Below are 72,089 nucleotides of genomic sequence, written 5' to 3' on the forward strand. Positions count from 1 at the left end.
TTAGGCCGTACGGCGCCATCTATACACAGCGGGAAGCCGCACGTAGCCATCTATTCACAGCGGGAGGCCGCACGTAGCCATCTATACACAGCAGGAGGTCGCACGTAGCCATCTATACACAGCGGGAGGCCGCACGTAGCCATCTATACACAGCGGGAGGCCGCACGTAGCCATCTATAAACAGCGGGAGGCCGCACGTAGTCATCTATATACAGCGGGAGGCCGCACATAGCCATCTATACACAGCGGGAGGCCGTACGTAGCCGTCTATATACAGCGGGAGGCCGCACGTAGCCGTTTATATAAAGCGGGAGGCCGCACGTAGTCATCTATACACAGCAGGAGGCAGCACGTAGCCATCTATACACAGCGGGAAGCCTCACGTAGCCATCTGTACACAGCGGGAGGCCGCACATAGCGGTCTATACACAGCAGGGGGACGCACTTAGCCATTTATACACAGCAGGAGGCCGCACGTAGCCATCTATACACAGCAGGAGGCCGCACGTATCCCTCTATGCACAGCGGGAGGCCGCACGTAGTCATCTATACACAGCAGGAGGCCACACAAAGCCATCTATACACAGCAAGAGGCCGCACGTAGCCATCTATATACAGCGGGAAGCTGCACGTAACCATCTATACACAGCGGGAGGCCGCACGTAGTCATCTATACACAGTGGGAGGCCGCACATAGCCATCTACATACAGCGGGAGGCCGCACATAGCCATCTATACACAGCGGGAAGCTGCACGTAGCCATCTATATACAGCAGGAGGCCACACGTAGCCATCTATACACAATGGGAGGCTGCACGTAGTCATCTATACACAGTGGGAGGCCGCACGTAGCCATCTATATACAGCGGGAGGCCGCACATCGCCATCTATACACAGCGGGAGGCCGCACGTAGCCATCTATATACAGCGGGAGGCCACATGTAAGCATCTTTACACAGCGGGAGGCCGCACGTAGCCATATATACACAGCGGGAGGCCGCACGTAGCCATCTATATACAGTGGGAGGCCGCACGTAGCCATCTAAATACAGCAGGAGGCTGAACGTAGCCATCTATACACAGCGGGAGGCCGCACGTAGCCATCTATATACAGCGGGATGACGCACATAGCCATCTATACACAGCGGGAGGCCACACGGCGCCATCTATACACAGCGGGAGGCTGCACGTAGCCATTTATACACAGCGGGAGGCCGCACGTAGCCATCTATATACAGCGGAAAGCCGCACGTAGCCATCTATATACAGCGGGAGGCCGCACGGCGCCATCTATACACAGCGGGAGGCCGCACGGCGCCATCTATACACAGCGGGAGGCCGCACGTAGCCATCTATACACAGCAGGAGGCCGCACGTAGCCATCTATACACAGCAAGGGGCTGCACGTAGTCATCTATACACAGCGGGAGGCCGCACGTAGCCATCTATATACAGCGGGAGGCCGCACGTAGCCATCTATACACAGCAGGAGGCCGCACGTAGCCATCTATACACAGCGGGAGGCCGCACGGGCCATCTACACACAGCAGGAGGCCGCACGTAGCCATCTATACACAGCAGGAGGCCGCACGTATCCCTCTATACACAGCGGGAGGCCGCACGTAGTCATCTATACACAGCAGGAGGCCACACAAAGCCATCTATACACAGCAAGAGGCCGCACGTAGCCATCTATATACAGCGGGAAGCTGCACCTAACCATCTATACACAGTGGGAGGCCACACGTAGCCATCTATACACAGCGGGAGGCCGCACGTAGTCATCTATACACAGTGGTAGACCGCACGTAGCCATCTACATACAGCGGGAGGCCGCACATAGCCATCTATACACAGCGGGAAGCTGCACGTAGCCATCTATATACAGCAGGAGGCCACACGTAGCCATCTATACACAATGGGAGGCTGCACGTAGTCATCTATACACAGTGGGAGGCCGCACGTAGCCATCTATATACAGCAGGAGGCCGCACATCGCCATCTATACACAGCGGGAGGCCGCACGTAGCCATCTATATACAGCGGGAGGCCACACGTAGCCATCTTTACACAGCGGGAGGCCGCACGTAGCCATATATACACAGCGGGAGGCCGCACGAAGCCATCTATATACAGTGGGAGGCCGCACGTAGCCATCTAAATACAGCAGGAGGCTGCACGTAGCCATCTATACACAGCGGGAGGCCGCACGTAGCCATCTATATACAGCGGGATGACGCACATAGCCATCTATACACAGCGGGAGGCCACACGGCGCCATCTATACACAGCGGGAGGCTGCACGTAGCCATTTATACACAGCGGGAGGCCGCACGTAGCCATCTATATACAGCGGGAGGCCGCACGTAGCCATCTATATACAGCGGGAGGCCGCACATAGCCATCTATACACAGCGGGAGGCCGCACGGCGCCATCTATACACAGCGGGAGGCCGCACGTAGCCATCTATACACAGCAGGAGGCCGCACGTAGCCATCTATACACAGCAAGGGGCTGCACGTAGTCATCTATACACAGCGGGAGGCCGCACGTAGCCATCTATATACAGCGGGAGGCCGCACGGGCCATCTACACACAGCAGGAGGCCACATGTAGCCATCTATACACAGCAGGAGGCCGCACGCATCCATCTATACACAACGGGCGGCCGCATGTAGCCATCTATACACAGCGGGAGGCCGCAAAGCCATCTATACACAGCGGGAGGCCGCACGTAGCCATCTATATACAGCGGGAGGCCCCACGTAGCCATCTATACACAGCGGGAGGCCGCACGTAGCCATCTATACACAGCGGGAGGCCGCACGGGCCATCTACACACAGCAGGAGGCCACATGTAGCCATCTATACACAGCAGGAGGCCACACGCATCCATCTATACACAACGGGCGGCCGCATGTAGCCATCTATACACAGCGGGAGGCCGCACAAAGCCATCTATACACAGCGGGAGGCCGCACGTAGCCATCTATATACAGCGGGAGGCCCCACGTAGCCATCTATACACAGCGGGAGGCCGCACGTAGCCATCCATACACAGCGGGAGGCCGCACGGCGCCATCTACACACAGCAGGAGGCCACATGTAGCCATCTATACACAGCAGGAGGCCGCACGCATCCATCTATACACAGCGGGCAGCCGCATGTAGCCATCTATACACAGCGGGAGGCCGCACAAAGCCATCTATACACAGCGGGAGGCCGCACGTAGCCATCTATATACAGCGGGAGGCCGCACGTAGCCATCTATACACAGCGGGAGGCCGCACGTAGCCATCTATACACAGCGGGAGGCCGCATGGCGCCATCTACACACAGCGGGAGGCCACATGTAGCCATCTATACACAGCAGGAGGCCGCACGTAGCCATCTTTACACAGCAGGGGGCTGCATGTAGCCATCTATATACAGCGGGAGGCCGCACGTAGCCATCTATACACAGCGGGAGGCCACACGGCGCCATCAGCACACAGCAGGAGGCCACACGTAGCCATCTATACACAGCAGGAGGCCGCACACATCCATCTATACACAGCGGGAGGCCGCATGTAGCCATCTATACACAGCGGGAGGCCGCACATAGCCATCTATACACAGCGGTAGGCCGCACGTAGCCATCTATACACAGCAGAAGGCTGCACGTAGTCATCTATACACAGCGGGAGGCCGCACATAGCCATCTATACACAGCGGGAAGCCGCACGTAGCCATCTATACACAACAGGAGGCCACACGGTGCCATCTATACACAGCAGGAGGCTGCACGTAGCCATCTATACACAGCAGGAGGCCGCACGTAGCCATCTAAATACAGCGGGAGGCCGCAAGTAGCCATCTATACATAGCGGGAGGCCGCGCGTAGCCATCTATACACAGAATGAGGCCGCATGGCGCCATCTATGCACAGCGGGAGGCCGCACGCCCCCCCCCCAGAGACAGCATGAGGCCGCACGCAGTCACGCACACACAAACATATACAGATATATACATACACGCATAAACACCTTTGAAACACAAAAATGCATATAAGCAGACATCACACAATGATCTGTCTGCACACACACACACTCACTCAATCACACACACACACTCTCACACACACACTCTCACATACACTCTCACACACACTCACCATCCCCCAGCTCCAGTCCTCCTGCTCTTCTCCGGTGCAGCAGTGCAGGCCGGGCGCGCACTGCGTGACGTCACAGCTTGGAGACACGGCCGCGTACAGGGCCGTGTCTCCTAGCTGTGACGCGGCCAGGCCAGCACAGATGGAAGTTAACAGCTGCAGTGCTGGCCCGGCCGAAGAAGAAGTAGCAGCCGTGCGCCGCTGCTGGGGGAGCGGTCCAGGGGCCCCCCGCCACTGTCTGCCGGTATGTGTCACGGCGCCGCACATATATTGAGGGCAATCTGGCCATAGACACCCCGGAGCCCTGGGCCGTAGCCCAGATTGCCCTCATTATAATCCGCCTATGGTAGTATACCTATAAATATAATGTGAATCCCCAAGGATAGGGGAAAAAAGGGGGGTAAAAGCAAGGGAGGTGAGTGGTTTTTTTTATACCTATACCAAAGGGTTTTTTTTTGGGGGGGGGAGGGTTAGACGGGAAAGAGAGGGATATATGCATTAATACCCACGTACAAGAATGACCACCAGGTCCTAGCAGTTCTGTAGGGGAGAGAAGAAAATATAAATTATAAAACCTTAACCAACATGACAAAATTGTACAAATAAAACCTCATATACTGTATAACCGGAGACATCATATTCCCTATTTAAGTCTTTAGGGTGTAGTGTTTGAAGACGGTGAATCCAGAATGCTTCACGTTGTTTTAACAAACTCAACCAATCACCCCCTCATCTGGATGTTGAAATATGTTCCAATACTTAGAACCTCAATTGAGATACTGTATGTGTTGCCTCTATAAAGTGATATGGTAGTGGTAGGGCTGTTTTTTACATCATTTGTTCAACTTATGTTGGAATATTCGGTCACGCACATGCTGTGTCATCTCCCCAATGTACATTAGGCCGCATGGACACTTTATTCCATATACACCGTATGATGCCTCACATGTGAAGAACCCCTTAATGGGGATTCCCTCCCCTGTATGTGGATGGTATACTTTATTGCCCTTTAATATGTGATTACATTGTAGACATTGGAGACATGGCAAGGTCCCATTCTTGTGTGATTATTTTTCCAGCACTTTTTTCACTGGAAGCTTCTGGTCATCTGGAGACTTTGCAGGTGCAGAGTTCACAGTCTATGTGTCTTGATCCCTGTAATGATCCCTTACTTTACCTTTCACTTTATATCATCTTAAACTGTTTCAATTTACTAAGGGAGGCTCCTATTGCCTGTTTGATTAAAATCTATGAATCTGCCTTACTGCTTTGCTCTCTTGGAGATTGGATATAAATAATGAGTTTTTCTATATTTATTGTAAATATTGCATCCTTTTGTGAGAATGATATTTATTCTGGATATAATATTACATGTGATATTAAAGTGTTTCACTGATATTAAAAATAGAGAAATCACATATGTGGTCTGAAAAGACCCCTTCTTTGTTTATTATGTCATGATGGGGATATATGTTGACATATTTTTGTGTTATATATGATAATTAGTGTTGAGCCACCCCCGTAGTGTTCGAGTTCGGTTCGGTTCGTCGAACACCCGTATGTTCGCCGAACTGTTCGTCGAACTGTTCGTCGAACACCTTCGAACACCGTTAAAACCAATGGCAGGCAAACAAAAACACATAGAAACACATAGAAAACACCTTCAAAGGTGTCCAAAAGCTGACAAACTGCTCAGAAGACTACTAACACATGGAAAAGTGACAAGTACATATAGTCAAGCGAAAAGAAAAGAGGTGGAGGAGTAAAAGGAGGGGGAGACACAGATATAGGCATGTCATGTCCTTCTAAAACCAAAAAAGTGCGAAGCCGACACGGCCAGTCCGTTCCTGCCCGTGCGACCTCCGTGTCGCCGGCTTTGTGCAAGAGCTGCGGTGGACCCTGACGGCCAGCCCCCCTCTCCTAATACTGGTGCCTGTCTGCTGGTAGGTCGAGCGAGCCCCCCTGTGGTGGAGGCAGGTCTAAGCTTTTTAATTTAAATTGTCTCTCTAATTTGAATGAATACACTTTAAATCCTTTTACAAGGATCTATTGGAGGGCAAGTCTCATGCCAGCAGCCGCGTAATTCCAGCTCCAGTAGCGTCCACTAAAGCTGCTGCAGTTAAAAAGCTTTTATAAGGATCGAGCTCGGCGGTCCACCGCAAGGCATCCTACCGCCAGTCCCAGCCCCTATGCCTTGGGGTGCCTCCTGATGCTCTTCACTGAGTATCCCGGGGTCCCGAAGCATTTCCTTTGAAAAAATTAAGTGTCCAAACTACAGGTGGTGTAGCTTGCTTAACAGCTGGGATAATCCGCTGACTAGCAGACACTGCTACTAGGCACAAAGTATTTCCTGGGCTAGATGCAGTTAAAAATTTGTAATTAGATACTCTTGCTGGATGCTGAGAAAGCATTCCATAGAGTCTCCTGGCACGCCATATATTATTCTCTTAAAAAGCTTGGGGTAGGGGTCTAGGGGACCCTTTTATAGCCAAAATCATGGCCCTGTATCGCAATACGTCACCTAGGCTGAAGATAAATGGAACTGTAGCACCCCGAGGGCTCGGTTGCTACAGAGGTATTGCACCTCACCCAGAGGTGTGATATCTCACTCTCAGGTAAGGATGGAGTGTGGATCAGGACCCCGACACCTGCATGCATTACACCACATTGCCGTGGGGCAGGGCGACCAATATGCCCCTGAGATGGGCACGACAGTCCCTGTCCCTGGCGGGAGTGGGGGGAGGGAACACCGAGGAAGGGGAACCCTGTAGTGCAGGAGCAGGGAGGAAGCAGTTCCTGGGTGCATTGAGAAGGGAGTATAAAAGGTGGGCACCATCTTAGTTCAGTGCAGAGAAGTCTGAGCAGAAGTGACAGGGAACAGGGGCTCTGCATGAGCTCTGCTCCGGAGGCGGGCCTAGTAACAGAGGCCCAGGCCTGGAAGAGGGAGAAGGAAGGAAGAGGAGCGGAGAAGGCTCCAGGAACGAGGAAAGAAGGGATCCCAGGGGTGCGGACGGGCGAGTCGCCACCGCATGCCCGAATCCACCTGCGTGGAGGGGTCAGGCCAAAGGGGGAGACCGGTCCCCGAAACTAGTGGAGGCGGGAAACTACCCTCAGCTAGAAACCGGAGGCTGTGACATTTTATGTGGCGCAGCCCCTCGTTACACCCGCTAGGAAGGCACCACATAGGGTCAGGGAAACTGGCGCCAAGTTTACCAAGAGGAGGCCCGAGGCAGCCGGACAGAAGCGTTGGTAAGAAAGGCCAGACAAAGGACACACAAAGGGGGTCCTGTGAAGCGCTCCAAAGTTATCTGGGAGTTGTCTGAGCCCCTCACCTGGTGAGCACAGTACGACGTGGGCAGCCGTTACCTGCAGAAGTGGTCTGGATAATAAGAACTGTGAGTAAAGGCCCTGGACTGCATCACTGACTCCGTGTCGTTACTGCTGCTGCCCTGCACCATCACCCCCATCCTCCGCATACACTGCCCTGAGGCTATACTCCTCCCGTGGGGAGTTATACTATGCTCTGCTGCACCCAGAACACCAGCCTCAGCGGTCTGCCCTGCAGCGACGGTTCACTCTGACCGCAATCCACGGGTGGCGTAGTCGGACATTTAAACATCAAAACCACATAAATAGTTCCGCCACTGGTTTGACCGCCCTGAGCCACGGAACCGGGTCGCTGCCACGGAGACTACAACCACCAGCATCCACCAAAAAGGGTCCGGTTCCGGGTGTCCCAAGGCCCAGGGGGCGCGTCAGAACATTTTCATCACCTTTCATAATCGCCAATGGGACAAGGCAGGGATGTCCTCTGTCCCCTCTCTTATACATCCTAGTGACGGAGCACCTGCTCTCATCAATTCGCCATAACCCCAATATTAGGTGGATTGAGGTGGGAGGCACCGAGTACAAGTGCTCTGCATTTGCTGATGATGTCCTAGTATATATCACTCAATCACATATATCCATCCCTGCTGTTATGGCTGAAATAGATCACTTTGTTACATGGTCAAATTTTAAAATCAATGCAGCGAAGTCTGAGGCCCTCGATGTCTCCCTCCCCAAATCCATACAGGATTCCATCCAGTCCAACTTTCCCTTTGCCTGGCCCTCACAGGGTATCAAATACTTAAAATTCCTATTCATAGAGACCTCTCCCGTCTATGTTATCTTAATTTTGGGCCCTTTATTGAACAACTCCATACAGACCACAGTTGGCAAGTTAGAACTGTAAGATTCACTACTGGTGTTTTGTGGAAAAGCACATGTACACTGTGTTCCAAATTATTATGAAAAAAGTGTTTAGGAGTGATAAGGGAAGAAATTGTTTGTTTGTCAGTTAAACTCATTGATGGTGATGTGTGTCAGGGCTCTTTATATCACTGTAAGCAATTGCAGACACCTGTGCTAATTAGTTTGGCAGGTGTGTCCAATGAAAGGCAAGACTACTTAAGAACGCTGTCCCACATTATTAAGCAGCCTACATTTTCTGCCAAAATGGGAAAGAAAAAGGATGTGTCGGCTGCTGAGAAGCAACAAATTGTGGAGTGTTTAGGTCAAGGCATGACTACAATCAACATTGCCAAGACACTTCATCCTGATCATCGCACAATCAAGAAGTATGTATCTGATTCACAGTACACACGTGTGCGTGCTGAGAAGGTAAAATTGAGGACTCTTTCCTACAGGCAATTACGTCAGGTTAAAGAGCAGCGGCAAAAAAGCCTTGTCATAGCAGCAGACAAGTTTTTGAAGCTGCTGGTGCCTCCAACGTCCCCCGAACAACAAGATGCAGAGTCCTTCAGAGGTTTGCAGCTGTGCGTAAGCCATCCTGTCGACCTTCTCTATCCACTGCATACAAGCAGAAACGGCTCCAGTGGGCCAAACAATACATGAAGACTGACTTCAAAACTGTTTTGTTCACCAATGAGTGCCGTGCAACGCTCGATGGTCCAGATGGATGGAGTTGAGGATGGCTGGTTGATGGACACCCCACGCAAACACGGCTACAGCGCCAACAAGGAGGAGGTTGTAATGTTTTGGGCTGGAATCATGGGGAGAGAGATTGTCGGCCCCTTTAGGATCCCTGAAGGGGTAAAGATGAACTCCATAATGTATGTGGAGTTTCTCAAACAGCACTTCCTGCCATGGTTCAAGAAGAAGAACCGGGTATTCCACAGCAAGATCATTTTCATGCATGATAATGCACCGTCTTATGCTGCACATAACACATCTGCATCTCTGGCTGATATGGGCATAAAAGGGGACAAACTTATGGTGTGACCCCCATGCTCCCCTGACCTCAACCCCATTCAGAACCTCTGGAGCATCATCAAAAGGAGTGTCTATGATGGCGGGAGGCAGTTCACATCTAAGCAACAGCTCTGGGAGGGTATTCTGTCCTCATGCAAAACAATTGAAGCAGAAACCATCCAAAACCTGACAAATTCAATGGACGAGAAAGTTCAGAAGCTCCTTTCGAACAAGGGGTCCTATGTGCAAATGTAACATCACCTAGAATAAAGTTTTGAGTTGAAAACTGTTTGATTTCAGTTTCTAATAACCTGCTAATGCTTATAATTTCAAAAATGACCATTTTTTTGTTCTTTATTAAAATGAAAAGGTTGATCGAAGAGTGTGGGGGATCTAAGAGTGTGGCAACCCAGTAGTCAGGATTACTTTGAATTCTGACAATCTGAGGGTCATGTTGCAGGTAGTGCAGCAAGAAGGCACTCATGTGTCTTGCGCATCTAGGAGACCCAAAATTATTTTCTGGGCTAGATGCAGCTAAAAATTCTTATTAATTTGAAAGCTGGTGGAGCTTAGTATAGATGGCCTAATAGAATCAGTACTGCACACTGCTACAAAGCCCAAATTATTTTCCAGCCAAGATACAGATAAACATGATTAGTAATCTTAAAGCTTAAAACGGTTGGTGAGGTGATTTTAACAAATCATCAAGCTTTTACTCTCCCCAGGATGACACAGGGGTAGAAAAGTCGTTTCGGATCCATGATTTGTTCATCTTTATGAACGTGAGTCTGTCTACATTATCAGTGGAGAGCCGCGTGCGCTTATATGTCAGCACACCACCAGCGGCGCTGAACACACGTTCAGACAGAACGCTGGCTGCGGGGCATGACAAGATCTCCAAGGCGTAAGTGGCGAGCTCGGGCCATTTATCCAGATTGGAAGCCCAAAAAGAGCAAGGGTCTAGTGATACAGTCATGGCTTCAATGTTTACTTGGAGATACTCCTGTACCATCGTCTCTAGGCGTTGACTATGTGTCAGACTTCTTGTCTCCTGTGGCCTTGCAAAGGATGGGCTAAAAAAGTGGTGAAATGATTTCGCAAAATTGATGTTACCAGCAGATACTGTGTTTCTGTTACGGTTTGAGTGATGAACACTCGACGGTCCCACGGTTGGCAAGTTGGAACTGTGAGATTCACTACGTGCACCACTGGTGTTTTGTGGAAAAGCACATGTAAGATTCTGCAACAGCCTCTGCTGATACTCCTGCATGCGTGCATCCCTTTCTATGGCAGAAATAATTTCTGCAAATTTACTTTTGTACCGGCGATCTAACAGTGTGGCAACCCAGTAGTCAGGATTATTTCTAATTCTCACAATTCGAGGGTCATGTTGCAGGTAGTGCAGCAAGAAGGCACTCATGTGTCTTGCGCATCCAGGAGCACCAAGTCCCTGTTGTGTTGGTGGCGAGGTAACAATCATGCTTTCTTCCTCTGTCCTCTCCCCCCAACCTCGCACAACAGAAATGTGATCAAGGTTTCCCTCATCTAATGAGTCTTCCATCAGTTCGTCCTCCACTTCTTCCTGGGCTCCTGCACCTTCCTCACTAGTTTGGCTGCTACCATGCGCCCTGGTAAACCATCTCCCCCACCCTCACATGCCTGCCGCCTTGGTGCTGCCGACCGTCTGGACCTTGCAGATATTAGCCCTTCCGCATACAACTCCTCCTCCTCTACTTCCTCCACCTCCTCTTGTGCCACCACCTGACTCCGAATTCTGTTTAACATGTGCTCCAGCATGTAAATCACCGGAATAGTCATGCTGATAATGGCATAGTCAGCACTAAACATCTTCGTCGCCATTTCAAAACTGTGCAGAAGGGTGCATAGGTCCCTGATCTGAGACCACTCCTCCAGTGTGATTTGCCCCACCTCTGGATCTCGTTGGCCCAGGCTATACGTCAGAACGTATTGCACCAGGGCTTGTCGGTGCTGCCACAGTCGCTGCAACATGTGCAGAGTTGAATTCCACCGGGTAGGCACATCGCATTTTAGCCGGTGAAGTGGCAGGCCCAACGATTTCTGTAGAGATGTAAGTCGCTGAGCTGCGGGATGCGAACGGCGGAAGTGAGCACACAGCGACCGTGCCCTCTGCAGAAGTCCATCTAGTCCGGGATAGTGGGCTAAAAATTGCTGGACAACCAGGTTCAACACGTGAGCCATACAAGGCACGTGTGTGACATTGCCCCGGCGAAGGGCCGCACCCAGGTTTGCAGCATTGTCGCACACGGCCTTCCCTGGTTTCAGGTCCAGTGGAGACAACTATTCATGAAACTGGTTCTCCAGAGCTGGCCACAACTCCTCAGCTGTGTGACTCACATTTCCCAGACATTTCAAAGTAAAAACCGCCTGATGATGTTGAGCCCTGCTGCCAGCATAGTAAGGAGGTGTGCAGGATCCCTTCTGCGCAGTTAGAAAGCTTGTGGCATGACCAGACAGGCTTTGGGTGCAGGTGGAGGACCGAGAGGAGGTTGAGGAGGCTGAAGCAGTGCAGGAACTTCGAGATAAAGAGGATTGACGCACAACTCGTGGGGACGGCAAGACTTGGACAGCAGCCCCTTGTCCTGCTGTCACCATAGTTACCCAGTGCCCAGTCAGCGACATGTAACGCTCCTGTCCATGCCTACTCGTCAAAGTGTCTGTGGTGAAATGCACCCTGTCACACACAGAGTTTCTCAAAGAAGCGGTGATGTTGTGTGTGACATGCTGGTGGAGCGCAGGCACACCTTTCTTTGAGAAGTAGTGCCGACTGGGCATCTGGTACTGGGGCACTGCGACGGACATAAGGTCTCAAAAATCCTCTGTGTCCACCAGGCGGAAAGGCAGCATTTCTGTAGCCAAGAGCTTGCAGATGGTGAAATTCAACCTCTTAGCTTTCTCATGGCTAGGAGGAAATGGTCTTTTAGTTGTCCACATCTGAGGGACCGAGGGCTGGCTGTTGTGCTTAGACGGGGTTGAGAAGGGTGTCCCCGGCAAACTACCGGTCTGTGAGGAAGATGCAGGCGGACATGTTAGGTTGCCTTGATCCAAAGGTGGTGCTATCGATGTCGGACAGCGCTCACACCAGCTGGTGTTACCACCTCCAAAGAAAATGATGACCTGCCAATCACGCTGGCTGTTGCGGGTAAAGAGGTGGCAGGTCTGCGTCCCAAAACAGGTGTGACTGCTGTCCCCCCAGTCACAGAGGATGAAGAGGCCGCGGATGCACAAGATGTGGCAGACGGTGGTTGGCCCGGCCGGCTAGGCCGCATTGTAGCACAGTGAGCTTCCCACTGCAACTTATGCTTCATGTCCATGTGCCGGTTCATGCATGAAGTACTCAAACTATGTATTTTTTGGCCTCTACTTAGCTTTTGCTGACAAGTGTTACAGATAACACGAGTTGGGTCATCTTTATCGATCTGAAAAAATGCCCAGGCTATGCAAGGTTTAGCACCCATGCGACCTGAAGAGCCACCACGACTTGTGGTCAGAGGCAGAGTTGTGTTTGAGGATGCAGTTGTTGACGTGCTTCCAGTACTACGTCTCTGTCCAGGAAGGCGCAACCTGACCTCTTCGACACTAGCATCCTCCTCCACCTCCTCTGCTGACCTCATCTCTTGGCTGAATGTGGGTTGACAGTAAGTGGGATCTCCAACCTCATCATCATCACCCTGTGTGTTATCACACCCGTCGTCCTCAGAGCCAACCTGTTCCTGCCCTGACAAAAAACTAAAGTTGTCGCTCCAATCAGGTATTTGAGTCTCATCATCGTCTTCCTCATTGTCTCCACTAACAGGAGTTACAGTTTGGGAACGAGGGTCTACATTATGGTCAGAACCTTCTGCGTCTGGTCCTGGATCCGACTCATAAAGATTCTGGGCATCAGTGCAGATCATTTCCTCGTCTGGATTCACAGAAGCTCTGGAGCCGACCTCTGATTCCCAGGCTATAGTATGAGTAAACAGCTCTGCAGACTCAACCATCTGTTCTACCCCATACTCAGAAGGGCAGCTGGAGACTTGGGAGCTGTGAGGAAGCAAGTGCGATTGGGGTGACACCTCTGAGGACTGGAGTATTTGTGATGTTGAAGTTGAGGTGGAGGAGAGCCCACTTAAAGGAGCACTTGATATCCGTTGAAGCACCTGCTGTTTTTGTTCCTCATCTGGAATTTGTAGCGATTGGCGTGGCCGTAAGAAAGGGATCTTATCACATTGTCCGCTAAAAGAAGTAGACATTTTAGTTTGGCTGGAAGATGGTCTTTCTTCTGCAGATGTTACTGTTGCTTTAACACCTACCCCACGGACACAACCTTTTTTCCCCTTCCCAACACGCCTATTCCCCTTTCCACCAGCAGCAGGCCTTTTTCCACTCATTTTGGTGGTTAACTAATTCACAACTCTGGAGTTGTTTGTACAAAAAAACAATGGATGGCAACCGAGCAAAGCTGAGTAGCCAAACTGTGGTATTAGGCCAAAAGTATTGGCTGGGTTAGATGCAGATAAAAATTATATTGAATTTGCAACCTGATGGAGGTCAGTATAGATGGACTAATAGAACAAGTCCCACACACTGCTAGAAGCCGAAATATTTTTTCAGAGCTAGATGTAGAAAAAAATTATATTGAATTTGCAACCTGATGGAGGTCAGTATAGATGGACTAACAGAACAAGTCCCACACACTGCTACAAGCTGTAATATTTTTTCAGAGCTAGATGTAGAAAAAAATTATATTGAATTTGCAACCTGATGGAGGTCAGTATAGATGGACTAATAGAACAAGTCCCACACACTGCTACAAGCTGAAATATTTTTTCAAAGCTACATGCAGAAAAAAAATATATTGAATTTGCAACCTGATGGAGGTTAGTATAGAAGGACTAATAGAACAAGTCCCACACACTGCTACAAGCTGAAATATTTTTTCAGAGCTAGATGCAGAAAAAAATTAAATTGAATTTGCAACCTGATGGAGGTTAGTATATACAGTACAGACCAAAAGTTTGGACACATCTTCTCATTTAAAGATTTTTCTGTATTTTCATGACTATGAAAATTGTACATTCACACTGAAGGCATCAAAACTATGAATTAACACATGTGGAATTATATACTTAACAAAAAAGTGTGAAACAACTGAAAATATGTCTTATATTCTAGGTTCTTCAAAGTAGCCACCTTTTGCTTTGATGACTGCTTTGCACACTCTTGGCATTCTCTTGATGAGCTTCAAGAGGTAGTCACCGGAAATGGTCCTCAAACAATCTTGAAGGAGTTCCCAGAGATGCTTAGCACTTGTTGGCCCTTTTGCCTTCACTCTGCGGTCCAGCTCACCCCAAACCATCTCGATTGGGTTCAGGTCTGGTGACTGTGGAGGCCAGGTCATCTGGCGTAGCACCCCATCACTCTCCTTCCTGGTCAAATAGCCCTTACACAGCCTGGAGGTGTGTTGGGGGTCATTGTCCTTTTGAAAAATAAATGATGGTCCAACTAAACGCAAACCGGATGGAATAGCATGCCGCTGCAAGATGCTGTGGTAGCCATGCTGGTTCAGTATGCCTTCAATTTTGAATAAATCCCCAACAGTGTCACCAGCAAAGCACCATCACACCTCCTCCTCCATGCTTCACGGTGGGAACCAGGCATGTAGAGTCCATCCGTTCACCTTTTCTGCGTTGCACAAAGACTCGGTGGTTGGAACCAAAGATCTCAAATTTGACTCATCAGACCGAAGCACAGATTTCCACTGGTCTAATGTCCATTCCTTGTGTTCTTTAGCCCAAACAAGTCTCTTCTGCTTGTTGCCTGTCCTTAGCAGTGGTTTCCTAGCAGCTATTTTACCATGAAGGTCTACTGCACAAAGTCTCCTCTTAACAGTTGTTGAAGAGATGTGTCTGCTGCTAGAACTCTGTGTAGCATTGACCTGGTCTCTAATCTGAGCTGCTGTTAACCTGCGATTTCTGAGGCTGGTGACTCGGATAAACTTATCCTCAGAAGCAGAGGTGACTCTTGGTCTTCCTTTCCTGGGGTGGTCCTCATGTGAGCCAGTTTCTTTGTAGCGCTTGATGGTTTTTGCAACTGCACTTGGGGACACTTTCAAAGTTTTCCCAATTTTTCGGACTGACTGACCTTCATTTCTTAAAGTAATGATGGCCACTCGTTTTTCTTTACTTAGCTGCTTTTTTCTTGCCATAATACAAATTCTAACAGTCTATTCAGTAGGACTATCAGCTGTGTATCCACCAGACTACTGCACAACACAACTGATGGTCCCAACCCCATTTATAAGGCAAGAAATCCCACTTATTAAACCTGACAGGGTACACCTGTGAAGTGAAAACCATTTCTGGTGACTACCTCTTGAAGCTCATCAAGAGAATGCCAAGAGTGTGCAAAGCAGTCATCAAAGCAAAAGGTGGCTACTTTGAAGAACCTAGAATATAAGACATATTTTCAGTTGTTTCACACTTTTTTGTTAAGTATATAATTCCACATGTGTTAATTCATAGTTTTGATGCCTTCAGTGTGAATGTACAATTTTCATAGTCATGAAAATACAGAAAAATCTTTAAATGAGAAGGTGTGTCCAAACTTTTGGTCTGTACTGTATGTACTAATAGAACAAGTCCCACACACTGCTAGAAGCTGAAATATTTTTTCAGAGCTAGATGCAGAAAAAAATTATATTGAATCTGTAACCTGATGGAGGTCAGTATAGATGGACTAATAGAACAAGTCCCACACACTGCTACAAGCCGAAATATTTTCACAGAGCTAGATGCAGAAAAAAATTGTATTGAATTTGCAACCTGATGGAGGTCAGTATAGATGGACTAATAGAACAAGTCCCACACACTGCTACAAGCTGTAATATTTTTTCAGAGCTAGATGCAGAAAAAAATTATATTGAATTTGCAACCTGATGGAGGTTAGTATAGATGGACTAATAGAACAAGTCCCACACACTGCTACAAGCTGAAATATTTTTTCAGAGCTAGATGCAGAAAAAAATTATATTGAATTTGCAACCTGATGGAGGTCAGTAAAGATGAACTAATAGAACAAGTCCCCCACACTGCTAGAAGCCAAAATATTTTTTCAGAGCTAGATGCAGAAAAAAATTATATTGAATTTGCAACCTGATGGAGGTCAGTATAGATGGACTAATAGAACAAGTCCCACACACTGCTACAAGCTGAAATATTTTTTCAGAGCTAGATACAGAAAAAAATTATATTGAATTTGCAACCTGATAGAGGTTAGTATAGATGGACTAATAGAACATGTCCCACACACTGCTAGAAGCTGAAATATTTTTTCAGAGCTAGATGCAGAAAAAAATTATATTGAATTTGCAACCTGATAGAGGTTAGTATAGATGGACTAATAGAACAAGTCCCACACACTGCTAGAAGCCTAAATATTTTTTCAGAGCTCGATGCAGAAAAAAATTATATTGAATTTGCAACCTGGTGGAGGTTAGTACAGATGGACTAATAGAATGATGCTATGCCTAAAAGGTTTTACTTCACTAGGTGCAGTAAAAAAAATTGTATTCTATACACAGGTGGTGTAGCTTGCAACACAGATAGGCTACTCCACTGACTAACACACTCTGCAAAAAGGCCAAAAAGGATGTGCTTTGCTAGATTTAGCCAAATGCTGTGAAAAAAACTTGCACAGCACTGGCACAGACCTGCCTGGCAAAAAGCGATAGGAACTAATGTAACCTAGCCCTGAAAAGGACTGCAATTACAATTAGTCTTTACTCCCAACCTATCTATTTAAGAGCACAGACCTGCCTGATAAAAGTCGTATGAAATGATGTAACCTAGTCCTTAAAAGGACTGCAATCACAACTCTTCCCTACTCCCAAGCTATCTGTAGATTTGTGCGAAAAGTGGCTTGAAATTAACAAAGTATAGCGCACACAGCAACAGCGGTGCCGTCTAACACGCAGCTGCAGCAGTGAGAAAATGGTGGTGACGGGGAAAATGGCTGGGTCTTATAGGGCAAGGACATGTGACATACACTGCCAATGACACATGCCCTTGCTTGTGTGAAAAAAAGCAGTTCGCTCCGTGTGTGCTCTGCTGATAGGCTGACAGACTGCACCTCCCCACTGTAAATGGGGGAAAGAGAAAAAAAATGGAGATCTTCATTATTCCTGCAGAGATCCATCCCCTGCCCCTCCCTCCGCCCCGCTGTACACTCAAACTGCGTATTAACATTAATTTTCAGCATTACTGAGAAAAAATCCAGTTATGATTTTGGTGCACGAACAGTTATCGAACATAACCTCGAACAGCCAATTTTTTTTCAAATCGTTCGTGTTCGCCGAACGGCTCGAACACCACCCAAAACAGCTCGAATTTGAGATTAGCGAACAGTTTGAGTCGAACACCGCTCATCTCTAATGATAATCTTACTACTGTTTTATTTTTATGCTACAGAGTTTGAAAAAGACCCATGTTTGGGGTCGAAACATCACATACTTTTGTTGGATTGCATTAGAAATAAAAGCATCACTTCTAAAAAACATTTTTTGAGTGCCAAGTATTTTCCAAGTTGATGTACTACAGTGTCACCATCTTCTCTGAGATCCATTGCCGCTCTCCTCGTCTTCTAAGTGACTTCATCGCTCTTCAAACTCTCCTTGTCACGTTGTGCTCTGTGTGACCCGGAAGTGGTTTAAGGCTGTTTGCCAACGAGGCGTTTTTTAAGCGTTTCCACAGCGGCAAAAACGCTGCAGAAACGCTTAAAAAACGTATGGTAAAGGCCTGCCATGGTCCCCAATGATAATCCGCATGTGCTATGCACATGCTGCTGAAATTTCCGCTGCGGATTTTCATTGCGGAAAAAAACGCAGCACTACCAATTATCTGCGTTTTCGCCGCCATTGACTTGCATCAGAGCGCATGGATTACGCATCACTGCATAAGTAGATGCGCATTCCATGCGTTCTAATGTGCGGATGGTACCCAGGCCTAGAGAAGAGGAGACTCTCCTCCGGACCTGGGTACCATTGAAAACTGTAAAAAAAATATATATATATATACTTACCTTCTGGCGGCCCGCGCTGCGCTCCTCCTTGCTTGGCAGCAGTTCGCGATGGAAGAAGGACCTGCGCTGACGTCAGAGTCATGTGACGGGTCATGCGACGCTGACGTCGGCAGGTCCTTCAGTGTACCGCTGCTGGCAGCCGGGACGGTGAAGCAAGCCAGCACGGGCCATCGGAGGGTAAGTATACAGTATATTTATTTTTTGACATTCTCTTGGGTCACAGTATATAAATCCATGCCGTTTGCATGGATTTATATAGTGTGACCAAGTTGACAAGCACTTTCCAAGTGATGCTAAAATCGCTTGGAAAGCGCTTGTCAACCCACATGCGGAAATACAAGTGAAGAAAGCTTCACTTCTGCATGTCCCTGGCAGGAAAACGCATGTACAATAAGCATGCGTTTTTTTTCTGCCAGAGAGATGCAGAAACGCTCAGGAAAAAATCCTAAGCATTTCTGCATCGTGGGCACATAGCCTTACAATGTAAGCCTATGGAGGGTCAGAACGAGGCTCATTAGGCTTACATTGTAAGAGACTTCTGTCTCACGCATAGAGTGATCTGGAAGAGCGGTGGCGTCACTGAGGGAGGAGCAGAACGGCGCTGGATAGCCGGGAAGATAGTGGTAGATGACTTTATTAATACACTCACACTACAGTACATACATATATACAGGTGAAAAAAATGTTCATTGGGGGGCTGCTGTAATAACATTGCAAAGTCAGACTCCGCATGTAAAGAGATATAAAAAAACTCATATTGCACATGCCCTAAGGAAAACTCTCCACAATCTTCCTCAAAGCTCGGCTCAGTTTCTTCTCAGCAAAAAGACCCAGTGTGAATAAATGCACAGCTAAAAAGCAGCAGAAAAAATGCAAAACTAGGTGTGAACACGGTCTTACAGAAGTGTTTGTCAAAATGGAAGTTAAAAAAAACCCTACAGCTTACTAAGACTTCATATAGTGAAGCTTACTTCAAAATGAAGCCTTGCTGTTTGCTATAACTATGAGTGACTGAGCAAAAAATAAATATATAGGCCCCAACCATCCCGGATATAGTGGGTCTGTCTCTCATTGGGGTCTACGTCCTGCTGTAAGGCCTGCACCGCCACCACCACCCCTCTGACATCTCCTCCTGCCAGGGTGGAAATAAATGGTAAACGGGTGTGACTATGGTGTGTGGTTAGGAGAATGGAAAAAAAAAAAAAACATGAGGAGCGCAGCATCATTTTTGTCCCTCTTTTCCTCCTGTAAAGGTTGCACCATCCTCATATATATAAAACGGCATAACCTAACATAAAGTTATCCTCCATTATACCGCCTGGTTCAGTCCTGTCCTTTCCATACAGGAATGAAGTCCATGAAATAAATGCAGCGCCCCGTACAGCTCGAAGCTGTCCAGTAAGGAGGACCTCCCGCCCTCTACTCCTCACTGACACCTCCTGCCTCCCTGTCTCCTGCACTGCGCATATGGCCACGCCCCCAGCTCTTCTGGCCACGCCCCCAGTTCTCCTCGGAACAACGGCTACTGAGAGAGGAGCTTTCTGGGAAGCCGGAGAAGCTTCCAGAAACTTCTAGTGAGGAGGGGCGGGGTTACTCGTGCCTGTGTATATTACGGCCGTCCCCGGAGGTAGGTGGGTAGACGGTGCTGGCAGGAGAAGCTGCTCCTCCCTGGTCCTCAGTGCTAGAGCACTGTTCATAGATGAATGTACTTGTTTGTCACTGACTTGCAGCCTATACAGAGGACATAGGTAACCGACTATAGCCTCTAAATTTGTTATTCATAGTACCTAGACCTAGTGCTGGGTTGTATGGCCTACCTGGGACTTGTAGTACCTCAGAAGTTTGTTTTACATTGTTTTCAGCATTTGCTCTCTGTTTCATTACTGTTGGGCTGGTTTTCTATTACATTTGCATTCGCTTAGGGACATGAGAGGTTCAAATTAGCCTGCATGACCCCCATTTCCAGAATATACAGGTCAGATAGCTGGGCTTAGCCTTGATTGGCCACTAAAGAGTTACTTCAGTGGTGAACTCAGACAGGAAAGGGGCCCTGTGCAAGAACAATATTTGGGCCCCTTGCAGTCCAGTAGCAAATAATAATGCACAAAGTCACCTGTTTTGGAGCTGAATGTGGTCCTTAGGTCTTGGGCCCCGCTGCGGTTATACACGTTGCACCAATGATGTGTCCGCCCCTGAGTTACTTTAAGATTCTTGCTGTATTAGGGTTTAAGCAGCAAAGATGGTGAAAGAGACTGGATACTATGACACCCTTGGGGTAAAAGCAAACGCCACCTTCGACGAAATCAAAAAGGCGTACAGGAAGCTGGCTCTGACGTACCACCCCGACAAGAACCCCAGCGAGGGAGAAAAGGTACGGGAATCCTATTATGTACTTTGTAATGTGAGATCTAAGGCACTGTGCACATTGTGTCGCTGACATAGGCTTAGCGTGAATGCCAGGACAAGCGTACATTGCCATTAGCCCCACATAGGGCTAACAAGAGCCATTTTGGCCTCAGTCAAAACAAAATGTGTGTAATGCTGATCCATATGACAGTATCCAATAAAAAAGAAATTATACTGTACATTTGTTTTTACCGGAGCCTATTGGTGACGGATTGGCAGCTGTTGGGATATATACTTTGGGGCTTTTCCCTATGTATTTGTCAGAGCCCATTAATGTGATGCAAACAGGGCCTTGGCTTTTCAATTCCACATACATTATAGTCTTTGACTAGTGGGGCTCCACAAGGAGGAAGAGGCCTTGAGCCCATTCTTGGTTGCACGTTCTTGGATGCTGTCTATTGAAATAAATTTAGATTGAGTTGCTTCATGGGTTTACCTGACATGTCTTTAAACTTGCAGGTAAGTGTAACATCAGGTGTCCTAACGGTGTGTAATTCACACACTGTTAGGATTCTGCTCTGTATGACAGTTCGAACAGTCATCCGTCCCTTTCTGCTTCACAGCCTGGAACATTGAGAGAAAAACGAACAGTAGCTAATTGGCACTGCAAGTATGCACATCGTCACAGGACCACGTGAACTGCAGAATCCTAAAAGGATTCCCGATCTTGCGCTTTCCAGCAATTTTAAAGCAGTGCCCGGAAAACTCCTTTAAGAGATCAGTTGCTGCCTCACTGGATGAGAATCATGATTCCCAGGCGACTAAAGGGGTAATCCAATTAAAAGATATAGATAACCTATCCTTGGGGTAGGTTATCCATATCGGATCGATGGGGGTCAGACACCCTGCACCTCCACCAATCAGCTGTGATAAGATTCAGCAGTAGATGAATTCAAAGCACCACTTCAGCATTTGTCTTTATAGCAGCGGTGGTGTGGTGCTATTAATCTAAGTTCACTGCCCCTAGTCTCATACTTACCAGCCGCTATCTTCTTCCGTTATCCAGTGTTTGCTGGGTGATCCGGAGGTCACATCTCAATTTAAGTCTATGAGAGTAAGAATGAGGCTCACATAGACTTACATTGAGAGCTTGTGACTTTATCTTTGACTTCTGGTCAGTCAGAAGTTGTGGTCACAAGATGGTGGCCTGTGATCGGAGTGGCGCCAGGAACAGGTGAAGAAGGCGGTGGGTAAGTATAGTACTAGGGTCAGGGAACTTAGATTAGTAGCACTACTCCAGCGCTCAAATAGACAAAAAAAACACGCTGGAGTGGTGCTTAAAATAATTTGTACGGCTCTGCCTGGTACTGAAGAAAAGCTCCTATTGAAGCTCCTATTCAATTCACTACACATTGAATGGAGCTGCGCATTTCAGCTTCATTCAATGTGTTTACATTCTGCCGGACCTTATAGCTGCTGATCAGTCTAAGTCCCAGTATTGATGGCCAAAGATCGGTCATCAATATTTTCTGACCACACAACCCCTTTAAATATGGTCTAGCAAATGGACCCTTGAAAATTATTATTTTTTATCTAATTTGTGTGAAGTGGGAAATAATAATCATTTTATATAGCATCAACATGTTCCGCAGCGCTTCACTGTTGAGCAGGGACATGTACAGACAATAAAGACATTACAGAGTATACATAATTTAACAGTTACAGGGTGAGGGTCCTGCTCCCAAGTTTACACTCTATAAGGAAATAGGGGGGACACATTAGGTAAGAAGTGCATGTATTGTATGATCCAGCCATCATGATAATAAATAGGGGTTATGATATCAAGCTGCATGAACTGGCCATCAGCCAGGATCGGTCTAAGTACAGTTACTAAGTGCTATTGGGTGCATGGAGGATGTGGAGACTGATGAATAGTAGGGCCCAGATTCTGAGGAAAAATTAAAGGGGGAACAGGGAAGATTTAGATTAGGGAAGTTAGGTGATAAGCCTGTCTAAAGATATGTGTTTTTAAAGCATGCTTAAAAATGTGGGGGGCTAGGTATTAATTGGAGCTTCAGGGGTAGTGCATTCCAGAAAACTGGCTTGGAGACAGAAGTAGGAGGTTCGGATTATGTAGGATGTTAGTCTTAGTTAAGTGAAAAAGTTGCTATCTGGCACCAAGAACTATTAAAAAAAATCCAACATTTATTCAAGCTTCATTAAAAATTACGTGCAAGTATAATGTGTTAGTAATCCCGGCTAATAAATAAATACCTGTTTAGTCACTGAACTAACAATGTGTTAAGCAGAGTCCCATCCCCTCATTAAGTATACATGTATATATACAGAAAAAAAAACAGAAAGCACACATCTACATATAAATAAAATGATAAAGTATACACTAAGGCTGTGTGCCCACTATGCGTTTTTTAAGCGTTTCTGCAGCGGCAATTCCACCGCAGAAACGCTTAAAAATGCTTGGTAGAAGGTCTGCCATGTTCCCCAATGATAATCCGCATGTGCTGTGCACATGCTGCGGAAATATCCGCTGCAGATTATCATTGGTGAAAAATCCACAGCACTACCAATTATTTAGCAGAATCGCGGCGTTTTCGCCGCCATTGACTTGCATTGAATCGCTTAATATCCGCATGACTACATGTGCACATGCAGATATTAAGCGATTCTATGTGCGGATGGTAACCGGGTCTGGAGAAGAGGAGACTCTCCTCCAGATCCGGGTACCATAGTACCTGTAAAAAAAAAAAGATTTTAAAATAAAAAAATAAACATTATACTTACCTTCTGATGGCCCACGGTCTCCTGTATGATGCGTCCTGGCTCCCCAGCAGCTCGCGATGGTCTAAAAGGACCTTCCATGACGTCATTTAGTCATGTGACAGGTCACGCGACCGCTGACGTCGGCGAAGGTGCTTTTACACCACCGTGAGACACCGGGAAGACCGTAGAAGGAGACCGGGGGCCATCGGAAGGTGAGTATAATGTTTTGTTTTGTTTTCTTTTACCATTTTTATTCTTTTTTTTAACTAACTTGGTCACACTATATAAAATCTATGCTGGTTGCATGGATTTATATAGTGTGACCGAGTTGTCAAGCACTTTCCAAGTGATGCTTAAATCGCTTGGAAAGCACTTGACAACCCACATTCGAAATCGCATGCTAAAAACGCTTGTCCCTGGCTAAAAAAACGCATGTAAAATCCGCATGCATTTTTTCTGCCAGGGAGATGCAGAAACGCTCAGGAAAAATCCAGAGCATTTCTGCATTGTGGGCACATAGCCTAACTTAAATTTTTAGAAAAAATACATCAAATCATTACGGTAGTTTAGACCTGTGGGAAAATGTGCATTCAGCTTCAGGATTCAGTACAGTACGTTTCCATTGTGAATAGCGCCTTGGACCAATCTCCTCCACTCCTGTGTTGTTTAACCTGTTCTATGCCAGTAACTCTGAGGGAAGAGATGTTACCCTGATGGATCTCGAGAAAATGTGGAGAAACCTGAAGACAAACGATTGGTTTGTGTAGAATCTGTTGATGAAGCGGTAATGTGTTCAGCCATCCTTTTTTTTTCCAAAGTACATGTAGTGCAACCCAAGTAAAATTTATTGCACAGGGTACAAGTGGCCATATAAACTAAGTATTATAGTTTATATATGGTTTAATTGTATATATATTCTCTTGGTATTACTGGAAAAATAATCAATTTTATACATGTATTTGCAGAGATTGCATTTATTTCCCCACATTTGTAGGAACCGTTAAAATTTAACCAGGAACAATGTCCACCCTCATATAGACTCTGGGAGATTAAATTTCCTGTACTTTTATTTTTTTAGCCACACATCTAATACCCCCTGACTGTTATGATCTGCAACAAGTACTAAGGAAAGAAGGGGAAAGATAGCTTTCCCTACAGTAAGGCTATGTGCCCACGATGCAGAAATGCTCAGGATTTTTCCCTGAGCGTTTCTGCATCTCCCTGGCAGAAAAAAACGCATGCGGATTGTACATGCTTTTTCCTGCCAGGGACATGCGGAAATGAAGCGTTCTTCACTTGCATTTCCGCATGCGGGTGTCAAGCACTCTCCAAGCGATTTTAGCATCACTTGGAAAGTGCTTGACAACTCTGTCACACTATATATATCCATGCAAACAGCATGGATTTATATAGTGTGACCCGAGAGAATGTCAAAAAAAAAAAAATAAACCTATTCATACCTTCCGATGGCCCCTGCAGTCTTGCTGCGCTCCTGTGCTGGCTGCCGGCAGATCGTGGTACGCTGTACTGAAGGACCTGCCGTCACATGACTGTGACATCACCGCAGGTCCTTCAGTCCTGCGCGATCTGTAGGCAAGCACAGGGAAGGAGTCCGGGGGCCGTCGGAAGGTGAATATAATCTTTATTTTTATTTTATTCATTTTTTTACAGCTTTTAGGGTACTTGGGTGTGGAGGAGTCTCCTGTCCTCCACACCCGGATACCATCCGCACATTAGAACGCGCAAATTACGCATGTACAGATGCAGTCTTGCGGAATTGGCGCGTTCTAATGCAAGTCAATGGCGGCGAAAACGCAGCGCTTCCGCAAAATAATTGGTAGTGCTGCGTTTTTTTCCGCAATGATAATCTGCAGCAGAAATTTCCGCAGCATGTGCACAGCACATGCGGATTATCATTGGGAGACATGGCAGGCCTTCCACCATGCGTTTTTTAAGTGTTTCTGCAGCGTTTTTGCCGCTGCGGAAACGCTTAAAAAACGCATCGTGGGCACACAGCCTAAGACTAAGCTGAATCCCTACGATGTAGCGGGCTGCTTGTTCCTTGCGAACGGACCCGCCTAAGTCCTCGGCTAGTCTGAACGAAGACCTATAGAATAAAGGAAGGAGTCCCTAAAAGAACTAAGGACTGGAACAAAAATGGAACACCTCCTGAACAGAGAAGTTGTTGCAGAACACAAAAAGACAAACTGACAAAAAGGTACTAGAGGTCCCAGAAGGACCAAGCGAACTGACAGAGATAGGCACCGAAGCACCTGGTTAGCAAAACAGTCAAGCAACACTGAAGTCCAGCACAGCCAAAAGGGCGGAGCTGGAATATAAAGGCAGATGGTCACGTGACCGCAAAACCAAGATGGAAAAAACAAACAGGTGGGTTCTAACACTGACAATATTTTGGACAGAGTCTCTTCTTGGTGAAGCATACAGTAGGTAAATATTTATGAAGAATCGTGATTCCATAATAGTCAGTACTAAAGGGGGTGGAAAAGGTTAGCTGAGATTACTAACACATACCTACGAGTAAGGACATTATCCTAAACGTGTAAGATTTTTTTCATGTCCTGGAACTCCTCTCCATGTAATTTCTAGTGAAGTATGAATAAAAGTTGGAATTTTTTTAATAGTTCTTGTTGCCAGATTGCAACTTTTTCAATTCACCAAGACTAACATCCTCCATAATCCAAACCTCCCAGTCCATCTCTAAGACTTCTCTCGTGCTGCACCAGTTTTCTGGAATAATCGGCATTGTGGTGAACTGATGTTTTTTTCTTCAATGTTAGTCTTAGATCAGTTGCAGAACGGAACACAGTGGCAGGGTGATAGAAAGATATGAGGGAGGAGATGTAGGGTGGTGCAGAACTGTGGAGAGCATTGTGGGTGAGAGCGATGAGTTTATATTGTATCCATAGAAGATAGGTAACCCGTGTAATGATTGGCATAAGGTGGGAGGCATCAGTGTAGAGGCTGAACAGAAATATGATCCTGGCTGCTGCATTCTGGATGGATTGGAGAGGAGAAAGTTTGATAAGAGGGAAGCCGATCAGAAAAGAGTTGCAGTAATCCAGACGAGAATGAATTAAAGCAACAGTAAGAGTTATTGCAGTTTCAAAGGTGAGAAAAGGTCGAATTCTGGTGATGAAGATAATAGATTCTAATAAACATTGACTTGCTGATCAGTAACACTCAGTTTGTGGCATATACAGTATATCAGTGCAAAAAGATTCTTAAATAAATACTATAACTTCTACTCAGCTGTTAAATCCTCTGGTGGTCACCGCTGGTCTTAAACATGTCTTTCAGTGATGAATTGCTGACCATTTACATGTGACTGCTGCCTAAAAGGGTTGTTCAGTCTTTTGGTGAAAGTCTGCAATCACTCTATGTGATTATAGACCTCTGAACCCTGACAGCGCGCACATCGTACGCTGTCAAGATTTTCCAGTGCTGCCGGTGAGAGCAGGCGATTTGCATACATGTGGTCACGTGGTGGCCAGACATGCTTGGAATCGCTCAATACAAGTGAATTGAGCCTGGCCGAACACGTCTAGTATGAATGTGGCCGGAAGTATGTAAATCACATAATTGCAGTTATGTTACCGCCTGGTCTCAGCAGTGACACTGGATAATCCTGACAGCAGTGCTTTATGTGTGCTGTAAGAATTCAGAAAAGTGACTGCAGACTTTCACCATAAGACCGGACACCCCATTTAAACTTTCTTCTGTACATTCAAGCATCACTGATGAGAGCAGTGATTGGATGCTAACATTTGCCATGTATGCCTTTATTCATATGGTCAGCCCATAATCTCTGTAGGGCAAGAAAAGACTGGTGCTTACCACCAGAATGTTGGTGCCAGAGGGGAATTGACAGGTGAGCATTCTCCGCTTTCAGCAAATCTTTTTTTGTGTGTGTCTTGGACAACAACTTTAATCAGGCAGTAATGGGAACTGGATAATTTGTCACTCTAGTTATAACGTCTTCAATGCCTTTTGAAATGTGTGGGTGCGTTCTCTGCGTTGACAGTGTATGTTGGGAGGATTCTTTTTTTTGTTTTTTTTTGTTGGGAGGATTCATTGACGTTCATGCTGTATAGTGATGTGTCCCCAAAGGCTCCCATGGGAAAAGTACACTTCCAGATACACATTTTGTTACCAAATAGAATGGCTCAAGTGAATACACTTTTCTGTACAGCGAAACAAACTTATATACTGACATAGCAGCTTGATAACGATGAAAGGACACTCTTAGGCCTCCATCACGTGAATGGAGCACTATAGACATGTTTGATTGGCTTCCCCGACACTGATAGGTCAGTTATACATGCAGTTTAGTACATTTTTTATGCTTTTTTGCCAAATCAAGGAGTGGATCCTAAAAATATGGAAAATTAAAAAGCAAAGTTACATACTTCTTGTCTTTGTATCTGCATCTTGTTTTAGCTGAAGATAAGTTATCAAAAAGTGTACTGCATATACCTTCATTGCCATTGGGTTATATGGATTTAGTTTGACAGCTACAATAGAGAATCTAAATGGAAAAAAGGAGATGGTGGGGAAGACATTGACTGTGCATTTGTTTATTGCATGCAAACAAGGAAATATGTTTTAATCTTTCTTTTTTTTTCTAAGTTTAAGTTTATCTCTCAAGCTTATGAGGTGCTGTCTGACCCTAAGAAGAGAAACCTCTATGATGAAGGTGGAGAGCAGGCCATTAAAGGAGGGCACAGTGAACAAAACTATTCCTGTCCTATGGACATTTTTAACGTGTTCTTTGTTGGACTTAAGCACATGACTAGAATGAAGAAAGGTAATCCTAAATTTAAGAAATATTAAAGGGTTGTTAGTATTTATTATTTATCCAGGTGTTAATTGTATTATTGGAGGAGGTCTGCTAGAGTAAGCCCTCCGCAGTTTCTGTAATTCCTACAGAGTTGTATGAAGGGGTTAACATGTATGATCAGCCAGCACTAAACACAACAGCTCCCATCTACATAACCAAAATCTGGGAGTTCCAGGGGTCCGACCCCTAAAATGTAACACTTGCCATCTATGCCTTTATTCATAAATATAAATCTGCTGGAATGTTAATCCTCTTCCAACATAGGATGTACAGGTACTTCCTTTGTCAGGTGCTTGCTTATTGAGCGTATTAAAGTGATCAAATATAATACTTACTGAAAAATGATCCCATTAAAAATATCAGCTCGCCACACATAAAAAAACAAACCCTTAGACACGTTCATCGGTAGAAAAATGAAAGCGTTACAGATCTCAGAAAATTTCTGGCAACAGAAAGCAAACTTTTTTTTTTTTTTTTTACAAATTGCAGATTTTTTTTCTTGCAACTTAACCCCTTTATAACCCAAGGTGGTTTGCACGTTAATGACCAGGCCAATTTTTAAAATTCTGACCACTGTCACTTTATGAGGTAATTACTCTGGAACGCTTCAACAGGTCCCCCTGATTCTGAGATTGTTTTTTGTGACATATTGTACTTCATGATTGTGGAAAAATTTCTTCAATATCACTTGCGTTTATTTGTGAAAAAAATGGAAATTTGGTGAAAATTTTGAAAATTTAGCAATTTTCAAAATTTGAATTTTTATGCCCTTAAATCAGAGAGATATGTCACACAAAATAATTAATAAATAACATTTCCCACATGTCTACTTTACATCAGCACAATTTTGGAACCAAAATTTTTTTTTATTGGGGAGCTATAAAGGTTAAAAGTTGACCAGCGATTTCTCATTTACAAAACCATTTTTTTTAGGGACCACATCATATTTAAAGTCACTTTGAGGGGTCTTTATGACAGAAGATACCCAAAAGTGACACCATTCTAAAAACTGCACCTCTCAAGGTGCTCAAAACCACATTCAAGAACTTTATTAACCCTTCAGGTGCTTTACAGGAATTTTTGGAATGTGGAAGAAAAAAATTAACATTTAACTTTTTTCACAAAAATGTTACTTTAGACCCAATTTTTTTTATTTTCGCAGGGGTAACAGGAAAAAATGGACCCCAAAATTTGTTGTGCAATTTCTCCTGAACACGCTGATACCCCATATGTGGGGAAAAAACACTGTTTGGGCGCACGGCAGGGTTCGGAAGGGAAGGAGCGCCATTTGACTTTTTGAATGTAAAATTTGCTTGAATAATTAGCGGACGCCATGTTGCATTTGAGGAGCCCCTGATGTGCCTAAACAGTGGAAACCCCCCACAAGTGACACCATTTTGGAAACTAGACCCCTCAGGGAACTTATCTAGATGTGTGGTGAGCACCTTGAACCCCCAGGTGCTTCACAGAAGTTTATAACATTGAGCCGTAAAAATAAAATTTTCACATTTTTCCCACAAAAATGTTTTTCAGCCCCCACTTTTGCATTTTCATAAGGGTAACGGGAGAAATTTCACCATGCAGTTTGTTGTGCAATTTCTCCTGAGTAAGCAGATACCCCATATGTGGGGGAAAACCACTGTTTGGGCTCGCGGCAGGGTTCGGAAGGGAAGGAGCACCATTTGACTTTTTGATTGTAAAATTTGCTTGAATAATTAGCGGATGTTCCCCTGATGTGCTTAAACAGTGGAAACCCCCCACAAGTGATACAATTTTGGAAACTAGACCCCTCAGGGAACTTATCTAGATGTGTGGTGAGCACCTTGAACCCCCAAGTCCTTTACAGAAGTTTATAACATGGAGCCGTGAAAATAAAAAAATCAAACGTTTTCCACAAAAATGATGTTTTAGCCCCAATTTTTTTATTTTCACAAGGGTAAGAGGAGAAAATGGACCCCAAAAACTTTTGTGCAATTTCTCCTGAGTACGCTAATACCCCATATGTGGGGAAAATACAGTGTTTGGGCGCACGGCAGAGTTCAGAAGGGAAGGAGCACTGTGTGACTTTTTGAACGCAAAATCGGCTGGAATCGAGAGCGGACGCCATGTCGCGTTTGGAGAGCCCCTGATGTGCCTAAATAGTGGAAACCCCCCACAAGTGACCCCATTTTGGAAACTAGACCCCTGAAGGATTTTATCAAGGGGTATAGTTAACATTTTTAACCCAGAGGTACGACACAGAATTTGATAACATTAGGTCATCATATTGAATAAGTTTTCATTAGTCTTGAGCACAAGTGCTCACTACTTGAGTTTGCATCGGGTACTCGGGTATGCACCATGTATCACGGGTGCTCAAGTGAAATACTCGAGTCCCCGCCCGCATGTTTCATGGTTATTAGACACCCCAAAAAAAACATGCGGGGACCGCTCGTGCATGGCAGGCAATCCCCACGAGGTTTTTTTGGCCGCGAATCATATGGGGCGGAGACTCGAGCACCCGCGATACTCAATGCATACCCGAGCACCCGATGCAAACTCAAGTAGCGAGCACTTGCATTCAACACTAGTTGCCATATCGTCATCTATTTTTTATTTTTTTTTCCTTTTGAAAAAAAAAACAACCCCTACCCTAGCCGAACCCTAACCCCAACCCTAACATTAGCACAACTCTAACCCCAGTCCTAGCGTTTATTTTTTACGCCGTTCCTAGTGCGGTATAAGTGATTAGACGACCTTATTCTTTGGGTCGGTGCGACTACAGAGATACCAGAATCATATCGGGTTTTTATGATTGACAGCTGTCACACACTGAAAGACACATATTTTGTAAAATCTAGTTTTTGCATCGCCATATTTTGAGAGCTATAATTTTTCCATATTTTGGCCGACAGAGTCATGTGACAGCTTGTTTTTTGCGGGATGAGTTGACATTTTTATTGGTGCCATTTTCAGGCATGTGACATTTTTTGATCGCTTTCTATTCCAGCTTTTGGGAGGCAGAATAAACAAAAACCAACAATTCAGGAATTGTTTTTTTTTTTTTTTTTAAAATGTATTCTACTCCGCGTGTGGTAAAATTGATAAGGTAGCTTTATTCTTCGGGTCAGTACGTTTACAGCGGTACCACATTTATATAATTTTTCTATGTTTTGGCGCTTTTACACAATAAAAGCTATTTTCTAGAAAAAATTATTTTTTTGCATCGCTTTATTCTGAGAGCTATAACTTTTGATTTTTCGGATGATGGAGCTGTATGGCGGCTTGTTTTTTGCGGGACAAGATGACGTTTTCAGCGGTACCATTTCTATTTACATTCATTTTTTTGATCGCGTGTTATTCCATTTTTTGTTTAGCGGTATGATGATAAAGCATTGTTTTTCGCTTGGTTTTTGATTTATTTTTTTTACCGTGTTCACTGAAGGGGTTAACTAGTGGGACAATTTTATAGGTCAGGTCGTTCCAAACATGGCGATATGTATGTTTGTACAAATATGTGTACTTTTATTGTTTGTTTTGTTTTTTTTTTCATAATAATTGTTATTGATGGGTACATTATATTTTTATTTTTGGTGGATTATTTTTTTTTTTTATATATTTACAATTTTTTTTTTTTCACTTTCTGGCAGTTTTTTTATTTGTTTACTTTGTCCAACTATGGGACTTTCACTTTTTTTATTCTGATCGCATGCATAGCATAGGGATGGAGCACCATCCCTGTGCTATGCAGGCTGTCAGCGCTGCACAGTGAGAAGATAGTTTGGTCATGCACTGCGCATGACCAAAAAATCTTCCTGCTATTTGGTGACACGGAGGTTGTCATGACGACATCGGGTCATCATGGCTACATCCAGGAAGCCGCGGCCGACAGCGTTGGAGGCCGGAAGAGGAGGTGAGTATTGCGATCACCTCCCCTTAGCCACCGCAATGCTGCGATCGACTTCGATCGCAGCATTGCGGGGGTTAATGTGCCGGGAGCGGTGCGTGACCGCTCCCTGCACATAGTACCGGGTGTCAGCTGTGACAATCAGCTGACATCCGGCGACGATCGCGCCCGCACAGGCTGTGTGCGCGCGTGATTGCCATGACGTACTAATATGGGTCAGGCTCTTAAAGCCCAGGGCACTGACGCGTATTAATACGTCATGGGCTTTAAAGGGGTTAATGAATCACTCCCGCAAAACTTTTCATTGCCTAAACCTGTGTAAATGTATATGTAGTGTAGTGCAAGTGCAGTAATATACTTACCAATCGCTGTGTTCCCAGCGCCTCTTCAGTCTTCTCCTGGGTCACGTGACTTGAATTCCAGATCACACTGGTGTCTATGTGTGAGCTTGAAGTAGTTTTTACAGTATAAGTCTAAGGAGCATCAGAACGAGGCTCCATAAGATTACAGTGTAAAAAAGACAGACCCCAGTGGGATACGGCAAGTCTGGATAGAAGTCTTGTTACCCAAAGATGACCGGATTGGCGCTGGAAACTGGGGAAGTCGCGATAGGTTAGTATATTACCGCAGTTACACTACTCTATATATGCAAATTTTCTCTTCAGAGAGGTAGAGGACTTGAACTCTAGTGCCACCTATTGCATGTAGCTACTTCCTATTCGATTGCTACTTCCAATAGGTGGCACTAGAGTTCAAGTCCTTTTCCTGTCTAAAGAGACAATTTGCATATTTAATTTCCCAGAGGAGCATGCAATGTGTTTAAGTCTCCTCATACTGGTGTGCCAGACCTGGCATGTCACTCTCCATAAGGAGAAAACTTACTCCTTAGATACTACTCTACATATACATTTACATAGGGTTAGGCAATAAAAAGATTTGTGGGAATGTTTCTTTGAATGATAAGAAATTATATTTCTAAGTTTGGGTTGCCCTGGTTGTACTGACCTGGAGAATCACACTGCCAGGTCATTTTTATCATATATTGAATGCCATAAATACAAAAGACAAGGGTGGAATTGCAGTTGTTTTTTTCCACCACTATTTCACCCCACTAAGAATTTTTTTCCTCGTTAATCAGTACATTACATTGAATAGTGTCATTCAAAACTGCCACTTGTCCTAAAAAAATCAAGCCCTTATGGCTGTGTCAACAGAAAATTAAATAGATATAGCTCTTTGATGACGGGGAGAAAAAAACTAATGCCCCAAAAAAGAAAAAAAAATCATCTGCTTATGGAGGGGGTTTGTTTTTAGGCAGCTCGCACATAATCTTTTTTGCCTGTTTAGTACTTTTCTTGGAGGCAGTTGGCTTACTGTCTCTTATCTTTTAGGTAAAAATATTGTCCACCAGTTATCTGTATCTCTAGAGGAGATATATAATGGTTCAATTCGGCAGCTAGCATTACAGAACAATGTGATCTGTGACAGGTGCGAAGGTAAGACGGATCCTTATGTTAGCATCTATTAAATAAGAGAATAAAAGCGGATACCAGACTCTACCTTTTGAGCTACAGTCACATGAGCGATGATTCTTTCTTCCTTTCTGAGAAAATCGGATTGATTATGTTAATGACACTCTGATCCAAGTTTGATCAGAGTGTCAGTTTATTGTGATCCAATTCTCTCGGATGAGATAATCGGATCACAGGTGCGGAGTAGATGGAGAACTTAATTTCTCCATCTTCCCCATTGTCTGTGTTCGCATAAATGTAGATGTTTTACACTCACCCATAGACCTGAATGTGTGTGTGCAATCTGATTTGCAGAGCCACTTGCAGCATGCTGCAGTTTTTTTTCCAATGACCGATTTGTTCTGTAAAAAAAAAAATTAGATCTGCAGTACCCCATAGTATAACATTAGTCCGAGTACTTTCTGATAAAACATCAGATGGCACTCGTCTGAGTTATACCCTCATGTGAGCGAGCCCTTATCATAAGAGGTTTTATCAGTAAGGCCATGGCCCCACTATCAGTATTTGGTCAGTATTCGGTCAGTATTTTTTTCTCAGGAGTGGGAGCCAAAACCAGGTGAGGAACAATCAGAGAAAAGGTATAATAGAAGAAACAAGAGCACCAATTCTGCATTTATCACCCACTCCTCAGAAAAAATACTGACCGAATACTCATAGTGGGGCCGTGGCTTAAGAAGGTATCTCATCTGCTTTTAATTTTTTTTCCAACCATTTTGGATCTTTGAATAAGAGTAGTGTTAATTTGTGACATAGAAGTCACAATGCACGTTATACCTCTGGTTGTAGAAGGCGGCAAGCAATCTAGCTTTGGTTGCAAAATAAATGAAATTACTGAATTAATATTCACATAACTGTATTCGCTGTGTAGCCTGAAGTTAAAGGGGTTGTGCCCGTTCTTAAAACTTTTCTTCATAGGCTGTGCTTGTTATAAAATAACAATGTGTTATTTACACACATTCCCCAGGTCCAAAAATTGTTTCTCCGCCACTGTCCTAGTCTCTGTTGTCTGGCTGCAATGCTGTTGATATGTTGTCACCGCTACAGTCAATCACTGAGTTCACCAGCTCTATCAATGTACAGTGGGTACGGAAAGTATTCAGACCCCTTTATATTTTTCACTCTGTTTCATTGCAACCATCTGGTAAATTATAAAAAGTTCATTTTTTTCTCATTAAAGTACACTCTGCACCCCATCTTGACTGAAAAAACCCCCAGAAATGTAGACATTTATTAAAAAAGAAAAACTGAAATATCACATGGTCATAAGTATTCAGACCCTTTGCTCAGACACTCATATTTAAGTCACATGCTGTCAATTTCCTTGTGATCCTCCTTGAGATGGTTCTACTCCTTCATTGGAGTCCAGCTGTGTTTAATTAAACTGATAGGACTTGATTTGGAAAGGCACACACCTGTCTATATAAGACCTCACAGCTCACAGTGCATGTCAGACCAAATGAGAATCATGAGCTCAAAGGAACTGCCCAAAGAGCTCAGAGACAGAATTGTGGCAAGGCACAGATCTGGCCAAGGTTACAAAAGAATTTCTTCATTACTCAATGCTCCTAGGAGCACAGTGGCCTCCATAATCCTTAAATGGAAGAAGTTTGGGACCACCAGAAGTCTTCCTAGACCTGGCCGTCCAGCCAAACTGAGCAATCGGAGAAGAGCCTTGATGAGAGAGGTAAAGAAGAATCCCAAGATCACTGTGGCTGAGCTCCAGAGATGCAGTAGGGAGATGGGAGAAAGTTCCATAAAGTCAACTATCACTGCAGCCCTCCACCAGTCGGGCCTTTATGGCAGAGTAGCCCGATGGAAGCCTCTCCTCAGTGCAAGACATATGAAAGCCTGCATAGAGTTTGCTCAAAAATACATGAAGGACTCTCAGACTATGAGAAATAAGATTCTCTGGTCTGATGAGACGAAGATAGAACTTTTTGGTGATAATTCTAAGCAGTATGTGTGGAGAAAACCAGGCACTGCTCATTACCTGCACAATACAATCCCAACAGTGAAACATGGTGGTGGCAGCATCATGATATGGCGGTATTTTTCAGCTGCAGGGACAGGACGACTCGTTGCAATTGAAGGAAACATGAATGCAGCCAAGTACAGAGATATCCTGGGTGAAAATCTCTTCCAGAGTGCTCTGGACCTCAGACTTGGCCGAAGGTTCACCTTCCAACAAGACAATGACCCTAAGCACACAGCTAAAATAACAAAGGAATGGCTTCAGAACAACTCTGTGACCATTATTGACTGGCCCAGCCAAAGCCCTGACCTAAACCCAATTGAGCATCTCTGGAGAGAGCTGAAAATGGCTGTCCACCAACGTTCACCATCCAACCTGACTTAACTGGAGAGGATCTGCAAGGAAGAATGGCAGAGGATCCCCAAATCCAGGTGTGAAAAACTTGTTGCATCATTCCCAAGAAGACTCATGGCTGTACTAGCTCAAAAGGGTGCTTCTACTCAATACTGAGCAAAGGGTCTGAATACTTATGACCATGTGATATTTTTATTTTTTCTTTTTTAATAAATTTGCAAAAATGTCTACATTTCTGTTTTTTTTTTCAGTCAAGATGGGGTGCAGAGTGTACTTTAATGAGAAAAAAAAATGAACTTTTTAGAATTTACCAAATGGCTGCAATGATACAAAGAGTGAAAAAATGTAAAGGGGTCTGAATATTTTCCCTACCCAATGTAGATGGCACGAGCCGCAGAGCTCAGTTATTGACTACAGTACTGTCGATCTGACATCACAGCTGCAGCTAAATAACACATACCGTGACAACTGCAATAGCACAGCACTGGACCTGGTAAGGTTAAGTAAAGCACAGTGTTATTTTACAACGAACTGAGCCTTTGGAGAAAAGTTTTCTCAAAGGGGATAACCCCTTTAACCTGACTATAATACAAGTGGGGCAATACAATGGCATGATCATTTCCTTTATTTCCATATTCCCAATGTGTCTATATATGCTCCATATCTGACAACGATCCGGTCATATCTGTTGCTATTGCAATAATTACAGAACGTTAGTCTGTTATATTCTCTTCTATATGACCTTTTTTGCCTTTTTGATGGTCTGCCCCCATGTCCCCTAGAGGAAGAAGAAGGAAGGAATCCGGCACAACCATCCAACGTTGGATGGTTGTGCCTTATTCCTTCCTCCCTCCTCCTCTTCATGGCTGTGCCTCACCAGCAGAAGCGGCACCTTCCACGTATATCTCCATCCTGGACAGCGATTACTTTGCAGCGTGGTGAGCTACATCCATTTTACCTTTTTCCCTCATGTCCCCTACTTTCAGGTCATGATGGCAAGAAAGGAACAGTAGAGAAATGTGCAAACGGCAAGGGTCGTGATATCCAAATTCATATTCAGCAAATTAGACCAGGGATGGTCCAACAAATTCAGACCATGTGTTCAGATTGCCAAGGAGCGGGTGAGCAAATTAACCCCAAAGATCGCTGCAAAGAGTGTAATGGAATAAAGGTTGTGTGTGAGGAAAAGATTCTAGATGTTCACATCAAGAAGGGTAAGAACAATTAATTTTTTCTACATGGTTTTTAACATTTAGGGTATGTGCCCACAATGCAGATTTGAAGCAGAAATTTCCTGAGCATTTCTGCATTTCTTTGGCAGAAAAAACACATGTTTTTACATGCATTTTTTCAGCATTTTTACATGCGTGCATTTTTTTCAAGCATTTTTCCAAGCGATTTTGAGCATCACTTGGAAAAGGGCTTGACAAGTTGGTCACACAATATAAATCCATACAACTGGCATGGATTTATATTGTGTGACCAACTTAGAGGAAATTTCTACTATCAAATGCTGCATCTAAAGTAAAAAAAAGAATTAAAAAGTAAAAATAAATAAAAAAACTTATATTCACCTCTTCGGCGGCATTTTTTTCAAGCGTTTTTCCAAGCGATTTTGAGCATCACTTGGAAAAGGGCTTGACAAGTTGGTCACACAATATAAATCCATACAACTGGCATGGATTTATTTTGTGTAACCAACTTAGAGGAAATTTCTACTATCAAATGCTGCATCTAAAGTAAAAAAAAGAATTAAAAAGTAAAAATAAATAAAAAAAACTTATATTCACTTCTTCGGCGGCCCCCGGTCTCCTCCCGGCCGCGTCCTCTGTCCTCGGCGTCCCACTGTGTACTGGCAGGACCGTGACCATCAGTTGACTAAATGACGTAGCCGCAGGTCCTGCAAGTACACCGCGGGACGCCGAGGAGAGAATCATTTTTTTTTAGTTTTTACTTTACAATTCTCTTTTTACCTGCAGGTAGGATGATACCCGGGTTGGAGGAGAGTCTCCTCTTCTCCAGACCCGGGTACCATCGGCGCATTGAACTGCATAACTTCCGCATGTATACATGCTGATATTATGCGGTTCAATGCAAGTCAATGGGCGCAATTTCCCCGCGAAATCGTGCCTAAATTGGTTGTGCTTGCGGATTTTTTTGCAATGATAATCCGCAGCGGAAATTTCCGCAGCATGTGCATAGCACATGCGGATTATCATTGGGATACATCCCAGACCTCTTAACAAGCGATTTTAATGCGTTTCCGTGGCGTAAATGCCGCCTCGGAAACGCATTAAATCCACATCGTGGGCACTCAGCCTAAGGGGATTCATCATGAAAATGATTTTTAAACTCTGTTTTGCTTGTGACCACATTGCCATTATTTACATCAAACTTATTAATACCCTGCAGCAATTGATTAAATTTGTCACATCTTTAGATATAACAAATCTGCCCGGAGTTGATTTTCCAGTTTTAAGGCCACATTCAGATGTCCAATTTTTTTCACGTACAAGAAAATCGGACCGACTATTCTGATCAGAATTTAATCAGAGTGTGGTATGAGTGTCATCCGATTTTTCTCGTACATGAAGAAATTAAAAGAAAAATAAAAATTCTTCACCTTCATTCTGACAGTCCGTGAAAATCGGACCGCACTCGGATGTCACCTGAGTGCAGTTTGATGATTTTTTTTTTTTCCCAAAGACCCATTCACTTACATTGTAGATTTTGATCCAACCCTCTGATCAAAATTGAACATATCTCCAATATTTTCTGTAGACCTCTCGGTCCGAGGAAAAAATGGGACATGTGTATCGCCCCATAGACTATCACAGGTACGAGTGCTATCCGTGAAAAACACAAATGGCACTTGTATGCGAGAAACGGATGTCAGTTAGTCAAAGTTCCAGCTCCTCCATTTTTCTCAACTGATTCATAAATGGAAAATAATTAAATTTACTGTCCTATAATGGTAACATCAGGGCTTAAAACGTGCAGCTGCTTTATTAAAGCGCACTTGTCAGCAGGATTGTGCTTAGTAAACTACATACACTGTCAGGTGGGCGCCGTTACACTGGTTCTTTTATAATCTTTATTTTCAGTTCTGCCATAATGATATGCTCGTGCTTCGGGGCGGGACTTTGGGGCGGGGCTGTAGCTGGTGCTCTCATTATGTATTCCTATATTTGGCCTCTGACAGGTCACTTTGCTTTCAGTGACCTGCCTACTACTTTAATTATTGCCTTTGTAATTTCTCTGCCAATTTTACATCCCCTAAAATGGCCGCCGAAGCCCGCGCATGCGCAGTAGCATCTATCGCTTGCTGATGCTACTGCGCACTTTGCTTTTGAAAAAATAATTTGGGTGCAGCAATATGGCGCCGCGCATGAGCAGTAACATCTCTCGGCAATCGAGAAATGCTACTACACAAGCGCTGGCGGCCGGGGCCATATTGCTGCAGGCAAGTTTCTTTTTCCTGTAGCAAATTGGTGCGTGCGCAGTGGCATCGGCAAGCGATAGATGCTACTGCGCACGCGTGGGTGCCATTTTGCTTTTGGAAAAAGAAACTTGCCTGCAGCAATATGGTCCCCGCGCTTGCGCAGTTGCATTTCTCGATTGCCGAGAGACGTTACTGCGCATGCGCGGCGCCATATTGCTGCACCCAAATTCATTTTCCAAAAGCAAAATGGCGTGTGTGCAGTAGCGTCTCTCGGCAACCGAAAGATGCTACTGTGCATGCGCGGGCTTCGGGCGGCCATTTTGGGGGATGTTAATTTCAAATTGGCAGAGAAATTACAAAGGCAATATTTAAAATAGTAGGCAGGTCCCTGAAAGAACAGTAACCTGTCAGAAGCCAGAGATAGGCATACATAATTAGAGCACCAGTTACAGCCCCTCCCTAAAGTCCCGCCCAGAGCATGAGCATCTCATTATGGCAGAACTGAAAATAAAGATTATAAAAGAACCTCTGGATGGATTTCATCAACAAAGGTATCATTTTACTCAGTGTAACGGCCCATCTGACAGTGTATGTGGTTTACTAAGCACAATCCTGCTGACAGGTGCGCTTTAACTACTTACCTCAATACTGGTTTCCTATACTGTCTAGCAGTTCTGATTGTAGGCATGCCCAGTAGATACCTTGTATAACGGACAGGAGAAAACATAGGATATATGATAACTGTTTTTTTTTTTTTTAATCTCCAGTACGGTATGTGAACATGACTTCTTTTAGGCGCTGGGGTACCCGCCAAGTACTGCAAGCAGAAAACGCTTCAGGAAAACACAAGTGCTGTTTATCCTAAAGCATCTCTTTTGGCGTCTTTTTGGACATTTTTTTGCGGCGATTTTGCCACCGGCTTTATTCAATTATTTTTTTTTTACTTTTTCCTGAAGAATGGGCCAGTTTCTTCTTTAATCTGCATTGCTTCTTTGGAAACCTGAAACACTTGAACAGCAAGTTGTTTTTACATTACATTGTACAGTATATGTTCATTCTTTTTAATGTTCCTTTAGGTTTTTTTCTGGCTCCTGAAAAAGACACTGTGTACAAACCCTAAGGGTATGTGCAGACGTATTTCCCAGCCTGCGGCCCCTACTCTGCGGAGGAGCCACGCGCGGATATGCAAATTAGCTTTGCTTTTTAAAAAAAAAACTACGGACTTTCCCCATAGATATTAGGTCTATGGGGAAAGTCTGCATGCGGACCCGCAGGAGAAATTGACTTGCTGCGGTCAGGAAAGACGCGCCTCATGTCAGTTTCCGCGGGTGCACAGAGACACATAGTGGACATGGGATTTGTACAAAGCCCATCCACTATGCTGTAACAGCTGGCCGTTTCAGGTTTGACGCTGCAGACTTATGCAGCGTCAAACCCGCAGCGGCTCCGGATCGTCTGCACACACCCTAAGAGCACTCTGGTTATCCCTGTGTTTGTTTTTTTTGTTGCTTTTTGTTTTTATAAATAGGGGTTTTATATTGAAGAGCATAAAATATACTTATATTATTAGCATTTCTAATTTCTGGTAAATTCTTCTAAAAACTAATAAAATTATATAATATTAACCCCTTGCCTTTGCAGCCAATTTTTGTTTTTTTGCACTTTCGTTTTTCCCTTCTCTTCCTCTAAAGTCCGTGTACAATTTATGAGTGCTTGTTTTTTGCAAGACAAGTTCTAATTCTGAACGCCATCTATTTTACCATATAATATATTGAAAAACTGGAAAAAAATTCCAAGTGGGTTAAAATGGTGAGAAAAATGCAATGCCACAATTTTTTTTTGTGGGGGGGTGTTATTATGGCATTCATTTTATGGTAACATGATTTAGCTGCATGATTATCCAGTTTTTTTTTATTTAAGTTGTGAAAAAAAATTCAGATGTTTGTAAAAAAAAAATTTGGTTTGTATCACCATTTTCAAAGACCTTTAATATTTTTATTTTTACATCAATTGAGCTGTGTGGGAACTTGTTTTTGACATGATCGAAAAACTATGGCGTTTAAATTTTTTATCTGTTTATGGTGTTTGCTGAGGGTTAGATTTTGATAGACCAGAATTTTACATATACGGCAAAATTTTTAATATACGGCAATTTTTAAAAAAAAATTGTTAAGTGATGCACAAACAGACAGACGCAACATATGCAGGGATTGCCTGTTTAACAGCCACGAGACATGCAGCCGCGGCGACTCGAACATAGTTTTCAAGCACGCCGAAGCTACTCTGTTAGCACCCGAGCGTGCTCGGATAGCACATTATCCGAGCACGCTGACGCATCCTAAATTTGATTCAAATTTTTAGAATTTTTTTTTATAGGCAAGTTCAAGTCCTTTCAAGGGACCTGAACTTCCTGTACTATACACTGCAATACCAAAGGAGTGCCGAGGTTGCAGAGACAGTAATCTACATCCGGCTTTTGGCTGCCATGGTAACCTATCAGTGCCGATTGCGACTTAGGGCGGCAAAGGGATCCTGTACATCATTTAAATGGCTATCACCATCTATTGGAGATTAGCTGCGGGTACTTCTGTCACTCACAGATGCCAACTATGTAATAGCCGGTATCAGCTGTGTGTAGAGAGCTCAGCTCCTGAGTCCCCACATGTCACCCCTGCAATGGAGTCACTACAGTTCTATTAGCTCTGACTCTGCAGCTCAAGAGAGGTGCAAAATTGCAAAAAGTTGCAAAATTATGCGCAATCACAATATGCAACAAAATTAGTTTCAAAACTTTATTAAGTTCCAACAAAATGTCAAGTCGTTGTACTGAAAGATCTTAAGAAGTTTCTACATTATCCAATTATGCATTTTCCAGGCATGAAAGATGGACAGAAAATAGTTGTCCATGGGAGAGGAGATCAAGAACCAGGTCTGGAACCAGGAGATGTTGTCATTGTGTTGAATCAGAGGGATCATGAAGTGTACCAAAGGCAAAATGACAACCTAATTATGAAAATGGAAATTTTACTAGTAGAGGCTTTGTGTGGGTTTAAGAAAACTATAGTGACATTGGATGGGCGAACTCTCCTCATCTCTTCTCTTCCAGGTTGGTAGATGCTTTTGTTACAATCGCTTCATTAATTAAACATAAAAACATTCACTTTTGTATAAATGTTTCTTATATTCTATCTGTATTATAAAAGGTGACAGATAACAACATTAACTATGTTTTTTACTTTCCAACTAAACATTTTTTATGTTAGAATGAGAATACTAAGAATTAGCAGCAGAAAAGGGGGAGCACATCTGTCCATTAAATTGAATGTGAAGTGTGGACAAAGCAAACCAATCGGCTTTCTCCTTTACTTTGAAGGGAACCTGTCATGTGCAAAAATGCTATTTACTATTAGATATAGGGTTAATCTGCCGGGAAATGGTAAAATGCTGGCCGGCCACCTTACTGAAAGCACGACTACTGGGTGGAAATTGACCTATATCCTCCCGGAATCTGCCGGCTAATAGCAATTACATTAGGTTACTTGTGTTTTTCATTGCATTTTTGATGCTGCGTTTTTTGTCTCTTTTTTTGGTATTCAATGCATTAAATGGGATATCTGGGACTGTGTGAAAAACAAAAATTGTGCATAAGCACTAACAGGCAGGTAGTTGCTACCTCCCTGCCTGTTGTGCACGGCGCCATTCAACGTTAATCGTTCATCGCTAATTTCTCTTGCGGCTACGCTGAGTTTTCTGTGCGGATTTTCTCCATAGTTAGTTTAGATGCAGAAAATCTGCATGCATTTTTTCTGCGTTTCCACCGCAAAAACACCTCAAACGCATGTAATCCGCACACCAGTATGTCAATAAAGTTGTGTCAAAGCAAAAAAACAAGAACTATCAAAAGCAAAGCAGCTTTATTAAGAACATGACACACCAAACTGACAAAAACGCAGCGTCAAAAAGGTGCTAAAAACACATGTTGAAAAAATGCACACAAAAGCGCAATGAAAAAATGCAAGGAACCGAGTTTAAATAGGTGCAGAAATTCTGCAACATCAAAAATGCACCAAAAGCTCTTCGTGTGAACGTAGCCTTACAATGTGTTTTTTTACATGCGTTTTTATCTTGCTTTTGACCCTGAGGTTTTTGTCTCATGTTGGTATGTCATGCTAATAAAGCTGCTTTATAATTGAAACTTCCTAATGTTTGGCTTTGACAAATTTTTATTGATGTAGTCATGTGCGGATTACAAAAAAAACACATTGCGCATGAGATTTCTATAAAGCCATCCAAGGGAACTGGAAGCCGCTTCATTTTAGATGCCTAGAAAATATGCATTCAAAAAAATCACCAAAAACTCACTCTTTGAACCTAACTGTAAAATAAAGCAGTGGCAACATATGTGCAGCATTTTAGAGCCTTGTTCTTGGCGGGGGTCCTAGTGGTTGGACAGTGATAAGCACTGTGGTTCCTATGCATAGATGATAACTTGCTGTGTTGGGAATGATCCTTTTAACTTTTGAAATTAATAATTTACATTGATAGAAATATTGGACTGTAAAGCTAAATTTACTAAAATATCATGTATTTTAGGGGAAGTCATTACACACGAGCACCTGAAAAGCATTCAGAATGAAGGAATGCCCTTACAGGGAAATCCATTTGAGAAAGGTCTTCTAATCATTCACTTTGTGGTGAGTTACATATTGACCACGTGCTATTATATCTATGTGTACACTCTAGTGATTTTTGTTTACTCTGCAATGTATATAAAATCTGCATGTTCTTGGCTGTATTACACAGCTGGACATACTTGATGGGGAACATTATACCAGGAACTGTCCCAGGATGGGGGAAAATGTTATAGTATGGGGCCCAGGATGTGGGAGATTATTACAAGAGGAAGCCAAAATAGGGGGACATTATTATATGGTGGGTGAACACATACAGTATGTCTTTATAGGATCTAGAACGCTACAAGGCCCATACAGCTGACAAACATGCACGTGGGGGCCCAGGTCCAAATTTTGCATTCGGGCCCATCGCACTCTAGTTACGCCACTGGAGAGGATGTAACTTGGTAATGATGGCTTATGAATAATTCCTGTGATTATTTATTTTTTCTATTTTTCCTTTCAAGGTGACCTTCCCTGAAAACCAATGGCTTCCAACAAACAAGTTCCCATTTCTGGAAGCTTTGCTTCCACCTAGAGAAGAAGTAATGGCCACCGATGACATGAAAGTTGTAGAAATTGTTGAATTTGATCCCAAAGAACACAGAGAATATTGATTGAAGGCGCACGAAGAACTCTAGTGCCACCTGTTGTTGTAACAATCTTAAAAGTCAGTATCGACCCTTTTACGAGCCTTGATATATGACTTAGGAAAGGTGGCAAGATAACGGGTCAGTATTGACTTTTAGGATTGCTACAGCTAATAACTCAGATGAAAACACATTTGACTAGTGGATCTTATGCTTGACACAGACTTCAGTTTGTTTCTTTTAGATATTAAGAGTTAAAAGTTAAAAAAACTGCTGCAATTTATTACACCTCTACCTGGAAATACTTGTTAGTTTTGCACATAGATGTTTAAAATATTCAAATTTGTTGTATTGCTATTTGTTGTATTTTTTTCTAATAAATGTTAAAATGTTAAGGTTTCTTTTTCATTTGTTACATAAAAAATATATTATGACTGTCATATGTAAAACTACTGCCACAACCTTTTTAGGTTGTAATTTCCTGGCTTCGAGAGGTATTTTAACTTTTAGGGCTCGCTCACACAAGCGTTGATTCTCTCATGGGAGAGAACTGGATTGAATATGCAAATGACTCTGATCAGAATTTGAGCCGAGTATCAGCTTAGTGTTATCTGATTCTCTGGGATGAAAGAATCTGGGAAAGTGAGAAGAAGATGGAGAACAAGACTTCTCCATCTTCTCCATTGTCTGAGTACAGTCGGATGTCATCCGAATATAATCCAATGTGTTACACGCAGCTATACACTTGAATGGGTGCATGTCATCCGATTTGCAGAGCAAGTCATAGCATGCTGTGATTTTTTTTGTTCACAGACTGATTCTGTCACTGAAAAAAAATCGATCAGCACTGCTCCATTGAATAACATTGGTCAGCGTACACTTAGTACACTTTTTTCTCAATGTTTAAAATAAAAAATATATATATGGTCACCTTTTCTGACATAAAGGATTCGCTACCACTTGTGAGTATTGTGACAGAGTCACTGGTGATATATATGAGGGGAGATATGTTTCACTGCGTCTGTTAGCTTCAGTGAACTGAACCTTGACGTTTTCTCCAGCATGTTATGTGCTGGAGGGTTAAACCACCATTTTAAAAGGGCTTGGTTGTTTGTGAATGACTGTAGAGCAGGAAGAAGGTCATTCACCATATCTCCACCTCATGAGTGTGGCTGGGGAAGTTAAATGCTCAGTCACTGTTTTTTTTTTCTCTGGTGTGGTTTGGAGAAGGAAATCTCCAGACTGAGTAGAAGCCAGAGAGCTCCACAAAAGGACTCTGCTGAACTGTTCTGTGTTACCTGGAGCGGGCGGAATCCCGCTCCCTTATTAACTGTGCTATACTTTATCTTTTTGCTTTCACGTTATCCCGGAGAGGTCGTGTTTATTTTGTGGAACCCTGACGTGGTTTATGCTGTATATTAATAAATCCGCAGGAAGTTAACCAAAGAAGTGTTTCCTGTATCTGCCTCTGGGGGAACCGAGCAAGTCGCCTTACCACAGTTGGTGGAGAATGCGGGCAAGATTCCAGTAACTCATGTACCTGCCACAGAGAACGGTGGATGTCCTGTGTCAGCCAGCCAGAGATGTCCAGCAACATGGAGGAGCTCATCAAGTATCTAGTCCAGAGCCAGCAGCAACAGCACCTGCAACAGCTACAGCAGCATCGGGAGCTACAGCAGCCGATCCTGCAACAGCAGCAAGCTCAGCAGGAAACAACCAAGCTGTTGCTACAACACTTCCAGTTGCAGCAGAAAGCGCAGCAGCAGATACTGCTTTTGGCAGACGCCATCCAGGGCAGAACGACCGCCCAACCCCCACGGCCGACTGATCACTCACGCGTCAGGAAGGCGGTAAGACAGGCCATGCAGAAAATGACCCCGGGGGATGTGGAAGCTGTTATGTTCTGCAACTAAGAACTAAGGAATAGGATGAAAAACCTATCCCTGCACTGAGACTCTGCTTAAACCTTACGCTGGGGTGGGTGCCCTATTCCTTGTGAATAGCCCCACTGACAATCCTGCACTGAACTCAAACGAAGACATGAAGGAAGGGGAAAAGGTGTCCCTAAAATATCTAAGGACTGGGATCAAAAACAGGAGACCTCGTAAAAGAAAGGTTAGTTGCAGAAACGAAGATTAAAGGAAACAAAACTGGTGGAACAAGAAGTCCCAGGATATCAATTGTCCTAAGCACAAACAACTAATAAGGCAACTTAGCCAGAGGACAAGAATAACAACACTGATGTCCAGCGAGGAATGGGAGACAGGTGCTGAGTAATAAAGAGTTAGGAGATCACATGACCAAGACACCCAGCACCAGAGGAAAAGACTAGAAGCCAGCAAACCACCAAAAGATGGCTGAAAAGTAAAACCACATAGATTCTAACAGAAGCCTTTCTGACAATCTTTGAGAGAGTGTCTGATCGGGAGAGACTTCCACCAGAACAGTGGGCAGAGGTTCTGGCACCATATTTGGCAGGCGAGCTCCAAAAGGCATATTATGACTTAGCACTGCAGGTAGCCAAGGAATATGCCAAACTAAAGGCAGCTCTTTGCACGCTAGGGAGTAAATATGGCGGTGAGAGCCCAACGAGTCCACTACTGGGCTTATGCCGGCGACAAACCCTCTTGCTCGCAGATGTTTGACTTCCTGCATCTGGTCCAGAAGTGGTTGCAGCCGGAGTCTTCCACTCCTGCCCAGATGGTTGAGTGAGTGGTTATTGACATATTCAAACACTCCCTTCCCAGGCTGGTACAAACTTGGGTTGCCCAGGGCAACCCTCAGAATGCGGATGACCTCGTCGGCCTAGTAGAGAGGTACCAGGTGGTCGATAGACTCCTCGGGGAAACCGGACAAAGTCACTTCCCCGTACTGGAATACCCAAAGAGGGGGTGGGTTCAGAGCCACAACTGGGGGGCGTCCCAATTCCACTGAGGGTCCTGCAAAGACTGTTGTTAAGTATGTGGTCTGTTAACCTTGTCACAATCACGTAGCCGCCTGGTGTCATATGTCCCCTGAGCCAATGGACTGCAACCTAGGCTGGCGTTATTCCTATTATGCTTGTCCGGCCTGCAGTGTGGACTGTCAACCCGGCGAGGGGCCGCAGGCATGTGCAGTGTCCATTAATGGAGTGAGGGTGCTTGGACTGTTAGACTCTGGAAGTCTGGTGACCCTAATCAGTGCTACCCTTCCCCACCAGTTGGTCCCTGCCAAAACCGTGGGCATTCGTTGCATACATGGGGACGCCAAGGACTAACCTGTGGCCAGAGTGACAGTGGGAACAGACTGTGGTGCCCAGTCCCACGAGGTCAGGGTGGTCAAGGACCTGATACATCCCGTCATATTGGGTGCGATTTTTCCTTGTTTTGGGACTTGTGGGAAAAGGGAACTGTACTGAGTCGCGTGGACAAAAGCCAGGTCCCTAGGGAAGAACCTCCGTCGAAATCTCAAGTGGATGAGTTTCCACTGTGTCCTTGCCGGCGACAAGGACGAGACTTTGACTGAGGAGGCCGACCTCCCTGAGTTAGAAGTGTCCAGAGAGAACTTTGGGACTGCTCACGTTCGGGACTTGACCTTAAAGGGGACGTTTGACCCGGTTACTGTCTGTTACGGGGTTGCTCAAGAGCCGGGGACCGACACCAGATACCCCACTTTGCAGTTCAGGGGAAGTTATTGCATCGGGTGACCAGACTGAGGGGTGGTGAGATAGTGGAACAGCTGTTAGTTCCAGGGGCATACTGACAGAGGGTATTAGATATGGCCCATTTACATGTTCTGTGGGAATACCTGGGGGTCGAGAAAACTCAGGAGAGGATAATGACGAGGTTTTATTGGCCAGGGTGTTACCGGGAGATCCTAAACTATTGTAGGTCCCCCCCACCTGCCAGATAACCGCTCCCTCTTCCCACTTCCATAGTCCTCTAATCCCACTACCTGTGATAGAGATTCTTTTTTGAGAGGATTACCATGGACCTAGTGGAGCCCTTAGTTAAATCGGCATGGGGCCACCAATACATTCTGGTGGTCATGGACTATGCGACCCGGTACCCCGAAGCAGTACCACTAAGGAACTCGTCAAGTAGGAGCATAGCCTGAGAACTTGTCCATATATTTGCCAGGACCGTACTGCCGAAAGAGATATTAACCGACCAAGGAACCACATTCATGAGCAAGGTAATGAATGAGCTGTGTAAGGTCCTCCAGACTGCCCAGCTGCGAACCTCAGTTTACCATCCACAGACAGACGCCCTAGAGGAGAGCTTTAATAAAACCTTAAAGGCGATGCTCGAAAAGGTTGTGGAGAAGGATGGTCGTGACTGGGACTACATGCTGCCATTCCTTCTCTTCTCGGTAAGGGAGGTTCCGCAATCCTCTACTGGTTTCTCCCCATTTGACATCCGCGAGGGCTCCTGGATATTGCCAAGGAAACCTGGGAAGCCGAGGTTACGCCCCACCGGAGCTTCATAGAACATGTTGCCCAGATGCAGAAGACAATGTTGAAAGTGATGCCTATTGTGAAGGCTCATCTCCTCCAGGCAAAGGTGTATAACCGATCAGCGAGGCTGAGGCAGTTCCAGCCTGGGGACCATGTTCTGGTGCTATTCCCCACAGTCGAGAGCAAGTTCCTGGCCAAATGGGAAGGCCCTTATGATGTGGTGGGGAAACTTAGCAAAGTTAATGATAAAGTCCCCCAGCCAGGCTGAAGAAAGCCGCACCACATATATCATGTGAACTTGCTCAAGCTGTGGCGAGATCGGGAACCCGTGGTAGCTCCTTGCCTGGGAACTGGTCCCGAAGCCAAGGTGGATGTCATGGCAGCAGAGACTCTATCGCCGGCCCAGAAGCAACAGGGTCAAGAATAGCTGCAGTGGAATCGTGACCTGTTCTCAGAGATGCCGGGGCATACGCAGTTGGTAGAGCATGATGAGCCGCATATAAGAGTGAACCTCAAGCCCTTTAGGATTCCTGAAGCATGCCGTGAGGTGATCTCAACCGAGGTGAAAAGGATGTTAGACCTCTGCGTGATGAAGGAGTCAAAGAGTGTGTGGTCGAGTCCCATCGTTCTCGTGCCAAAGCCCAGCGGGGAGTGGAGGTTTTGCAATGACTACCGCTGGCTGAATGAGGTATCCAAGTGTGACACATACCCGATCCCCCGCGTCGATGAACTCATCGAGAGGCTTGGACCTGCGAGGTATATTACCACCCTCAACCTGACGAAGGGCTACTGGCAGATCTCCATGTCCAAGAGGGCCAAGGAGAAGACAGCTTTCTCAACACCTGATGGCTGTTTCCAATACACTCAAATGCCTTTCGGACTGCAGGGGACCATGGATGGGATCTTTGCCCCACATAAGAAGTATGCCACAGCCTACCTTGATGACATTGTAGTCTTTAGCCCAGACTGTGCTAGTAATCTACCAAAGGTACAGGCGATTCTGGATGCTTTGAGGAAGGCGGGATTTACTATAAATCCAAAAAAATGTGCCATTGGGAAGGAGGAGGCCAAGTACTTAGGCTATGTCGTCGGGAGAGGCGAAATTAAGCCGCAAGTCAATAAGGTCAAGGCAATCCAGAATTGACCGCAACCACTCTCCAAGAAGCAGGTGAGATCATTTCTTGGAATTGTGAGATATTACCGGCGGTTTATCCCAAATTTTTCTATGATTGCCGCTCCACTTACGGATCTTCTCAAAGGCACCAAATCAACGATGGCAAAATGGACAGATGAAACGGAGACAGCGTTCCAACAGCTGAAGCTGGCACTGTGTAAGCAGCCGGTCCTGGTTGTACCTGACTTTAATAAAGAATTCGTGGTCCAGACAGACGCTGCAGAAGTTGGCCAAGGAGCCGTGCTCTCCCAAGACATAAATGGGGCGAAACATCCCATCCTGTATTTGAGCAGGAAGCTCTCTTCCTGTGAGAAAAACTAAGCCGGATCGTTCGCCAACAACCCATTACTAGAGCAGAGGCAATTAGGAGTTGTAGGGAGTCGGTGAGGGGATACTTTATTTTATTATTTGTAACCAGCCTGAGCTTTTAAAGCATAACTTTTGCTGGAAACACGTTTAACCCCTTTGTGCATCCTGCCGCACATATATGTCTAGGTCAGGGTTCGCATGTATGGAGCAGGCTCAGGAGCTGTGCCTGCTCCATACAAGGCAGATACTGGCTATAATACAGATCTGGGCAAAGTGTGGTCCAGGAGCAACATCCCGCCCTCTGGCTGTTCCGGCCAAACCGTGCCCGCCCCTGCCTGCTATCCATCCGCCACCGCTGCTTGCTGTCACCGCTCTCTGCATCCTCTTGATGCAGACAACGGTGAATACATTGGCAGTGGACGGCGCTGCTGGCTTCATGTTCCTCCAATTAGCGTGTGAGCCAACAGTCATAATGATATCATTTCATCACGTCAGCTCTACTACAGAGAGTCAGTGCAGTGGAGAGAGCAGAGGCAGAACGCCAAGGGAACAGGAGTGAGGTATGTGTTTTTTTTTTTTCATGTGTATGGGATATTTATATGTATATGGGGGGGCTATGTGTGGCTCATACTGTATATGGGGGGGGCTCATGCTGTATATAAGGCTATGTGGGGCTCATGCTGTATATAAGGCTATGTGGAGCTCATGCTGTATATAGGGGGGCTATGTGGGGCTCATGCTGTATATAGGGGGGCTACATGGGGCTCATGCTGTATATAGGGGGCTGCGTGGGGCTCATGCTGTATATAGGGTGCTACATGGGGTACATGCTGTATCTAGGGGGCTCCATGGGGCTCATGCTGTATCTAGAGGGCTACATGGGGCACATGCTGTATATAGGAGGGCTAAGTGGGGCACATGCTGTATATCAGAGGCTATGTGGGGGATCATACTGTATATAGGAGTCAACATGGGGGCTCATACTGTATATAGGGGGCTGTGTGCGGACTCATACAGTATATAAGAGGGCTGTTTGCAGGCCCATACTGTATATAGGGGGCTGTGTGCAGGCTCATACGGTATGCAGGGGGGCTGTGTGCGGGTCATACATTATATAAGGGAGCTGTGTGCAGGCTCATACGGTATATAGGGTCGCTGTTTGCGGGCCCATACTATATATATGGGGCTGTGTGCGGGCTCATACGGTATATAGAGGGATGTCAGTATACTTAATTCTTCTCAATATTCTGCTCAATTGAGCAGAATTAATTTCAGCCCAGTGACGTACCGCCAATGGCGGCAGGCCACGTGACTGCTATGGGGCCCGTGAGCCGAGGGGGCTCACAGGCCCCATAGCAGTCTCCTGACTGTGACGTCTCAGATCAGAGGGCACGATGATTTCTTTCCACCGCGCGCTCTGCTGAGCAGTCACAGTGCAGCAGAGAGCGGGAAGAAGGCGACGCTGAGGAGTCCAGAACAGGGGCAGCAGGTGAGGTAAGTATTTGATTTTTTGATTTTTTTTTTTGTATGGAGGCATTGGACATTATATGGGGCACAGGAGGTATGGAGCATTATATGGGGCATTATAGGGGGCCCAGGAGGCATGTGGCATTATATGGGGTCCAGGAGGCATGGGGCATTATATGGGGCCCAGGAGGCATGGGGCATTATATGGGGCCCAGGAGGCATGGGCCATTATATGGGGCCCAGGAGGCATGGGCCATTATATGGGGCCCAGGAGGCATGGGGAACTATATGGGGCCCAGCCTGCATGGGGCATTATATGGGGCCCAGCCTGCATGGGGCATTACATGGGGCCCAGCCTACATGCAGCATTACATGGGGCCCAGCCTGCATGGAGCATTACATGGGTCCCAGCCTGCATGGAGTATTACATGGGGCCCAGCCTGCATGGAGCATTATATGGGGCCCAGCTTTCATGGAGCATTATATGGGGGGGCAGGCAGTATTCTCTATTGTGCATTATATGGGGGCCACTATTCTGTATAGAGCATTATATGGGGGCCAGCATCCTGTATGGAGCATTTTATGGGGGCCAGTATCCTGCATCGAGCATTATATGGGGACCCGTATTCTGTATGGAGCATTATATGGAAGCCAGTATTCTGTATGAAGCATTATCTGGGAGCCAGTATTCTGTATGGAGCATTATATGGGGCCCATTATTCTGTATGGAGCATTATATGGGGCTCATAATACTGTATGGAGGACTTTACTGTCCGGTCTGCACTGTGCGCTGTAAGCATTCGCCAGTTTCTGAGCTATTGTAGAATTTACAATAGATATCACTCATGTAATGTAACAAGTCAGTGAAATCTTTGGTATTGTACTATATATATACAGTACAGACCAAAAGTTTGGACACACCTTCTCATTTAAAGATTTTTCTGTATTTTCATGACTATGAAAATTGTACATTCACACTGAAGGCATCAAAACTATGAATTAGCACATGTGGAATTATATACTTAACAAAAAAGTGTGAAACAACTGAAAATATGTCTTATATTCTAGGTTCTTCAAAGTAGCCACCTTTTGCTTTGATGACTGCTTTGCACAGTCTTGGCATTCTCTTGATGAGCTTCAAGAGGTAGTCACCTGAAATGGTCTTCCAACAATCTTGAAGGAGTTCCCAGAGATGCTTAGCACTTGTTGGCCCTTTTGCCTTCACTCTGCGGTCCAGCTCACCCCAAACCATCTTGATTGTGTTCAGGTCTGCTGACTGTGCAGGCCAGGTCATCTGGCATAGCACCCCATCCCTCTCCTTCTTGGTCAAATAGCCCTTACAGAGCCTGGAGGTGTGTTTGGGGTCACTGTCCTATTGAAAAATAAATGATGGTCCAACTAAACGCAAACCGGATGGAATAGCATGCCGCTGCAAGATGCTGTGGTAGCCATACTGGTTCAGTATACCTTCAATTTTGAATAAATCCCAAACAGTGTCGCCAGCAAAGCGCCCCCACACCATCACACCTCCTCCTCCATGCTTCACGGTGGGAACCAGGCATGTAGAGTCCATCCATTCACCTTTTCTGCGTCGCACAAAGACACGGTGGTTGGAACCAAAGATCTCAAATTTGGACTCATCAGACCAAAGCACAGATTTCCACTGGTCTAATGTCCAGTCCTTGTGTTCTTTAGCCCAAACAAGTCTCTTCTGCTTGTTGCCTGTCCTTAGCAGTGGTTTCCTAGCAGCTATTTTACCATGAAGGCCTGCTGCACAAAGTCTCCTCTTAACAGTTGTTGTAGAGATGTGTCTGCTGCTAGAACTCTGTGTGGCATTCACCTGGTCTCTAATCTGAGCTGCTGTTAACCTGCGATTTCTGAGGCTGGTGACTTGTATAAACTTATCCTCAGAAGCAGAGGTGACTCTTGATCTTCCTTTCCTGGGGCGGTCCTCATGTGAGCCAGTTTCTTTGTAGCGCTTGATGGTTTTTGCAACTGCACTTGGGGACATTTTCAAAGTTTGCCCAATTTTTCCGACTGACTGACCTTCATTTCTTAAAGTAATGATGGCACTCGTTTTTCTTTACTTAGCTTCTTTTTTCTTGCCATAATACAAATACTAACAGTCTATTCAATAGGACTATCAGCTGTGTATCCACCAGACTTCTGCACAACACAACTGATGGTCCCAACCCCATTTATAAGGCAAGAAATCCCACTTATTAAACCTGACAGGGCACACCTGTGAAGTGAAAACCATTTCCGGTGACTACCTCTTGAAGCTCATCAAGAGAATGCCAAGAGTGTGCAAAGCAGTCATCAAAGCAAAAGGTGGCTACTTTGAAGAACCTAGAATATAAGACATTTTCAGTTGTTTCACACTTTTTTGTTAAGTATATAATTCCACATGTGTTAATTCATAGTTTTGATGCCTTCAGTTTGAATGTACAATTTTCAAAGTCATGAAAATACAGAAAAATCTTTAAATGAGAAGGTGTGTCCAAACTTTTGGTCTGTACTGTATATACAGTGGTGGCCAAAAGTATTGGCACCCCTGCAATTCTGTCAGATAATACTCAGTTTCTTCCTGAAAATGATTGCAATCACAAATTCTTTGGTATTATTATCTTCATTTAATTTGCTTGCAAGGAAAAAACACAAAAGAGAATAAAGCAAAAATCAAATCATTGATAATTTCACACAAAACTCCAAAAATGGGCCAGACAAAAGTATTGGCACCCTCAGCCTAATACTTGGTTGCACAACCTTTAGCCAAAATAACTGCGAACAACCGCTTCCGGTAACCATCAATGAGTTTCTTACAATGCTCTGCTGGAATTGTAGACCATTCTTCTTTGGCAAACTGCTCCAGGTCCCTGATATTTGAAGGGTGCCTTCTCCAAACTGCCATTTTGAGATCTCTCCACAGGTGTTCTATGGGATTCAGGTCTGGACTCATTGCTGGCCACCTTAGAAGTCTCCAGTGCTTTCTCTCAAACCATTTTATAGTGCTTTTGGAAGTGTGTTTTGGGTCATTGTCCTGCTGGAAGACCCATGACCTCTGAGGGAGACCCAGCTTTCTCACACTGGGCCCTACATTATGCTGCAAAATTTGTTGGTAGTCTTCAGACTTCATAATGCCATGCACACATTTTCTTTGAATGCCTCTTTTTTTTTCCTGTACACAATATGTTGATGCTTTTTCCCAAAAAGCTCTACTTTTGTCTCATCTGACCAGAGAACATTCTTCCAAAACGTTTTAGGCTTTCTCAGGTAAGTTTTGGCAAACTCCAGCCTGGCTTTTTTATGTCTCGGGGTAAGAAGTGGGGTCTTCCTGGGTATCCTACCATACAGTCCCTTTTCATTCAGACGCCGACGGATATTACGGGTTGACACTGTTGTACCCTCGGACTGCAGGGCAACTTGAACTTGTTTGGATGTTAGTCGAGGTTCTTTATCCACCATCCGCACAATCTTGCGTTGAAATCTCTCGTCAATTTTTCTTTTCCGTCCACATCTAGGGAGGTTAGCCACAGTGCCATGGGCTTTAAACTTCTTGATGACACTGCGCACGGAAGACAGAGGAACATTCAGGTCTTTGGAGATGGACTTGTAGCCTTGAGATTGCTCATGCTTCCTCACAATTTGGTTTTTCAAGTCCTTAGACAGCTCTTTGGTCTTCTTTCTTTTCTCCATGCTCAATGTGGTACACACAAGGACACAGGACAGAGGTTGAGTCAACTTTAATCCATGTTAACTGGCTGCAAGTGTGATTTAGTTATTGCCAACACCTGTTAGGTGCCACAGGTAAGTTACAGGTGCTGTTAATTACATGAATTAGAGAAGCATCACATGATTTTTCAAACAGTGCCAATACTTTTGTCCACCCCCTTTTTTAGGTTTGGTGTGGAATTATATCCAATTTGGCTTTAGGACAATTCTTTTTGTGTTTTTTCATTGAAGACAAATTAAATGAAGATAATAATACCAAAGAATTTGTGATTGCAATCATTTTCAGGAAGAAACTGAGTATTATCTGACAGAATTGCAGGGGTGCCAATACTTTTGGCCACCACTGTTTATATATATCTAATATATCTAATTGTCTTATCCCGTCTGTCTGTACTTCTGTCCAGGAAATCCCGCGTCGCTGATTGGTCCGGCCGCGGCCAATCAGCGACGCGGGATTTCAGAAAAAGATGGCGGCCGTTAGCGGCTCATATGCCGCACGGAGGTCAGTGGCGATGCAGCCTGGAGATGACCGGCGCCGGCTGCTCGCAGCAGAACTACCCCGACCGGCGGCGCCGCTTACCTCCATGCGGCTACCGTCGGGATATCAGTGGCTAGGGCCGCTGATCTCCCAACGGCAAGTGTGAAAGGAGGACCGGGGAGCGGCGCCGCCGGTCGGGATGCTTCTGCTGCGAGCAGCTGCTCATCTCACACTAATATGACACCGGCCGCGACCAATCAGCGATATTGGCTCCAAATTTAAACACCGCTGTGCTGATTGGTCGTGGCCGCCGGCCGCGACCAATCAGCAATATTGGCGCCAACTTTAAACACCACTGTGCTGATTGGTCGTGGCCGCCGGCCGCGACCAATCAGCGATATTGGCGCCAACTTTAAACACCGCTCTGCACAGAGCTCAGCGGCGATGCAGACGATGCACCCCGACCGGCGGCGCCGCTGACCTCCATGCGGCTACCGTCGGTAGATCAGCGGCTAGGGCCGCTGATCTCCTGACGGCAAGTGTGAAGGGAGGACCGGGGAGCGGCGCCGCTGGTCGGGATACTTCTGCTGCGAGCAGCCGGTCATGTCCTGGCTGCTCGCAGCGGAAGTACCCGCACAGGCAGCGCCGCTCCCCGGTCCTCACTAATACGATTCGCTGACCAATCAGCGATATTGGCGCCAAATTTAAACACCGCTTTGCTGATTGCGCCCGGTCTACCGCATACATATTCTAGAATACCCGATGCGTTTGAATCGGGCCACCATGTAGTATATATATATATATATATATATATATATATATATTTCTCTGCCGTATCTGTGCACCATGAATCGTGGTATGTGTTAAAGGGCCCACTGAGACTCTTTTCGGGGCCCACGAAAACCTGGAGCCGGTCCTGGTTGAAAGCAATGATGGTGGAGGGAGCGTCATGTGACACTCCCTCTCCCATCATTCTTCCTCTGCGTCTGACACAGCGGTGTGATGACGCACCACACTGTGTCAGACAGTGGAGCTGGCAGCTCCTGAGGTGATGAGAGCGACTGAAGCAGCGGGGAACAAGGAGCAGTAAGTATGTATTTATTTATTTTTAAATCAGTGTGTACTGATAATACTGGAGGACTGGGGCTGCATTTTGCCCTATGGTGGGGGGCCGCATTTTACCCTATGGGGAGCTGCATTATACTGCGTACAGGACCATGGGGAGTGCATTATACTGTGTGGAGGACCATGGGGAGTGTATTATACTGTGTGTGGAGGTCCATAGGGAATGCATTATACTGTGTGAAGGACCATAGGGCGTGCATGATACTGTGTGGAGGACCATAGGTAGTGCATTATACTGTATGGAGTACCATAGGTAGTGCATTATACTGTATTGAGGACCATAGGGAGTGCATTATACTGTGTGGAGGACCATGGGGAGTGTATTATACTGTGTGGAGGACCATAGGGAGTGCATTATACTGTGTGGAGGACCATGGCGAGTGCATTATACTGTGTGGAGGACAAGAGGGAGTGCATTATAATGTGTGGAGGACCAGGACGAGTGTCTTATACAGTGTGAAAGACCATGACGAGTGTCTTATACTGTGTGGAGGACCATGGCTAGTGTCTTACACTGTGTGAAAGACCATGGCGAGTGTCTTAAGTGTCTTACACTATGTGGAGGACCATGGCGAGTGTCTTATACTACGTGGAGGACCATGGTGAGTGCATTATAGTGTATAGAGGACCATGGCGAGTGCATTATACTGTGTGGAGGACCATGGCAAGTGCATTATACTCTGTGGAGTGTGGAGAAGTGTTGGGCCATTATACTGTATGTAGGCCCATTATTCTGCATGGAGAGTTGTGTGGAGGTCACAGTTGGGGGATCATACTGTGTTGGGTTCACCATGCTTTGCTTTGGAGTTGAGGTGAGGTAAAGTAGGGTCATTATACTGTGCGTGTGGAGGAATTCACCATGGGGGTCTCATCTTACTGTGTCTGGGGGACACCTTTGTTGGCATCATACTTTATGGGGCAATGAAAGAGGAATCTAGGACTTCAACAGGAGGAAAATTACTATGTAAAGGCTGGAAAGTTGTGAGATCTGCTCTTCTGTGACCCCGACAATTAGTTACATTTTTTTTGGGGGGTGGCCCAATTAGAACTTCTGCTATGGGGCCCCATGATTCCTATGTACGCCCCTGTTTCAGACTATTGGTTCGGCCTCCACAACAGTTATGGTCTCTCATGTGGCCCCTCGGGAAAATTAGTTGCCCACCCCTGCTGTATACATAGCAGGCATCTACCTGTAACAGCAGCTGTTTGTAATATTGATCCTCGCATTTAAATAGTTTGATCATCGGTACACGTCCCCCCATGATGTGTTAATCGGGAGACTGAAAAGTTATCTTGGCAGTTGGGAGCCTGCTGAATGTCCATCTGGGTCCTTCTCTGAAGCTCAGCTATTTGCTGACAAAAATGTAAAAAAAGAAATGTTAAAAAAATATGTAAAACGAGAAATATTTAAATCACCTCCTTTTCTCAGTTTTAAAATAAAGAATAATAAACAACATATTTTGTATTGGTGTGTCCATAAAGCTCTGGTGAATCAAAATATAAAATTATTTAAAACGTTGAATGCCAAAAACAAAGCATAAAAAAAATCCTGATTTTTAGTTATTTTTAGTCACCACATTTCCCAAAAAAAAATCAACAAAAAGTGATCAATATGCCATATATACCCCAAACTGATATAATTTAAAACTACAGCTTGGCATGCAAAAAAGAAGCCCACACACAGCTTCATTAGCAGAAAATTTAAAAAAAAGTTATGGATCTCCAAAAATGACGACACAAGCCATATATATATATATTTATTTTAACTTCAGAATTTTTTTTTTCACTGCTGAAATATAAAGAAATATACAAGTTTGCTATCGTCATAACTGTACTGACTTGGAGAATCATATTGTTAGATCATTTTAACTGCACAATGATGGCCATAAAAACAAATCCTGTATAAGCATGGCGCAATTGCAGTTTTTTCACAATTTCATCGCAATTGTATTTTTTTTCCTGTTTCTCAGTAGAATGAATGATGACATTCAAAAGTACAACTCGTCGGTCAAAAAAACACAAGCCCTATATCGACGTAAAAATTAAACAGTTATGCCTTTGAGGAAGGGGAGTAAAAAAACGGAAACACAAAAATGAAAAATTGTCTGGTCCCGGAGAAGCTAAAGGGGTTATTAAGACTATTTTACTATTTTAGCATGGGGCTAAGAACTGACTGGCAGGAAGTTGATAACAACCGACCTGTTGTGCCTGTCGCCAGCTCAGAGAGGTCACCGACTGCTCCTGACAACCATTCTGCTGCTTCAGTTGACTTCACGTCAGCAGGGCAGCTCTTCTTCTTCCGGGCAGCTGTGACAATGGAGTGTGATTGCTGATGTCAAGTTGACTCACCTCTGGCTCCCCGCAGTTATGCATCCCGCTGTCTACTCACTGTAGTATCGGCGTCTCTGCCCCCTGACAGGCAGAGACGCCGTTCCCCTTACCGCCACGCTCCCGGCGTCTTCCGGCTCTCCTGCTGCTGTTGCTGCCGGCGCGCAGCTTCCCGGGCACTGTGCTTAGGGCGCGCGCGCGCTCCCTCCCTCGTAAAGGGGCCGCGCGCGCCGACCTAAGGAGTCCCCGGCCGATGACCGGAGGACCTCTCATATAAAAGGCACCTCCTCCAAAATGGAGGTGCCTGTGCAAGGTTGTAGCGTTGTGTCCTAAACTCTGCTTCAGCCCTCAGGTCCCGCTGCTAGCCTGACTACCAGTCCAGTCCGCCAGTCTGACTACCAGTCCAGTCCGCCAGCCTGACTACCAGTCCGCCAGCCTGACTACCAGTCCAGTCCGCCAGCCTGACTATCAGTCCAGTCCGCCAGCCTGACTACCAGTCCGCCAGCCTGACTACCAGTCCAGTCCACCAGCCTGACTACCAGTCCTGTCCGCCAGCCTGACTACCTGTCTCCGTCAGCCAAGTGTACTCTCCAGCCCGACGGTCTGCCTACGATCCAAACCCGCCAGTCTGTCTATGGGCCTGGCTTGCCTGCCTACCCAGAGAACGTACCAGTTACCTGCCGTGCCTATCAGCCAGTCTACCTAGAGGCTCCTACCAGTTACCTGCCGTGCCTATCAGCCAGCCTACCTGGAGGCTCCTACCAGTTACCTGCCGTGCCTATCAGTCTGCCTACCTGGGAGCTCCTACCAGTTACCTGCTGTGCCTACCCAGAGGCTCCTGCCAGTTACCCGTGGGAGTCACCTGCTCTCATACAAGGACAGGTCCAGAGTAGAACCTGGTACCTCTGCTCTGTCCTTCCCTGGTTCACGGAGTCGATTGAGCCACCGTGCGACCTTAGTCAGTCCGAGTTGATACCTAGTTACGCCCTTCTGGTCCCTCCTTGCACCGCGGCACAGAGGTTCCACCACCCGGATCCGTAACAGTTTGCACGGGCCATGGAACCCGGTGGCCCCCAGGCTCCTTTGCTTGCTGACCTGTACCAGGAGGTTTCTCGTCAGAGATCCCAACAGGAAACCATCCTGACCTACCTGCAGTCTGTCAACTCTCGCCTGGACACGCTGTCTGTCCCACCTGAGCCCACCTCGAGCCGAGCAACACCCGCTTCGGCGGCGCCGCTGCCTACCAGTACCACGGCATCCAGCCTAGGACCCTGGCTTTCTGCGCCTCCTCATTTTGGGGGTGACCCCGTCTTATGTTGGGGTTTTCTGAAGCAGTGCACGTTGCACTTTGAACTTCTGGCACATCAGTTTCCCTCCGACCGGGCGAAGGTGGCGTTCATCATGTCTCACCTCACCGGGGAAGCATTGGCATTAGTGTTGAGCGAGCACTAAAATGGTAGGGTGCTCGAAGCTCGGGCCAAGCTCGCCGTGATACTCGGGTGCTCGACCCGAGCAACGAGCCCAATGTTAGTCTATGGGAGACCGGAGCATTTTTGCGGCGGCACCCCCGGCAGTCTGTAGAAAGCCTAAAAAGTGCCCAAAACGATAGTGACAGTGCTCAAAAAACATGGGTACAGCATGGGCTTCACCCCAGGAAGCATTTCTGACCCCCAGGTCACTGCTGTCAATAATGTGGTCAGAGGTATTAAGCCACTTTTACGGGCTCACAATAAAACGTTCAAAAACGAAACTGAAACGGTTTTCCTGTGAAATATGTTAAGGAACTTCCTTTCCAGGGTAAACACTTGTGTATAAGGTAAAATAAATAACCAAAAACAAGAATACTCCTCCACACCTTGGGCTATGTTCACAAGTAGCATTTTTTATGCGTTTTTGCACTTTTGTATTGCTTTCAACCGTGACAAATGCATTCACCCGGAAATGTCATTTTAACATTTTACAACCTTATCTGGCCATGTGCTGTGTGACACATGCATACAGTGCTGAAAAGACATGGGAACAGCATGGGGAAGACCCCTGGAAGCATCTCTGACACCCAGGTCACTGCCTAAAAGTGTGCCCATCAGAAGTGATCCTTGCCGCATCAGAAGATGCAGACTTGCAACTATCCCCGTGCAAGTCCTTGTCCCAGGGCAGTGTTCAATTGTACCTCCCCCATTCCTTGTAATGCAAGCGCAAGTATGCAGCCTGCCACCCACCCACCCCCAGGCTGCAATACCATACTGCTAGCTTGCTTGCAATTGAAATTGGGCCTTTTAGGCATGTGGAAGCGGAATCTGGCCACTACGTCATGGCTGCGTCGGCGGCCTGGTATCCATACTCAGTCCCCAGCCGCCCTGCGGCCGGGTGTCCACGCTCGGTCCCCAGCCGCCAGGGGGCGGCCGGGTGTCCATACTCGGTCCCCAGCCGCCCCGCGGCTGGGTGTCCACACACGGTCCCCAGCCGCCTGGGGGCGACCGGGTGTCCATAAACGGTCCCCAGCCGCCCCTATTTCTCCTGTCAACTTCCCCCCACACACTTTTCTTAGCCCGGCCTGCTTTACGGCAGCATTGGATGAGCCCACCAGAGAACCAGACTCCTCCGGTGGGCCCTGGCTTCTCCATCAGGGGAGTTGAGAGTGCCAAGGTGAGGAGCATGATGATGATAGAAGTTAGCATCTGCTTTGTTTTCTTGGAATGCAAGCGTAAGTGTGCAGCCTGTCACCCACCCACCCCCAGGCTGCAATGCCATACTGCTAGCTTGCTTGCACTTGAAATTGGGCCTTTTAGGCATGTGGAGGCGGAATCTGGCCACCACATCATGGCTGCGTCGGCGGCCTGGTATCCATACTCAGTCCCCAGCCGCCCGACGGCCGGGTGTCCACGCTCGGTCCCCAGCCGCCAGGGGGCGGCCTCGTGTCCATACTCGTTCCCCAGCTACCCCACGGCCGGGTGTCCACACACGGTCCCCAGCCGCCCCTATTTGAAGGACAGCCTAACGACAAACACGTGGACAAGTGATTGTGGCCAGGGATGGTCCATCTCACTCCTTCAAACTGGGTTAATATTGTGGGAGCCGGGACACAGTTGGACACTGGGATGTAACACGTCCTCCAGACATAGAGGATTGCGGGTACTGGGTCAATCAGACTTCAACACAAAGTTCAAAAGGTAGACAGCAGCAGTGGTCGGCCTCCTACACAATGAGTAAATTATTCATGATCATGAGGCCATCCATCTCCTTAGCTTTCTGTTCTTTGGAATGCAAGTGCATGTATGTAGTAGCGACTAGGCCTGAGGTGGTCAGCGTTTTGGCGCATATCCTACCTCCTCCGAGGATTGCTGGATGTTTTCCTGCTACTATCCCAGTTCTATGACTCCGGTTAAAACAAAGCTTCAGGTGATAATTGATGGATGAGGTGGTGGCAAAGGAGAAAGACCAGGAGGAACAGGGACCATTCACATCAATATCAGGCCAGTCAACCACACATGTCTTGTAGGATATGTTTCTGTACCAAACGGAGCGGTTCGTCTACACAGTTATAGGGCATACAGTGAGTGCAATGCCTACCAAAAATTTCGAGGCACTCCAATACCCGTTGGAAGTGACATGGAGGTCAGAGGGCCTTAACTAAACCATTTTTTCCATTTATAGCAACTGGGTCTCCTGTGCACTGTTGGCCTAAGCAGTGAATGGAAGGCTTTCCAAAAATTATGAGGAACTGCTATGGCCCTTGACAAAGACGTAGATTACAGCATACTAAAAACCTTCTACCCATTATTGGGGAGTGGGTCTCCCTTAGTGTTCGCCTATGCATTGAAAAGCAAAAGCTGACTAAAATTAGGAGGAAATGCAATGCCCGTTGGAAGAGTCATGGACGTTAGAGTTAACTAAAAACAACATTTCAATGCCCCTTGGAAGAGCTGTGGAGTTCAGAATGGTTTAACAAGACGGTTTTAATGCCCCTTGGAAGAGACGTGGAGGTCGCAGTAGCTTAACAAGACGGTTTTAATGCCCCTTGGAAGAGATGTGGAGGTTGCAGTAGCTTAACAAGACGATTTTAATGCCCCTTGGAAGAGCGGTGGAGGTCGCAATAGCTTAACAAGACGGTTTTAATGCCCCTTGGAAGAGACGTGGAGGTCGCAGTAGCTTAACAAGATGGTTTTAATGCCCCTTGGAAGAGACGTGGAGGTCGCAGTAGCTTAACAAGATGGTTTTAATGCCCCTTGGAAAAGTGGTGGAGGTCACAGTAGCTCAACAAGATGGTTTTAATGCCCCTTGGAAAAGTGGTGGAGGTCGCAGTGGAAAAAATAGACAATATCAATGCCCCTTGGAAAAGTGGTGGAGGTTACAGTAGCTTAACAAGACGGTTTTAATGCCCCTTGGAACAATGGTGGAGGTCGCAGTAGCTTAACAAGACGGTTTTAATGCCCCTTGGAAGAGACGTGGAGGTCGCAGTACCTTAACAAGACGGTTTTAATGCCCCTTGGAAGAGACGTGGAGGTCGCAGTAGCTTAACAATACGGTTTTAATGCCCCTTGGAAGAGTCGTGGAGGTCGCAGTAGCTTAACAAGACGGTTGTAATGCCCCTTGGAAGAGATGTGGAGGTCACAGTAGCTTAACAAGAAGGTTTTAATGCCCCTTGGAAGAGACATGGAGGTCACAGTAGCTTAACAAGACGGTTTTAATGCCCCTTGGAAAAGATGTGGAGGTCACAGTAGCTTAACAAGACAGTTTTAATGCCCCTTCGAAGAGACGTGGAGGTCGCAGTACCTTAACAAGATGGTTTTAATGCCCCTTGGAAAAGTGGTGGAGGTCACAGTAGCTTAACAAGACGGTTTTAATGCCCCTTGGAAGAGACGTGGAGGTCACGGTAGCTTAACGAGACGGTTTTAATGCCCCTTGGAAGAGACGTGGAGGTCACAGTAGCTTAACAAGACGGTTTTAATGCCCCTTGGAAGAGACGTGGAGGTCGCAGTAGCTTAACAAGACGGTTTTAACGCACCTTGGAAAAGTGGGGAAGGTCGCAGTAGCTTAACAAGACGGTTTTAATGCCCTTTGGAAAAGTGGTGGAGATCGCAGTGGAAAAAATAGACAATATCAATACCCCTTGGAAAAGTGGTGGAGGTTACAGTAGCTTAACAAGACGGTTTTAATGCCCCTTGGAAGAATGGTGGAGGTCACAGTAGCTTAACAAGATGGTTTTAATGCCCCTTGGAAGAGACGTGGAGGTCGCAGTAGCTTAACAAGACGGTTTTAATACCCCTTGCAAGAGACTTGGAGGTTGCAGTAGATTAACAAGACGGTTTTAATGCCCCTTCGAAGAGACGTGAAGGTCGCAGTAGCTTAACAAGACAGTTTTAATGCACCTTGGAAGAGACGTGGAGGTCACAGTAGCTTAACAAGAAGGTTTTAATGCCCCTTGGAAAAGTGGTGGAGGTCGAAGTAGCTTAACAAGACGGTTTTAATGCCCCTTGGAAAAGTGGTGGAGGTCGCAGTAGCTTAACAAGACGTTTTTAATGCCCCTTGGAAGAGACGTGCAGGTCGCAGTAGCTTAACAAGACGGTTTTAATGCCCTTTTGAAAAGTGGTGGAGGTCGCAGTGGAAAAAATAGACAATATCAATGCCCCTTGAAAAAGTGGTGGAGGTTACAGTAGCTTAACAAGACGGTTTTAATGCCCCTTGGAAGAATGGTGGAGGTCACAGAAGCTTAACAAGATGGTTTTAATGCCCCTTGGAAGAGACGTGGAGGTCGCAGTAGCTTAACAAGACGGTTTTAATGCCCCTTGCAAGAGACGTGGAGGTTGCAGTAGATTAACAAGACGGTTTTAATGCCCCTTCAAAGAGACGTGAAGGTCGCAGTAGCTTAACAAGACAGTTTTAATGCACCTTGGAGGAGACGTGGAGGTCACAGTAGCTTAACAAGAAGGTTTTAATTCCCCTTGGAAAAGTGGTGGAGGTCGAAGTAGCTTAACAAGACGGTTTTAATGCCCCTTGGAAAAGTGGTGGAGGTCGCAGTAGCTTAACAAGACGTTTTTAATGCCCCTTGGAAGAGACGTGCAGGTGGCAGTAGCTTAACAAGACGGTTTTAATGCCCCTTGGAAAAGTGGTGGAGGTCGCAGTAGCTTAACAAGACGGTTTTAATGCCCCTTGGAAGAGACATGGAGGTTGCAGTAGCTTAAAAAGACAGTTTTAATGTCCCTTGGAAAAGTGGTGGAGGTCACAATAGCTTAGCAAGACGGTTTTAATGCCCCTTGGAAGAGACGTGGAGGTCGCAGTACCTTAACAAGACGGTTTTTATGCCCCTTGGAAGAGACGTGGAGGTCGCAGTAGCTTAACAATACGGTTTTAATGCCCCTTGGAAAAGTCGTGGAGGTCGCAGTAGCTTAACAAGACGGTTTTAATGCCCCTTGGAAGAGACGTGGAGGCCGCAGTAGCTTAACAAGACGGTTTTAATGCCCCTTGGAAGAGCTGTGGAGGTCGCAGTAGCTTAACAAGACGGTTCTAATGCCCCTTGGAAGAGACGTGGAGGTCGCAGTAGCTTAACAATACGGTTTTAATGCCCCTTGGAAGAGACGTGGAGGTCGCTGTAGCTTCACAAGACGGTTTTAATGCCTCTTGGAAGAGACTTGGAGGTCGCAGTAGCTTAACAAGACGGTTTTAATGCCCCTTGGAAGAGAAGTGGCGGTCGCAGTAGCTTAACAAGACGGTTTTAATGCTGCTTCGAAGAGACGAGGAGGTCGCAGTAGCTTAACAAGACGGTTTTAATGCTCCTTGGAAGAGAAGTGAGGTTGCAGTAGCTTAACAAGACGGTTTTAATGCCCCTTGGAAGAGACGTGGAGGTTGCAGTAGCTTAACAAGACGGTTTTAATGCCCCTTGGAAGAGACGTGGAGGTTACAGTAGCTTAACAAGACGGTTTTAATGCCCTTTGGAAGAGACGTGGAGGACGCAGTAGCTTAACAAGATGATTTTAATGCCCCTTGGAAAAGTGGTGGAGGTCGCACTAGCTTAACAAGATGGTTTTAATGCCCCTTGGAAAAGTGGTGGAGGTCGCAGTAGCTTAACAAGACGGTTTAATGCCCATTGAAAGAGACGTGGAGGTCGCAGTAGCTTAACAAGACGGCTTTAATGCCCCTTGGAAGAGACGTGGAGGTCCCAGTAGCATAACAAGACGGTTTTAATGCCCCTTGGAAAAGTGGTGGAGGTCGCAGTAGCTTAACAAGACGGTTTTAATGCCCCTTGGAAAAGTGGTGGAGGTCGCAGTGGAATAAAAAGACAATATCAATGCCCCTTGGAAAAGTGGTAAAGGTCACAGTAGCTTAACAAGACGGTTTTAATGCCCCTTGGAAGAATGGTGGAGGTCGCAGTAGCTTAACAAGACGGTTTTAATGCCCCTTGGAAGAGACGTGGAGGTCGCAGTAGCTTAACAAGACGGTTTTAATGCCACTTGGAAAAGTGGTGGAGGTCGCAGTAGCTTAACAAGACTGTTGTAATGCCCCTTGGAAAAGTGGTGGAGGTCGCAGTAGCTTAACAAGGCGGTTTTAATGCCCCTTGGAAGAGAAGTGGAGGTCGCAGTAGCTTCACAAGATGGTTATAATGCCCCTTGGAAGAGATGTGGAGGTCGCAGTAGCTTAAAAAGACGGTTTTAATGCCCCTTGGAAGAGACGTGGAAGTCGCAGTAGCTTAACAAGATGGTTTTAATGCTTCTTGGAAAAGTCGTGGAGGTCGCAGTAGCTTAACAAGACTGTTTTAATGCCCCTTGGAAAAGTGATGGAGGTCGCAGTAGCTTAACAAGACGGTTTTAATGCCCCTTGGAACAGTTGAGGAGTTCGCAGTAGCTTATCAAGACGGTATTAATGCCCCTTGGAAGATATGTGGAGGTCGCAGTAGCTTAACAAGACGGTTTTAATGCCCCTTGGAAGACACGTCGAGGTCGCAGTAGCTTAACAAGACGGTTTTAATGCCCCTTGGACGAGACGTGGAGGTCACAGTAGCTTAACAAGACGGTTTTAATGCCCCTTGGAAAAGTGGTGGAGGTCGCAGTAGCTTAACAAGATGGTTTTAATGCCCCTTGAAAAAGTGGTGGAGGTCGCAGTGGAATAAAAAGACAATATCAATGCCCCTTGGAAAAGTGGTGGAGGTCACAGTAGCTTAACAAAATGGTTTTAATGCCCCTTGGAAGAATGGTGGAGGTCGCAGAAGCTTAACAAGATGGTTTTATTGCTCCTTGGAAAAGTGGTGGAGGTCACAGTAGCTTAACAAGATGGTTTTAATGCCCCTTGGAAGATACGTGGAGGTCGCAGTAGCTTAACAAGACGGTTTTAATGCCCCTTGCAAGAGACGTGGAGGTCACAGTAGCTTAACAAGATGGTTTAAATGCCCCTTGGAAAAGTGATGGAGGTCGCAGCAGCTTAACAAGACGGTTTTAATGCCCCTTGGAAAAGTGGTGAAGGTCGCAGTGGAATAAAAAGGCAATATCAATGCCCCTTGGAAAAGTGGTGGAGGTCACAGTAGCTTAACAAGACGGTTTTAATGCCCCTTGGAAAGGTGGTGGAGGTCACAGTAGCTTAACAAGACGGTTTTAATGCCCCTTGGAAGAATGGTGGAGGTCGCAGTAGCTTAACAAGACAGTTTTAATGCCCCTTGGAAAAGTGGTGGAGGCCGCAATAGCTTAACAAGACAGTTTTAATGCCCCTTGGAAGAGACGTGGAGGTCGCAGTAGCTTTACAGGACGGTTTTATTGCCCCTTAGAAAGGTGATGGAGGTCGCAGTAGCTTAAAAAGACGGTTTTAATGCCACTTGGAATAGTGGTGGAGGTCGCAGTAGCTTAACAAGACGGTTTATTGCCCCTTGGAAGAGCAGTGGAAGTCGCAGTAGCTTAACAAGATGATTTAATGCCCCTTGGAGGAGCGGTGGAGGTCGCAGTAGCTTAACAAGACGGTTTTAATGCCCCTTGGAAGAGACGTGGAGGTCACAGTAGCTTAACAAGATGGTTTTAATGCACCTTGGAAGAGACGTGGAGGTCGCAGTAGCTTAACAAGACAGTTTTAATGCCCCTTGGAAAAGTGGTGGAGGTCGCAGTAGCTTAACAAGATGGTTTTAATGCCCCTTGGAAAAATGGTGGAGGTCGCAGTAGCTTAACAAGACGTTTTTAATGCCCCTTGGAAGAGACGTGGAGGTTGCAGTAGATTAACAAGACTGTTTTAATGCCCCTTGGAAGAGACGTGAAGGTCGCAGTAGCTTAACAAGACAGTTTTAATGCCCCTTGGAAGAGACGTGGAGGTCACAGTAGCTTAACAAGAAGATTTTAATGCCCCTTGGAAAAGTGGTGGAGGTCAAAGTAGCTTAACAAGACGGTTTTAATGCCCCTTGGAAAAGTGGTGGAGGTCGCAGTAGCTTAACAAGACGTTTTTAATGCCCCTTGCAAGAGACGTGGAGGTCGCAGTAGCTTAACAAGACGGTTTTAATGCCCGTTGGAAAAGTGGTGGAGGTCGCAGTAGCTTATCAAGACGGTTTTAATGCCCCTTGGAAGAGACGTGGAGGTCACAGTAGCTTAACAAGACGGTTTTAATGCCCATTGCAAGAGACGTGGAGGTTGCAGTAGATTAACAAGATGGTTTTAATGCCCCTTGGAAGAGACGTGAAGGTCGCAGTAGCTTAACAAGACAGTTTTAATGCCCCTTGGAAGAGACGTGGAGGTCACAGTAGCTTAACAAGAAGGTTTTAATGCCCCTTTGAAAAGTGGTGGAGGTCAAAGTAGCTTAACAAGACGGTTTTAATGCCCCTTGGAAAAGTGGTGGAGGTCACAGTAGCTTAACAAGACGTTTTTAATGCCCCTTGGAAGAGACGTGGAGGTCTCAGTAGCTTAACAAGACGGTTTTAATGCCCCTTGGAAAAGTGGTGGAGGTCGCAGTAGCTTATCAAGACGGTTTTAATGCCCCTTGGAAGAGACGTGGAGGTCGCAGTAGCTTAAAAAGACAGTTTTAATGCCACTTGGAAAAGTGGTGGATGTCACAATAGCTTAACAAGACGGTTTTAATGCCCCTTGGAAGAGACGTGTAGGTCGCAGTACCTTAACAAGACGGTTTTAATGCCCCTTGGAAGAGACGTGAAGGTCGCAGTAGCTTAACAATACGGTTTTAATGCCCCTTGGAAGAGACGTGGAGGTCGCAGTACCTTAACAAGATGGTTTTAATGCCCCTTGGAAAATTGGTGGAGTTCGCAGTAGCTTAACAAGACGGTTTTAATGCCCCTTGGAAGAGACGTGGAGGTCACAGTAGCTTAACAAGACGGTTTTAATGCCCCTTGGAAGAGACGTGGAGGTCACTGTAGCTTAACAAGACAGTTTTAATGCCCCTTGGAAGAGACGTGGAGGTCGCAGTAGCTTAACAAGACGGTTTTAACGCACCTTGGAAAAGTGGTGGAGGTCGCAGTAGCTTAACAAGACGGTTTTAATGCCCTTTGGAAAAGTGGTGGAGGTCGCAGTGGAAAAAATAGACAATATCAATGCCCCTTGGAAAAGTGGTGGAGGTTACAGTAGCTTAACAATACGGTTTTAATGCCCCTTGGAAGAATGATGGAGGTCGCAGTAGCTTAACAAGACGGTTTTAATGCCCCTTGGAAGAAACGTGGAGGTCGCAAAACCTTAACAAAACGGTTTTAATGCCCCTTGGAAGAGACGTGGAGGTCGCAGTAGCTTAACAATACGGTTTTAATGCCTCTTGGAAAAGTCGTGGAGGTCGCAGTAGCTTAAGAAGACGGTTTTAATGCCCCTTGGAAGAGACGTGGAGGTCGCAGTAGCTTAACAAGATGGTTTTAATGCCCCTTGGAAGAGACGTGGAGGTCACAGTAGCTTAACAAGACGGTTTTAATGCCCCTTGGAAAAGACGTGGAGGTCACAGTAGCTTAACAAGACAAGTTTAATGCCCCTTGGAAGAGACGTGGAGGTTGCAGTACCTTAACAAGATGGTTTTAATGCCCCTTGGAAAAGTGGTGGAGGTCGCAGTAGCTTAACAAGACGGTTTTAATGCCCCTTGGAAGAGATGTGGAGGTCACAGTAGCTTAACAAGAAGGTTTTAATGCCCCTTGGAAAAGTGGTGGAGGTCAAAGTAGCTTAACAAGACGGTTTTAATGCCCCTTGGAAAAGTGGTGGAGGTCACAGTAGCTTAACAAGACGTTTTTAATGCCTCTTGGAAGAGACGTGGAGGTCGCAGTAGCTTAACAAGACGGTTTTAATGCCCCTTGGAAAAGTGGTGGAGGTCGCATTAGCTTATCAAGACGGTTTTAATGCCCCTTGGAAGAGACGTGGAGGTCGCAGTAGCTTAACAATACGGTTTTAATGCCCCTTGGAAGAGACGTGGAGGTCGCAGTACCTTAACAAGATGGTTTTAATGCCCCTTGGAAAATTGGTGGAGGTCGCAGTAGCTTAACAAGACGGTTTTAATGCCCCTTGGAAGAGACGTGGAGGTCACAGTAGCTTAACAGGACGGTTTTAATGCCCCTTGGAAGAGACATGGAGGTCACAGTAGCTTAACAAGACGGTTTTAATGCCCCTTGGAAGAGACATGGTGGTCGCAGTAGCTTAACAAGATGGTTTTAACGCACCTTGGAAAAGTGGTGGAGGTCGCAGTAGCTTAACAAGACAGCTTTAATGCCCTTTGGAAAAGTGGTGGAGGTCGCAGTGGAAAAAATAGACAATATCAATGCCCCTTGGAAAAGTGGTGGAGGTTACAGTAGCTTAACAAGACGGTTTTAATGCCTCTTGGAAGAATGATGGAGGTCGCAGTAGCTTAACAAGACGGTTTTAATGCCCCTTGGAAGAGACGTGGAGGTCGCAATACCTTAACAAGATGGTTTTAATGCCGCTTGGAAGAGACGTGGAGGTCGCAGTAGCTTAACAATACGGTTTTAATGCCTCTTGGAAAAGTCGTGGAGGTCGCAGTAGCTTAACAAGACGGTTTTAATGCCCCTTGGAAGAGACGTGGAGGTCGCAGTAGCTTAACAAGATCGTTTTAATGCCCCTTGGAAGAGACGTGGAGGTCACAGTAGCTTAACAAGACGGTTTTAATGCCCCTTGGAAAAGACGTGGAGGTCACAGTAGCT

General features: G+C 45.7%; 1 protein-coding gene across 1 annotated transcript; it reads left to right on the forward strand.

The window, feature by feature from the left end:
• Nucleotides 1-19,994: 19,994 nt before the first annotated feature.
• LOC141166664 (dnaJ homolog subfamily A member 4-like) lies at nucleotides 19,995-45,015 on the forward strand. Its single transcript, XM_073653578.1, has 8 exons — nucleotides 19,995-20,131; nucleotides 20,728-20,875; nucleotides 28,279-28,456; nucleotides 33,767-33,871; nucleotides 37,220-37,447; nucleotides 42,551-42,781; nucleotides 44,269-44,369; nucleotides 44,816-45,015. Exons 2-8 carry the CDS (start codon nucleotides 20,744-20,746, stop codon nucleotides 44,963-44,965), a joined length of 1,125 nt encoding a protein of 374 aa, XP_073509679.1. The 5' UTR covers nucleotides 19,995-20,131; nucleotides 20,728-20,743; the 3' UTR covers nucleotides 44,966-45,015.
• The last annotated feature ends 27,074 nt before the right edge of the window (nucleotides 45,016-72,089 follow it).

Source organism: Phyllobates terribilis, unplaced genomic scaffold, assembly GCF_046119375.1.
Source record: "Phyllobates terribilis strain yellow unplaced genomic scaffold, ASM4611937v1 Scaffold_1__5_contigs__length_1240528914, whole genome shotgun sequence".
In the NCBI taxonomy this organism is placed as follows: domain Eukaryota; kingdom Metazoa; phylum Chordata; class Amphibia; order Anura; family Dendrobatidae; genus Phyllobates; species Phyllobates terribilis.

Bases quoted from the DNA above. Each gene is read 5' to 3' on its own strand.
- LOC141166664 (XM_073653578.1), top strand. From the start codon at position 20,744: ATGGTGAAAGAGACTGGATACTATGACACCCTTGGGGTAAAAGCAAAC. The intron at 33,872-37,219 runs GTAAGACGGATC...CCCTACTTTCAG, and splicing joins GATCTGTGACAGGTGCGAAG to GTCATGATGGCAAGAAAGGA. The intron at 37,448-42,550 runs GTAAGAACAATT...TGCATTTTCCAG, and splicing joins AGATGTTCACATCAAGAAGG to GCATGAAAGATGGACAGAAA.